The sequence below is a fragment of the Erpetoichthys calabaricus genome, chromosome 11 (assembly GCF_900747795.2).
Source record: "Erpetoichthys calabaricus chromosome 11, fErpCal1.3, whole genome shotgun sequence".
Lineage (NCBI taxonomy): Eukaryota > Metazoa > Chordata > Cladistia > Polypteriformes > Polypteridae > Erpetoichthys > Erpetoichthys calabaricus.
Window position 1 is genome coordinate 117,673,014 of NC_041404.2, and position 72,089 is coordinate 117,745,102.

Here is a 72,089-nt window from a genome sequence, read left to right on the forward strand (position 1 = left end):
AGCACACACAGCAAAAGACTCATTGCCCCCAAATCCAGAACCGAACGCCACAGGAGATCTTTTCTACCTGTGGCAATAAGGCTTTATAACTCCTCTTCGTTCTGTAGGTGATCTTTTTCAGCCTTTATGGCGGTATGTTAGTCCCATCCTGTTATTACAAGTGGCTAGCTCATTTTACTTAGGCACAAGTACTAAGGAGATTGGTTCCAGAGTTCAAGCTGTGCGTTGAGGTGAGCCCAACTATATCTAGCCGGAACCTCTCAACCTCACGCACAAGCTCAGGCTCCTTCCCCTTCAGAGAGGTGACATTCCACGTCCCAAGAGCCAGCTTCTGTAGCCGAGGATCGGACCGCCAAGGTCCCCCGCCTTCGGCCACCACCCAACTCACACTGCACCCGACCTCCTTGGCCCCTCCCATAGGTGGTGAGCCCATGGGAAGGGGGACCCACGTTGCCTCTTCGGGCTGTGCCCGGCTGAGCCCCATGGGTGCAAGCCCGGCCACCAGGCGCTCGCCAACGAGCCCCACCTCCAGGCCTGGCTCCAGAGGGGGGGCCCCGGTGACCCGCGTCCGGGCGAGGGAAAACGCCGTCCAAATTTTTTATTCGTCATAGGAGGTCTGTTGAACCGCACTTTGTCTCATCCCTCACCTAGGACCAGTTTGCCTTGGGTGGCCCTACCAGGGGCATAAAGCCCCGGACAACAGAGCTCCTAGGATCATTGGGACACGCAAACCCCTCTACCACGATAAGGTGGCGGTTCGAGGAGGGGCCTGTACATTGGGGTTTACCCCGGTAGACGAGAGGGTAGCCTCCCTCCGCCTTCGGGTGGGGGGACAGGTCCTAACTGTTGTTTGTGCGTATGCACCGAACAGCAGTTCAGAGTACCCACCCTTTTTGGAGTCCCTAGAGGGTGTGCTAGAGGGCATACCTTCTGGGGACTCCCTCATACTGCTGGGGGACTTCAATTCTCACGTGGGCAATGACAGTGAGACCTGGAAGGGCGTGATTGGGAGGAATGGCCCCCCCGATCAGAACCCGAGTGGTGTTTTGTTATTGGACTTCTGTGCTCGTCACGGATTGTCCATAACAAACACCATGTTCAAGCATAGGGGTGTTCATATGTGCACTTGGCACCAGGACACCCTAGGCCTCAGTTCGATGATCGACTTTGTGGTCGTGTCGTCGGACTTGCGGCCACATGTCTTGGACACTCGGGTGAAGAGAGGGGCGGAGCTATCAACTGATCACCACCTGGTGGTGAGTTGGCTTCGATGGTGGGGGAGGATGCCGGTCAGGCCTGGTAGGCCCAAACCTGTTGTGAGGGTCTGCTGGGAACGTCTGGCAGAGCCCCCTGTCAGAAGTAGCTTCAACTCCCACCTCCGGCAGAACTTTGACCATGTCCCGAGGGAGGTGGGGGACATTGAGTCCGAATGGGCCATGTTCTGTGCCTCTATTGTTGAGGCGGCTGACCGGAGCTGTGGCCGTAAGGTGGTCGGTGCCTGTTGTGGCGGCAATCCCCGAACCCGTTGGTGGACACCGGCGGTGAGGGATGCCGTCAAGCTGAAGAAGGAGTCCTACCGATCCCTTTTGTCCTGTGGAACTCTGGAGGCAGCTAATACAGTGGTGTGAAAAACTATTTGCCCCCTTCCTGATTTCTTATTCTTTTGCATGTTTGTCACACAAAATGTTTCTGATCATCAAACACATTTAACCATTAGTCAAATATAACACAAGTAAATACAAAATGCAGTTTGTAAATGGTGGTTTTTATTATTTAGGGAGAAAAAAAAATCCAAACCTACATGGCCCTGTGTGAAAAAGTAATTGCCCCCTGAACGTAATAACTGGTTGGGCCACCCTTAGCAGCAATAACTGCAATCAAGCGTTTGCGATAACTTGCAATGAGTCTTTTACAGCGCTCTGGAGGAATTTTGGCCCACTCATCTTTGCAAAATTGTTGTAATTCAGCTTTATTTGAGGGTTTTCTAGCATGAACCGCCTTTTTAAGGTCATGCCATAGCATCTCAATTGGATTCAGGTCAGGACTTTGACTAGGCCACTCCAAAGTCTTCATTTTGTTTTTCTTCAGCCATTCAGAGGTGGATTTGCTGGTGTGTTTTGGGTCATTGTCCTGTTGCAGCACCCAAGATCGCTTCAGCTTGAGTTGACGAACAGATGGCCGGACATTCTCCTTCAGGATTTTTTGGTAGACAGTAGAATTCATGGTTCCATCTATCACAGCAAGCCTTCCAGGTCCTGAAGCAGCAAAACAACCCCAGACCATCACACTACCACCACCATATTTTACTGTTGGTATGATGTTCTTTTTCTGAAATGCTGTGTTCCTTTTACGCCAGATGTAACGGGACATTTGCCTTCCAAAAAGTTCAACTTTTGCCTCATCAGTCCACAAGGTATTTTTCCAAAAGTCTTGGCAATCATTGAGATGTTTCTTAGCAAAATTGAGACGAGTCCTAATGTTCTTTTTGCCTAACAGTGGTTTGCGTCTTGGAAATCTGCCATGCAGGCCGTTTTTGCCCAGTCTCTTTCTTATGGTGGAGTCGTGAACACTGACCTTAATTGAGGCAAGTGAGGCCTGCAGTTCTTTAGACATTGTCCTGGGGTCTTTTGTGACCTCTCGGATGAGTCGTCTCTGCGCTCTTGGGGTAATTTTGGTCGGCCGGCCACTCCTGGGAAGGTTCACCACTGTTCCATGTTTTTGCCATTTGTGGATAATGGCTCTCACTGTGGTTCGCTGGAGTCCCAAAGCTTTAGAAATGGCTTTATAACCTTTACCAGACTGATAGATCTCAATTACTTCTGTTCTCATTTGTTCCTGAATTTCTTTGGATCTTGGCATGATGTCTAGCTTTTGAGGTGCTTTTGGTCTACTTCTCTGTGTCAGGCAGCTCCTATTTAAGTGATTTCTTGATTGAAACAGGTGTGGCAGTAATCAGGCCTGGGGGTGGCTACGGAAATTGAACTCAGGTGTGATACACCACAGTTAGGTTATTTTTTAACAAGGGGGCAATTACTTTTTCACACAGGGCCATGTAGGTTTGGATTTTTTTTCTCCCTAAATAATAAACGCCATCATTTAAAAACTGCATTTTGTGTTTACTTGTGTTATATTTGACTAATGGTTAAATGTGTTTGATGATCAGAAACATTTTGTGTGACAAACATGCAAAAGAATAAGAAATCAGGAAGGGGGCAAATAGTTTTTCACACCACTGTAGGTACCGGCAGGCCAAGCGGAATGCAGCTTCGGTGGTTGCTGAGGCAAAAACTCGGGCATGGGAGGAGTTTGGGGAGGCCATGGAGAATGTCTTTCGGACGGCTTCGAGGAGATTCTGGTCCACCGTCCGGAGTCTCAGGAGGGGGAAGCAGTGCAGTGTCAACACTGTATATGGTGGGGATAGTGCGCTGCTGACCTCGACTTGGGACGTTGTGAGTCGGTGGGGGGAGTACTTCGAAGACCTCCTCAATCCCAATAACATGCCTTCCAATGAGGAAGCAGAGCCTGGGGACTCGGAGGTGGGCTTCCCCATCTCTGGGACTGAGGTCACCGAGGTGGTCAAAAAACTCCTTGGTGGCAGGGCCCCGGGGGTGGATGAGATACGCCCGGAGTTCCTCAAGGCTCTGGATGTTGTAGGGCTGTCTTGGTTGACATGTCTCTACAACATCGCATGGACATCAGGGACAGTGCCTCTGGATTGGCAGACCGGGGTGGTGGTCCCCCTCTTTAAGAAGGGGGACCGGAGGGTGTGTTCCAACTACAGAGGGATCACACTCCTCAGCCTCCCTGGAAAAGTCTATTCGGGGGTTCTGGAGAGGAGGGTCCGTCGGATAGTCGAACCTCGGATTCAGGAGGAACAGTGTGGTTTTCGTCCTGGTCGCGGAACAGTGGAACAGCTCTACACCTTTAGCAGAGTCCTGGAGGGTGCATGGGAGTTCGCCCAACCAGTCTACATGTGTTTTGTGGACTTGGAAAAGGCATTCGACCGTGTTCCTCGGGGGATCCTGTGGGGGGTGCTCCGGGAGTATGGAGTACCGGACCCCCTGATAAGGGCGGTTCGGTCCCTGTACAACCGGTGTCAGAGCTTGGTCCGCATTGCCGGCAGTAAGTCGAACCCGTTTCCAGTGAGAGTTGGACTCCGCCAGGGCTGCCCTTTGTCACCGATTCTGTTCATAACTTTTATGGACAGAATTTCTAGGCACAGCCAGGGTGTTGAGGGGGTCCGGTTTGGTGGACTCAGGATTGGGTCACTGCTTTTTGCAGATGATGTTGTCCTGTTTTCTTCATCAGGCCGTGATCTTCAGCTCTCTCTGGATCGGTTCACAGCTGAGTGTGAAGCGGCTGGGATGGGAATCAGCACCTCCAAATCCAAGACCATGGTCCTCAGCCGGAGAAGGGTGGAGTGCCCTCTCAGGGTTGGGAGCGAGATCCTGCCTCAAGTGGAGGAGTTCAAGTATCTCGGGGTCTTGTTCACGAGTGAGGGAAGAATGGAGCGTGAGATCGATAGGCGGATCGGTGCGGCGTCCGCAGTGATGCAGGCTCTGCATCGGTCTGTCGTGGTGAAAAAGGAGCTGAGCCATAAGGCAAAGCTCTCAATTTACCGGTCGATCTATGTTCCTACCCTCACCTATGGTCATGAGCTATGGGTAGTGACCGAAAGAACGAGATCGCGAATACAAGCGGCTGAAATGAGTTTCCTCCGCAGGGTGTCTGGGCTCTCCCTTAAAGATAGGGTGAGAAGCTCAGTCATCCGGGAGGGGCTCAGAGTAGAGCCGCTGCTCCTCCGCATCGAGAGGAGTCAGATGAGGTGGCTCGGGCATCTGATCAGGATGCCTCCTGGACGCCTCCCTGGGGAGGTGTTCCGGGCACGTCCAACTGGGAGGAGGCCCCGGGGAAGACCCAGGACACGCTGGAGGGACTATGTCTCCCGGCTGGCCTGGGAACGCCTCGGGATTCTCCCGGAAGAGCTAGAAGAAGTGGCCGGGGAGAGGGAAGTCTGGGCATCTCTGCTCAAGCTGCTGCCCCCGCGACCCGACCTCGGATAAGCGGAAGAGAATGGATGAATGGATGGACAAGTACTAAGTCACTTTTCATAACCTAGACTAATAATCTGTATTTAATAATAATCTGTTATATTTTTGTACATTTGCACAATGGTCATATTTTTCTATATTTGCACAATTACTATTTTTTTATTTTTAAATCTTCATTGTACTATCTTTATGTCTCTTGTTGCACTGAACATGCCAATGACATAAGAATTTCCCAAGGGATGAATAAAGTTCTTATCTTATCTTACCGTATCTTACTCTGGGGTTGGCGTCCCAGCAACCACAGAGAGACCCTCTGGTTGGGCTTGGTTACCTGAAACATCAGGACAGTAGATGATTGCCGCTTTTGAGCAGAGCAATTCCCCATACACTGAGTGGCAGCAACCCATCTGGCGAGCCACAGCATGGGAGTTGTGGTCCCAGGGGCTTGCCCTGCCAGATTCTGTTGGGGCCTGTTGCATACTGATGGCACAAGGACTATTGGGGATCCTGTCTGGACCAGATGTGCTTCCTTGAAACAATAGATTAAGCTCCGGAAGTACTCCTGGGTCTGGAGTTAAAAGAGAGCCCTCCACTTGGACCAGGCAGCTGGAATTGGCAGGAGGCAGAAGGCTTCCTAAGAAGATTAAAAGGTGGGGAAAAATGCACAGGGAGGAGAAACTGTGGACTGTTCTACTGTATGTCGTACAGAGAAGCCTCGAGAGGTATTTCCATATTAATAAACTATCATTTGCACGCGGGACTTGGTGTTGTGCAATTGTGTCTGGGGTTTGAGATGCTGCTACAACCCCTACAGGCCACAAAATATTTAATGCCTTTCAATTAAGCATAAAACAGTTTACAAAGCATTCAGCAAGATTATATTCACCAAAGCAATTACTGAACCTATGAATTCCAGTTCTTAAGTTGCTGAGAACCAGTCTATCCCAGCAAGTACTGTATGTGCACAAGTCAGGAAACATCTCTGGTAGAGAAGCCAGTTTTAGTCACCAGTTGCATGAACTTCTTCAAGATATAAAAAAAAAACAATGTTCTATGTGAAAACCCCACAACAACACTAAGAGAGCAGGTGCATAACTGTCGTTCCATTTACCTTGGAAGTCAGATGGTAGAGCTGGGAATGACATCACACCTCAGTTGACCATGTTCCTGTAAAACATTCAGAAAACCAATATGGAGTGGAAAACCTTTGCTGTGCTTGTTCCATCAGAATAACTGGCAGTTGATAACAACACATTATTTTTTATATTTTGAGTATCCAAACACCATAGTAGCTTGTCCACAGATTGTCTATACTCAGAACAGTACTGAGTGTACAACTGATTTAATGTGACACTAATAATCAGAAGTGCTAATAAACAATGTAATACTACAGCTTTTACTAAAGATCATGGTGTAAGTCACCATTATGGACTGACATCATAATCTGAAGTTGGACAAATATGGACTTGACAGACCTGCCCTAAGTTGGAAATCTGACTTCAACGGGTGTTGCAGTTGAAAATTCTGACCTCCCAGTTCAAATGGACCACAGCAAAAGCCCAGGCACGATTTCTAATTTTGTGAGGAAAACCTAATACCTGCTCCACTGTACAAACCCCAGCATGAACGAAAGAATCATCAGTGTGGAGGACAACCCTGTTTTAATCCAAGTTTCAGGTAGATCACTACAACAAAGAACAGCAGACAGATTGCAAGATGCCATTGCGGTGTTGCAGGTCCACAGCTCCCATCAGGAAGGCCACTTTTAAATAAATAATCACCGCACTCGCGGCTCAGCGAGGGGTTGTGGTGGTTGTGTGGCTGAAGCGGTTTCCCGGGGTGATTCGTGATGTGGGCGTTTCTCACCTAAGTGCACAGGTGAGAAGTGGTCCGCATCCGTGATTGTTCCGGGGCTTCTGATTTGCCACAGCTGTCACGTCCTCTTCATAAATAGAAGCACAAGGCCGCTAAAGGAGAGAGAAAAAGAAAAAGAGACGGAGGTTGCAGGAAGCAGTATGGAGAGAGAACCGGTGTGAGCAAGAGCGAGCACGAAAGCGAGCGTGTGCTCGCAGGCAGGCAGCTAACTAGCTGGACAGTGAACCCTAGCAGAGGTGTTTGGCCGACACTCGGTGGTTCAGAAAGAAGCGGTCGTTCCAGCTGAGCGTACAAGGAGCTGGGGTGACCGCGTAAGGCCGAAATGGCAGCGGGAGTCGTGGAGTCTTGGGAAGGTGTGCCTCAGCGTGAGAGACCTGGCCATTTAGGAACCCAAGTCTCGGTCCGGTAAGGAAGCCGTACGGAGCCAGGGAGTGGAAGGCAACCGGACAGTAGTAAGGTTAGCTGCTGCAGAAGAGCGACTCTCCTGTTGCGGGGCCCAGATGGGAGAAGCAGGGGAGCCGCCAGGTACAACCCCAATTCCAATGAAGTTGGGACGTTGTGTAAAACGTAAATAAAAACAGAATACAATGATTTGCAAATCCTTTTCAACCTATATTCAATTGAATACACTACAAAGACAAGATATTGAATGTTCAAACTGATAAACTTTATTGTTGTTTTGCAAATCTTCACTCATTTTGAATTTGATGCCTGCAACACATTCAAAAAAAGCTGGGACAGGGGCATGTTTACCACTGTGTTATATCACCTTTCCGTTTAACAACACTCAATAAGCGTTTGGGAACTGAGGACACTAATTGTTGAAGCTGTGTAGGTGGAATCTTTCCCATTCTAGCTTGATGTACAACTTCAGTTGCTCAACAGTCCGGGGTCTCCGTATTTTGTGGTATTTTGTGCTTCATAATGCGCCACACATTTTCAATGGGAGACAGGTGTGGACTGCAGGCAGGCCAGTCTAGTACCCGCACTCTTTTACTACGAAGCCACGCTGTTGTAACACATGCAGAATGTGGCTTCGCATTGTCCTGCTGAAATAAGCAGGGATGTCCCTGAAAAAGACGTCACTTGGATGGTAGCATATGTTGCTCCAAAACCTGTATGTACCTTTCGGCATTAATGGTGCCTTCACAGATGTGCAAGTTACCCATGCCATTGGCACTAACACACCCCCATACCATCACAAATGCTGGCTTTTGAACTTTGCGCTGATAACAATCTGGATGGTCCTTTTCCTCTTTGGCCCGGAGGACACAACATCCATGATTTCCAAAAACAATTTGAAATGTGGACTCATCAGACCACAGCACACTTTTCCACTTTGTGTCAGTCCATCTCAGATGAGCTTGGGCCCAGAGAAGCCGGCGGCGTTTCTGGGTGTTGTTGACATATGGCTTTCGCTTTGCATGGTAGAGTTTTAACTTGCACTTGTAGATGTAGCGACAAACTGTGTTAACTGACAATGGTTTTCTGAAGTATTCCTGAGCCCATGTGGTAATATCCTTTACAGAATGATGTCGGTTTTTAATGCAGTGCCGCCTGAGGGATCAAAGGTCACGGGCATCCAGTGTTGGTATTCGGCCTTGCCCCTTACGTACAGAGATTTCTCCAGATTCTCTGAACCTTTTGATAATATTATGGACAGTAGATGGTGAAATCCCTAGATTCCTTGCAATTGCATGTTGAGAAACGTTCTTAAACTGCTGGACTATTTGCCCACACAGTTGTTCACAAAGTGGTGAACCTCGCCCCATCCTTGCTTGTGAACGACAGCCTTTTGGGGATGCTCCTTTTATACCCAATCATGACAAACACCTGTTTCCAATTAACCTGTTCACCTGTGGAATGTTCAAAACAGATGTTTTTTGAACATTCCTCAATTTTCCCAGTCTTTTGCTGTCCCTGTCCCAGCTTTTTTGGAACGTGTTGCAGGCATTAAATTCAAAATGAGTGAAGATTTGCAAAACAACAATAAAGTTTATCAGTTTGAACATTCGATATCGTGTCTTTGTAGTGTATTCAATTGAATATTGGTTGAAAAGGATTTGCAAATCATTGTATTCTGTTTTTATTTACGTTTTACACAACGTCCCAACTTCATTGGAATTGGGGTTGTAAAAGACACCGGGCTTTGGGTTTTAAAAGGACTGCTTCCAGCATTGTTTTAACCTTGTTGTTTTAAGGATTTATTTATTGGTTTTTACCTCCACGTTTTAATTTTATGGGATTATTTATTGTAGATATTTTGGAAGGCACTGCACTATTTATTGGGATACTGTTATGCTGATTTTAATAAAAGCACTTTTGCACCTTTTACACCATCCCCTTGCTCCATTGTTGTGCCTCACTGCCGAGCTCATCATTAACATTACTGACGGTGAAGGGTTCAAGGGCTCCCAGAAGCTGAAAGGGAGCGTGGAGTGAACCCACATCGTCGCAGCCATGGAGAAAAATGTACTTGCAAAGGCAACCTTATATTGCTGTGGCAGAATAACTGGGCTCTCGTCACTGAGGGATATGGTGGCCTTTATTCAAGAAATATTCCTAGTGTTAGGTATTTCAGGGGTGATAATGCCAAGGATGGAAAATGAGGGGCAGTGTTTAATGGAGGACAGTGTGTGCACAAACTCTAATGTTTTATGTTAACTATGCTACCTTTAAGGTCAACCAGAGTTAAGGAATACAAAGAGAAATGGAGCTGGAGGACAGCTCTAGGAATTCCAGAATGCAATCCTGAATCTGGAGTAATCACGGAATTTAATTAAGAAGTAATTCCTGTTTATAGATTAAAAATGGGAAGAATATTAAAGAGGGAACCAATGCCTGCTTAGGAAAACATAGACGGGCAACTGGGTTTGCTTTCTGTGTCTTTGAGTACTTCGTTTTATGTCTGTGTTAATTCCCCCCATTTAAATAAAACTACTGTGTTTCATATTTTAGATTACAAGGCAGTGCTTATACATTAGGGATTAACTGAGAGTGCCGCCTATCTTCCACAAGATGCTTTCTTAGTGAATATAAACTCAAAGGACTTTGCAAAGCCACTGCTAGTCATAACAAATTATATTTTTATGCTATATTGTTCTACTCCCACTAAGAACAACTGCAAAATACTTTTCTATAATGACCAAAAGAAATATTACAAATCAAGTGTATTTTATATAAAGTCTTTCTTCTTGTGCACTCTGACAAACCACTGCACTAAGGGCTCAAGACCATTACTGTAATGATAAGCAGATAGTCTCCCTCTCACAGAGTCTAACAGAGGCGCTATCACTCTCGCAGAAATAATAAAAGCCTCTTTAGAAGTAATAATAGATGAAACGTGTACTTAGCCATGGAAAACATGTCCCTGGAGGCTGTCTGACAATAAGTATTTGGAAGAAGAGAACCTGGGCTGGAGGCTCCCTGTGAGATATGTGGCGGAGAATTGCTTAAACCTTTCTCTAACCACGGACTCAATGTGCTGGCCGTATTCACATTCTGGCAGGACAGCAAGTCATTTTTTTTTTTTTAACCGGACAAAGGTTGCCAAGGGCAGAACGGAGCCAAAAAGAAAAAGACACTGTGACAATGCGGGTTCAGCTCCATGCTCCCATCTTCTATTAGGGAGCCCTTGAACCCAACACCGTCGATAGTTATAACTGAGATGAGCTAGACAGTGAGGCAATAACATTAGAGCAAGATGTTGGTACAAATGTGCAAAGTGCTTTTATTTAAAATCCAACAACAAAACGAATGAGTGTTCAAATAAAGTGCAGTGTCCAAAATCTTCATTAAAACAAATAAATAATCCATAAAAGAAAGGTGAAAGGTGGAGGCTTAAAATAGAACAAATGCAAAAACAAACAATCTTTTAAAACCGAGGTTAAAACACAATACAGAAAGCAGTCTTCTAAAAAACCCAATGTCAAGCCCAGTGCTTCTTCTAAACTAGCATCTCACCTGCTTCTCCCGTTAGGGCCCTGCAGCAGGCGAGACGTTCTCTCTGCAGCTGACCTTCTTTTACTACTGCTTCTGCTGTCAGTCGCCATACCGATCTTTGGCTCCAGTAGGATCCTCCAGACAGTGACTTGGGACTCCCCAACGACCAAGGCTCCCACGCTGGGGACACCACGTCCCATGTCCCGACTCCCACTGCCTCCCGCGGCCTTAAGTGGAGTGTCACCCGCCTCCGGTCACTCCCGTCCTTCATAAAAACAAACTCTGCGGGAGTGACCACAACTACTACGCCCTGGTTGTCGGTCTAACACCCAGGCTGCCTGCACAGCTGCATGCGAGCCTTCGCTTGCTCGTTCTCCTGCACCGGCTCGCTCTCTCACTTCCTGCTTCCTCCTGCAACCTCCGTTTACTTTTCTTTTTTTTTCTTGTTCATCGTTCATCCCCTTAACCGTCTCGGGCTTCTCTACATAATGGACATGGCAGCTGTGGCAATCAACAGTTCCCGGGTACAATTACACTGCAGACCATCCCTCACCTGTGCACTTAGATGAGAAACGCCCGCAGCACGAATCCACCCAGAAACTGCTTCAGCCACATTACCATGCCCTTCGCAACACCGTGAGCACGGTAATTATTCATTTAAAAACTGGCCTTTGCTGAGAGAGATGTGGACCCACAACACCACAGACATAGATGAAACAAACGAAATCTTATTAAAGTGGATCACATATGGATGGAAGGAAAACATAACTAGTAGGCTGAAAAGGTGAATAACCATTCTTAGTTCCCTTGGTGGAATATGAGGCATTTGTGAGTCCAGGGAGGATTTTGTTGGGGTCCTGATACTGAGCAAATTCACAGTCTCTTTTAGAAAACTGTACCAGCTGCCAGTGTCCACTAATCTCAGTCAGTACTAAACCTGTTGACACCAGAGGGCACCATGCATAGTTGTTCCTATGCATACGGTGGTATGGCTAGGTACTCCTCCCTGGATTTAATTTCTTTTTCATGTATTTGTTTATTTTGTTGTGGGTTAAGTTATAAAAAATGTTTTTATTTTCCTTCTTTTTAATTTGATCATTTCTTAATGTGTATTTGTTATGCTTATGATAAGGTTGCATGGTATGCCAATAATTAAAAAAAGTACCCAACTACCAGATTTTAAAATGGCACCATACCAGCATCATCCTAATTTCAATACTGAGAGTTAATGTGTTTGCAAAGCAGCATCTCACGCTCAGAAAACCCCTTCAAAGCAATACATGTATCTCAGCATGCCTAAAAATCCATGGGGACCCCCCCTCCACATCCTTCTTATAATGTGCATATAGCAGCGGCCTTGAAACTCAGAGGGGGAACCATAATAATATGCATATATCAGCATGCTTGAAATTCCAGTGAGGAAAGCTCAATTAATAGTGAGCTTTGGATGGACTTCAGGGGATGGTGTGGCAGTCGGGTTGCTTCTGACCCTGGAGTAGCGAATTGTTGTAGAACCTGGTGACATGTGTGTGTGCAGGCCAGGGGTACGAAGTAGCTGGGGGCTGTGGGGAGAAGGAATGGAGGAGTTATCCATCATTTGTTCTGGTATTGCTTTGGTACTTGTTCAGAGACCCAACACTAGCCGAAGGTGAAAATGGCATGCCATAAGGGCAGAAAGATAAGGCACTGCAAAAAATTAAATCTAACTAAGGAAAAATTATTCATATCATGAATAAGCTACCAAGTAGTGTGGTAGACAGTAAGACTTTAGGAACTTTCAAAACTCGATTTGATGTTTTCTTTGGAAGAAATAAGTGGATAAGACTGGTGAACTTTGTTGGGCTGAATGGCCTGTTCTCGTCCAAATTTTTCTAATGTTCTTCAGCTAAAAAAAACTTTAAGAATTAAAATGCCAATTCCCAATGCATAAATCAATGCTTGTTGTTGAATTAACAAAACAAGTTCCTAATTACCTGAAGATCAAACTAACTGGAAAGCAACAGATACGTGATGAGAGGTTTATCCATAAATTTGGACATGGAGTGAGATGTGACACCAGCTTCAATATCATCATGCCAATGATGTCATGTGATACAGCTTCTGGGATATGTCTCCTGGCAACGGGTTCCCCTTGTCACAGCAAAGCTCACAAAGGCAGTGCCCGACTGAAAAACAAGATGACGTTGTGGGCTTCACAAAGCATAATGAATATATGAAATGACTAATCCCAAATCAAAATAAAAGAAGAAAACGAAAGTGAAACTGAATTCTACACTTTTCAAAACTTAAACCAAAGAAAATAAAGCCTTCACAAATACACAAAATCATACAAGTGATTGTTATTTGTGCCAGGGATTTTTTTTTAAGATTCTCCTCTCCCTTTTGACATTTATAAGCTTTGACCCTTTTTTTTGTGCAGGCCGAAAAGCCTGCTTCTTAAATTTTAAGTGCCAAGTTTACTTAGTGAGGTCTACCTGGTTCTCTTCACGTTTGGAGCATTTTCTCTGAGTGTCATGTGAACCTTGTAATCACAGCAATGTGACGTATGCAGTTTAAACTCGGCTGACTGCACCCTGACTTTTCTATTTGATTCTAGCGACAGAGGGATAACGGAGGTGAAGGTTCACTAGTGAGTATGTTACACAGCCAAAGACACAAATGCTATTAAACCATTTTGTGATCAGATAATCTAAGTAGAGCAGAAAGATGCAAATAAATGTACTTTGCACTTGCGATTTGCAGGCTTCTTTGGATAAAAGGTTTATCTATATACAGTAAATGCAGTAAAATTATAGATCCCTTTGTTTTGTCTTATCCCCACCTTGTTTGAATTGAAATATACAACTATTCAATCCATTTACCCTTTCATTTGTTTTAAACCCTCTTTGTCCAGTTCACTATGCTAGCTGGGAAAAATTCTAACACAGTAGTTAGCAGTGTTGCCTCACAGATCCATCATTCTGAGCTTGTATGTTGTTACTCTCCCTCTGTGCGACATTTTTCTCCAGTAGTCAGGTTTTCCTTCCTATCCCCAAGACCAGCATGCTATGTTAGTTGGCTTTTCTTAATTGGCCCCATGTTTGCAAGTAAGCTCTGCAATGGACTCCTGCCCCATCCCGAGCTGCTTTTTATCTTGCAGCCAATGCTGCCAGGATTGGTTTTGGCCCCCGTGACCTTGAAATGGATTAAGTGGGTTTGTGAATTTTATGTTAATTTAGCCTATTTGTGATTCTTTATCTATTTTATCTGTAGGTCAGGATAAACTGTATTTAGTGTTCTGTCACAACAAGCTACAAATCAAAATCCAACAGAAACTTCTGAATAGCTGCTAATCTCATGAAGGCTCAGTAGAAAAGGCACAATATAGATTACAGCATTTGAAACTAGAAGAGCCTTATGGATCCGTTAGCTGACAGGGAAACTGGCATTGTGTCAGAACAGAATGGCATGCATATCTACTCCTACATTACATAGTTTCTGTAGAAATACTGTACATTGAAAAAAAAAAAGACTGCTTTGTGGAGACACGTGCCAGAGAGATGAAATCGGCACAGAAAAAATTCAACATGTCAGAAACCTGCAAAAAGCCAAGTGAAATTAACAAAAAAACAAAGCAGCGAGACACGATATGGCCATTGCAGAACTCCTCATTCAGGTCGGCTTTGTAACAAATGGTTCCAGTGACGGTGATGTGGCGTTGGTCCATAAGAATCTCAGCTGGAAGAGCTCAGAAAAAGCTGGCCTGTTCAGAGCTAAAGCTGCAGATTTAGAAAATAAGGAGCCATTGAGCCACAAGGCAATCAAAGAAGCTTTAATGAATAAATGACTGGGCACAAAAGCCAACGTGAATCTTATAATTGACCTTTTCGAGAGTGATATCCAAATGATTTCTTCCCGTTCTCTTAAATTACAGAGGCTTCATTCTCCTAACAGACTAGGCGACAAATTTGCTTGCATTGTTTATGCCTGTAGTGAATCAATCCTGGATTGAGCCCAGTTATTCATTCTGTTTATCCTAAATATCTGCTCCATCATTAGGGATGTCCTAATTAAAGGTCAACAGTCAGATCTCTGTCACATACAAGAGACTCATCGGGGTAGCAGGAATTCTGCTTGTGTAATTAATGACAGTTTTAATCTCTTCCAAAAAGTGTGAATTTTTCCCAAATAGGAAGAGCAGAATCATCATTGGAAATGATTGGACATTCAAACAAAAGGGAAAAAAAAGTAAGTAAGTAAGTAATTTTTTTCGTTGCAAGATCTTACTAAAGGTGAAAACAAGCCTGACATAAATTTTCTTAATTTCAGCCTTTACCTTGAAGAAGTGAAATTTCAATAAGGGTGTTTAGAAATTTACCATATAAACCCCTTAGATATTATTAAACTGAATTCTAATATATACATTCAACAAATATTTTTTTTTAATATGGAACATTCTAATCTCAATTATTCAAATGAATGAAATAAGTAAAAGAAATAATAAATAACAATGAAATGAAAAGTCATATTGTATTTACATAATACACATAATGGATCACAAAGATTAAAAAAACTGCAATATTATATCGTGACCCAAGTATTCTGATAATGTTATATGATATTTCCACAAAAAAATTTCATAAAAAAAGGTTGCATGTAAAGAGCAGTCAATTCAGTTCCCAAACCTAACCCTTTTGTTCTTTTTTGACAGGTGATGGCAATAATGCATCATTCATGTTTTAAAAATTCTAAAAAGTATGAACAACAGCTTTCTTAGGACAGATATTGGAAGTGCGTGAAAATTCCACAAAGACAACGTGACCCTGAACCCTTGAACCCATGATTTTTGGATCCGTGAGGCAGTACCGGTACTCACTGTGCTGTCATACTGCCATTCCGGTAAGTTGAAAATCAACTACTTAAGGAATAAAGGGAAAGTTCAGTCAAGATGAAGTTAGTTAAGCATTTCTTCAAACAAGCAGTTGTGTGAATCTGTAACTAAATACTAAGTATGGTTGTCCATGGGAATGACAGGTGTGGAATAATAAAAAATTTGAATCAATATCTTAAATAGTAATTGAACAAAGAGTCTTGGGCTGAGGGCCTTTTGACCTAGTCAAAGGGAGGGGAAGAAGATTTCGTGATTACGCCTTAGTGCAACGAATATTTTTGTACTTAGATAAACAAGTCTAAATCGCCTTGATGAGTACTATCTGTGTGCGTTTGGGTGGATGGAAAATATGTTATGCAAACCAGCTGATGCTAAGAAACTATATATATATATATATATATATATATATATATATATATATATATATTTGCAAGTATAAGAGTTCTGTGTGTTAACTATATGAATGCATTAAGATTGTTAAGGTATGTGATGTGGGGAAGTTAAAAGGTTATTAAGCATTAGAGCCTAGGTGTTGAAAATAACCGTAAGATAAATAAAAGAAATAAATGAAGGGTGGGTCAGCTCTTAGGAAATTACACCCTGTCTTAGTTAGAGAAGAAGAAGTTACTCCACCAGTAAGGAAGGGCTGCTTGTGAAGCTGCAAATATAAGATAAGCTTTGCGATAATTGTGTACGTGACCGAAAGAATATAAAAACCTGCTGAAAAAGAGGAATGGGGCTGTGACGTGATACTGTCAGTGACAAGCTGACAGGCTCTGCACAGACTCTCTGCTCACCAAGAAAGAAAGAAATAAAAAAGATTTCTGTTTGTTTGAATCGGTGTCTGCCTGCTGTTGTCTCAAACCTTCGTCCACACAGGCTTAAACAAGGATAAAATTTGGGGCACCATTTAACAGTTTAAATAAAAACAACACTTGATAATGTGAAAATGAATGAAAGCTGATGCCCACAGAATAACATGACTAAAATAACGAAGACTGCTGCATCTGCCGGCAAGTTAGTGAGGAGCTCCTTTGCTCTGGTCACTTGGCTAAGAAGTGATGCCTCCTTCTGGTCGGTTGTGTGCTTATGGACCAGGAACTGGAAGGGGTGGAATCAGTTGCCCTCATTGGGTGGTTTCTATGCACTGTGAAGGAAGAAGAAGACAAGACACTTACGGCAGCGCCCCCTCTCAGTCCATGGTGATACCACATACCTGGGAGGAACTTGAAAGGTGACCCTATGACAGGCATGTGTGACACAAGTCATGCAGATGAAGCACAGAACCTGATGGCTTTTAAAAAAGTCAAAAACATTCTGAGGCAAATGAGATATAGTGCTGTATAATAATAAAGTAGAAATACTTCTCTACTGTCCTTGAGTATATTTTGAGAATGTTTCTACTTGAGTATAAAATATTCTGTCTACTTTCATTTTTATGTACTTTATATTTAAATGAAAAAACAGCAATTATATTTACAAGGAATTTTCTGTATAGTTTCTACATGACACTTCTTCTGCAGATACTCACTTCTAAATTACTAGATGCTCAAAACATATCCCCTGCTGGCTGGTCATCCATTTTATATGCTGAGCATTTGTTATTTGGCCAATCGGGTTCAACGTCTGCACAACATCACCAACCATAGAAGACATAATGACATCCACCTTACATCCACTTTCTTGCACTTTCTTGTGTATCTTTGTCTTCTCTATCGCATACGCATACTTTCTAGAATGCTTACGTGTTTGCGTCTCGGACTTTCGGGTGACTTTCATGACCTTTTTTTTTGGTTGTCCACATGCTGGGAGGAGATGTCATTAATCAGTGTACTCCAGTGTTGTTAGTTCTGTTTTTTTACCAGTTATATCCCGTGTGACCATCACAGTCTCTCCGGCTCCCCAACACTCCACATAGACAGAAGCTAGCGCAAGCCCAGCACAACACACGTTTATTTACAGAGGTAACATATCCCAATCATTTACGGCACAATACAAAGCACAGAAAGTAAATAGCACTCTGCCTACTTTCTTCTTCTCTCTCTCTCTCTCTCTTTCCACCTCCATTCCTCCTCTGGCAAGCTTCGTCCTCCACCAACCGACTCTGGCACCCCGAGTGAAGTGAGATGGTCCTTTTTATGTTGCACCTGGGAGCACTTCAGGTTAGCTCATCACCATTGTCTGGAAGTACAGTGGAACCTTGGGTCACGAACGTCTCAGACCACGTACAAATTGGGTTATGACCAAAAAGTTGGCCAAACTTTTGCATCTGTTCACAACCACACACTCGGGTGACGAACAAGCCAGTTTCCCTTCCGGTTCATACGCACCGATGATTTCCGCACATGTTCAGTCTCACCAAGTGCATTCCCTGTGCAGCGCGTGCGAGAGAGAGAGAGAGAGAGAGAGAGGGCTGGCTGCCTAAGGCCGAAAAGGCAGTTAAAGAATGCACCGGGCTTGTTTTTAAAGAGACTGCTTCGAGCATTGTTTTAACCTTGTTGTATTTAATGAAGACTTTTTTCTATTAGATTTTAACCTCCACTTCACTTCAGTTTACAGCGATCGATTCGTAGCGTGCATTATTGCAATGTTACTTTTCTTGGTTGTTTATTAAATTCCGGATTTTTCAAAAGTTCATGTTTTTCCCTGTGCTTAAAACTCATAAAAAAATATTTACAGCGAGCGGTTCGTAAGGCTGTAGCGTGAATTCTTGCAATGTTACTTTTCTCTGTTCAAGGTATTCTCAGTGTTATTCAATGTTTTTACATTTAATTTACTATTACGCTGTGCATTCTATGGTATAATTAACTATTTTTGTGCTTAAAAATCTTTCAAAAAATATATTTACATACAGTTCGTACGGTCTGGAATGGATTAATTGTATTTACATACAATCCTATGGGGGAAATTACTTCGGGTCACGACCAAATCGGGTTATTACCAGAGTTTTGGAATGAATTACGGTCGTGACCTGAGGTTCCACTGTACTTCCATGTGTGGTGGAAACCCAAAGTAAGCTCCAACTGCCCTGGAGCCAGGGCCGGATTTTCCTATAGGCTAACTAGGCTTCAGCCTAGGGCCTCAAGATCAAGAGGGGCCTACATTCAAATTGTTAGCAAAATTAAAATTACACTATTCTAAAAACAGTGAACACTAAAACACTGAACCGAAAATAAGGAGAAATTCTACGCATATGACTAATAAACAAACATAAAAATGTATTGGTTAAGATCAACGCGTATTACGTATTTTATTACCTCTCATGTAATTTACAAACTTAAAAATGGAAGGTGAAAGGGCCTCATAAGTGGAATAGCCTAGGGCCTCTTTTCATATAAATCCGGCCCTGCCTGGAGTCCTGTGGGAATCCGAGGCACCACTGCAACCCGGGAGGCTGCCATCTAGCACACCAGAGTGGAGGTAGTACCCTGTGCACATCTTCTCCCCTGTGGTCCTTCCATCATGACGCCCATCTGTCACACCCAGTAGGTGTGAAGCAGCAGCACGAATATAATACTGTATTAAGGCTGTAGCTAAAAAAAAAAAAAAAAAAACAGTAATTAAAATGTAATTACCTTTAAAAGTTTAAATGCTTGTAATTATACAAAATATAATTAAATTTTTATTGAAATTTCCACTTAAAATATAAAATCATATTAATGACTTTACAGTGGAAATGTCACAGCATGCCACAACTAATAGGTCGCTGTTATTCCACAAATTAACTACTAGATTCAGGTAACCATTTGCAAAAATGTCACATTCATTAAGTTCATTGAATGCTATCTTTACCGTACACGGGGACTCGATATTCCACCCATGTGACATTCTGAGGTGTGTTTTCACAACACCCCATGAACTACTTATCGTTTTCTTCAGTGTTTCACAACAGAGGAGGACTGAAACCAAGAAGACATCTCATTAAAGATAAACTAGAATACAAAGTGGGAGGTGAGTACATTTCGGAGGGAAGATGAATCTCACCGATGTCACTCTGTACTACGGAGCCACTTGCATTGCTAACTCCCCAAATATAAGAACCTTGTGGTTGTGGTGCGCTGATTATGTGAAGGCTAAAAAGAGCTACTGGAATTTGAACACATATATGATAATGCTAACCCACAGTAACCAAAAAACTCCTCTTAAGCCAAGAAGAGCAACATGGAGCAATGAGAGAGATGCTTTATAAAGGTATGTACAAAGATGTCTATAAAACACCTTAAATAACTATCAATAACAAAAATATGTAATTCATTGGAAAATACAGTTTACTTTGCCCCAATACATTAAATACTTTGCAGATCTCATGTTTCTGTCGTGTTCCTTCTGTAAGGTGCTAATCAAATGAATCAATTTATTCTTTTTCCAGATTTCACATAATCGTATATAAGGTTGTGGGTGATCAGAGTCTGTTCTGGGCAGTATCAGGGTCAAGGGAGGAACCAAAACTGGATTAAAGGCATACTCAAAGGGCATCTGAGCATCTTTGGGAAATGGAAAGAAAACAGAGCACAAACCCCATAACCAGACATAGGTTGGGGCAAGGAATCAGACCCTGGTCAATACAATTGTAAAGCAGAATTGTTCATTTGTTTAATAATTTTCCAATTTCAGGGTTGCAGGTACATAGACAATCATCAACACTGGATAAAAGGCAAAACCTAACCCAGGACAGGCTGCCAGTCCACTGCTGAACTCACTCATGAAAAGACCTACACTCACAAAAATTGAGGGACACCTGTAAATTGAATCTGCAAGCTTTTGACGTGTCGGGGGAAAAAACTGGAATATCTAAAGAAAAATCCTCTCAGACCCAGAAAACATGCAAACATCACCCAGGCAGTGACCATTCCAGGATTTTAACTTAAGACCCTGGGACAGTGAAGCAGAATCATCAAACTGAGAAAGTTTTTTTTTTTTTTTTTAATAGACTTGAGGTGAAGGACACTTTCGAAAGAAAGTTCTGTTTTTTTCTTTAGAAACAGTTTTAGCCCTTGTTGCAACATCAGAATTCCGAAGGGACTGTGTAGGCAACGGTATTGTTAGAAAGTAAAAGTAACTCATTCTGTGTCCTGCTTTTCCCTGGTCGGAGTACTCAAGTCTGACTCAACTGCCTTTCTAATGGACCATGCTGGTTGCAAATCAATTTGTTCAGACTGATTCAGAGATACGTAGTCCCTCTGAAATTCTGAGATCTGCATAATAATCAAGTTAATTTATCTCTCCACGTAGGTCTGTCCAGCTGATTGTCAGATTGTCTAACCAGCTGTTAGTTTTCAGCTCAGTGTTGATCAAACTGCCTACATCAGTGGTCTCAGACTCCAGTACTGGAGGGCTGTAATTGCTGCAGGTTTTCATTCTAACCCTGTTCTTAATTGGTGACTAGTTCTTCCTGCTAACTAACTCCATTTCATTCCTCTAAATTGCTTCATTTCTTTCCTTAAATGGCACCCAAACAAAAATGAAATGTGACGTGAGTAAGCCAAGAAAAGATCAACTAAGTCGGCCCTAAACTTCAACCAGTTTAATTAGGCGACGAGACTTGTTGTTACTTAAACCCGTTCTTTAATTCCATGGCTTGTTGCTGCTCTCATTGTGCAATAGCATACATTTCCAAAATTGTTGATTTTCTCTTTTCTAAGAGCACTGGTAAAATGTTTTGTGGATCTGAGCAGATCAACATTCCTGAGACCTTCATCTTCCTTTATTTTCAGATATTGTATGATGGACACAGTTTGCTGGTCATGTTTTGGCTAATTTTATATCTCATTACTGTTTGACTGCTAATTAAGGAAAAAGAAACAATTAAGGGGTCTGAGCCTTCAAGAGCAAGTCAATTACAATTAATTTAAAAGAAGTTCATTAGCAGCAAAAAGAGGTCACTAATTAAGAAAAGGGTTAGAATGAAAACCTGCAGCCACTGCAGCCTTCCAGAACTGGAGTTTGAGACCACTGGTCTACATTATCAGGTCTCAGAATAAATGTCACAACAACAAAGTCTTTCACTTATGGATAATGTTACATTTGAGTGTGATGCTTGTTATTGATAATCCATGATTAGCAAGAAAACTGAAAAAGAATTCGCCAGTCCCTCAGATGAGATTGGGTGTTATTCTCAGCTGCAGGTGTCGACATTATTTTCCTTATGAACTTTAAACTCTCCTACTTTGACTATACAATGAGAATGATGGTACCATTTCAAGCACCTCAAGTTTAATGTTACAGTTAGTGTTTATTCCATGGCTTATGTATATTTTCCTTTTTTTGTGCATTCTTTGTTTATTTTAAAGCATTGTTTTTCAAGTGCAATTATGTTTTTTCTTTGATATTATACTGTTCATTTATTATTTAGTATCTATGTATTGTGCTTTTATTTTGTCCCATGTTCCTTGGGCTTGTGGGTGGAATCCCAAGAGATGGGACCACCCCGATGTCACGGCTGAGCCTTATATCCTGAAGCTGGTAGCAGATCCTTCAGTGGTTCATTGAAGTTCCGAGAGTTCTGTTCTATCATGAGTATTGGACTCTGGAGTTTTACTTCTGTTTGGTAGTTTTGGTTTAGAATTTCATATTGAGGATTGTTTGCCTTAGATTGCCTTTTTAATTAAGTTCATTTTCCTTAATATGGCCTTTTTTGCCATTTTTTGTTCTTCCTGTGTTTATAAGGATATATTAACAAAAATGCATACAATAGATATGTGAAAAACAGTACCTTAAAATAAACAAATAAAGCACAAAAAAGGAAAATAAACAGGCTGGGGAACAAACACTGGCTGTAACAAAAAATCAAGATTTTATTTGTGCATCTCAAAATCATATTGTAACCCTCTAAAGTAGAAGATAACAACAACAACAACACTTATTTATTTATATAGCACATTTTCATACAAAGATGTAGCTCAAAGTGCTTTACAAGATGAAGAAAGAAAAAAGAAAAATATAAAAACAAGGTTAGGCAATACTAAGTAACAAAGAATAAAGTAAGGTCCGATGGCCAGGAGGACAGAAAAAACAAAAAAAAAAAAACAAAATTTGCAGGGGCTCCAAGGCCACGGGACCGCTCAGCCCGCACTGGGCATTCTACCTAATATCAATGATCTAAATCAGTCCTCATGGTTTTCAGGCTTCACAACACACATAACTCACAGTAATTAAGCAGTCTAGCAGCAACATTTCAATTGTCTTGATAAACTCTGTCTCCTTCCACACCTCTCCAGGTCTCAAAAGGAAGGTCTTTATTGCAGTCCATCTAAATGTGTCTTCCGAACGGCACTGAAAAAGCCCATCTTGCATTTATTGAGCACATTACATATTTTTTTCAGGCTGAGAATAACAGGATAACGTTGGTCACATACCACCCAAACTCCGTCTGCTATTCCTCTTTCGAATGAGATATATTTGCTCTGATATGCGCCATCACTGGAGTCAGTTTTTCATTGATCTTTATTTGGGCACCTCCTATTAGACAGATGTACCATTGGTGACCGTGCCAAGAACATAAAACTCCTGACAACATACCACTAAGGGTCCCAAGGACATGCAAGTCTCTTCACTATGCTAGGGACTGGTCATAGTGTCCCCAAACAAGGACAGATTAAGACACCCACAAGCCCCTGGGTGACTTAGCTCCTTAACAGAGAGTTGATCATACATTTAACAATGCAGCATGCAGACCCTGGGTTGTTGAATGCAAGTGGCATTTCTCACTTTTGATTTCAGCATGGGGGCGGCACAGTGGCGCATTGGTAGCACTGCTGCCTTGGAGATAGGTTCACTTCCCAGGTCCTCCCTGCATGAAGTTTGCATGTTCTCCCTGTGTCTGCGTGGGTTTCCTCTGTGTGCTCCGGTTTCCTCCCACAGTCCAAAGGCATGCAGGTTAGGTGCATTGGCGATCCCAAATTGTCCCTAGTGTGTGCTTAGTGTGTGTGTGTGTGTGTGTGTGTGTGCCCTGTCGTGGGCACCCCTGCCTGGGGTTTGTTTCCTGCCTTGCGCTCTGTGTTGGCTGGGATTGGCTCCAGCAGACCCCCGTGACCCTGTAGTTAGGATATAGCGGGTTGGATAATGGATGGATGGATTTTTAGCATGAGACCCAATCATTTTATTGGGTGAGGAGGTATTGGTTAAAAGGCCTCTTGCCACAGGCCCCAGGGCATGCACCCAGGATGTCCCTCTCTCCAAGTGTCAATTAATTCATAAACTACTTTATGGTATTGTGGATTATGAAAGGCTTTATATCGAATTATGCTTCACTGGTTAGGAATTTGCACTATCACATCAGAATATGTGACTCAAATGCCTGAGAATACTCAACAGGTCTTCAGAGTGACATCAAAACAAATGGGACTGACACTTTCTGAAAAACATGTTTTCTGTTTATATTTGAATTGGCTTTCAGTGGATGGTCGATTTTATCCGAAATTTCAAAGAAATATGTTGCATCATATTAAAAATGAATCGACTGGCAGACCCTGACCTTTGCCAGCTGGGTTCAAAAGCAGATTAAGGGTAGTCCTTGGAGGTTTTGCGATTGAATTAAGCAATTAAACTATTCTGGTAACCCAGGCTGTAACCTTTGTTCTTTATATGCTTTGCTGCTCACAGACCCATTATATTATTTCCCTAGGACTTATCCAAATCTGGATCTGATTAAAAAAGTCTTTAATGTGCCCTTTCCATGTTGTTGTTGTTTTTTTTTTAAATCACTTTTATATATATATATATATATAATTTTTAAAAAATAAATCATATATATATATATATATACAGTATATATAGATATAGATATATATGTTTGCATTTTTATACATATATATGTATACACTACTGGTCAGTTTTTTACAGACATATGAAAAAGTTTGGGAACCCCTCTCAGCCTGCATAATAATGTACTCTACTTTCAACAAAAAAGATAACAGTGGTATGTCTTTCATGTCCTAGGAACATTTGAGTACTGGGGTGTTTTCCAAACAAAGATTTTTAGTGAAGCAGTATTTAGTTGTATGAAATTAAATCAAATGTGAAGAACTGGCTGTGCAAAAAATTGGGTACTCTTGTAATTTTGCTGATTTGAATGCATGTAACTGCTCAATACTGATTACTTGCAATACCAAATTGGTTGAATTAGCTTGTTAAGCCTTGACCTTCATAGACAGGTTTGTCCAATCATGAGAAGTGGTATTTAAGGTGGTCAGTTGCAAGTTGTGCTTCGCTTTGACTTTCCTCTGAAGAGTGACAGCATGGGATCCTCAAAGCAATTCTCACAAGATCTGAAAACAAAGATTGTTCAGTCTCATGGTTTAGGGGAAGGCTACAAAAAGCTATCTCAGAGGTTTAAATTGTCAGTTTCAACTGTAAGGAATGTAATCAGGAAATGGAAGGCCACAGGCACAGTTGCTGTTAAACCCAGGTCTAGCAGGCCAAGAAAAATACAGGAGCGGCATATGCACAGGATTGTGAGAATGGTTACAGACAACCCACAGATCACCTCCAAAGACCTGAAAGAACATCTTGCTGCAGATGGTGTATCTGTACATTGGTGATGGTGTATCTCTACAATTCAGTGCAATTTGTATGGCACGGTGATGAGAAAGAAGCCCTTTCTGCACTCACACCACAAACAGAGTTGCTTGTTGTATGCAAATTCTCATTTAGACAAGTCAGATTCATTTTGGAACAACGTACTTTGGACTGATGATACAAAAATTGAGTTATTTGGTCATAACAAAAGCTATGCATGGCGGAAGAAGAACACCACATTCCAAGAACAACACCTGCTACGTACTGTCAAATTTGGTGGAGGTTCCATCATGCTGTGGGGCTGTGTGGATAGTTCAGGGACTGGGGCCCTTGTTAAAGTCGAGGGTCAGATGAATTCAACCCAATATCAACAAATTCTTCAGGATAATGTTCAAGCATCAGTCACAAAGTTGAAGTTACGCAGGGGTTGGATATTCCAATTAGACAGTGGCCCAAAACACAGTTCGAAATCTACAAAAACATTTATGCAGAAGGAGAAGTACAATGTTCTGGAATGGCCGTCACAGTCCCCTGACTTGAATATCATCAAAAATATATGGGATGATTTGAAGCAGACTGTCCATGATCGGCAGCCATCAAATTTAATTGAACTGGAGAGATTTTGTATGGAAGAATAGTCAAAAATACCTCCATCCAGAATCCAGACACTCATCAAAGGCTATAGGAGGTGTCTAGAGGCTGTTATATTTGCAAAAGGAGGGTCAACTAAGTATTGATGTAATATCTCTGTTGGGATGCCCAAATTTATGCACCTGTCTAATTTTGTTATGTTTTGTTTATGTCCAAATGTCTTGTCCAGTACTAAAAGTGCCAGAGAACTGGCTGAATCTTGGCTATCAGACAAAAATGCCATTAACAGACATTTGGACATAAACCCAGCATATGCAAACTTAAGTAGAACATGTTCATAATAAATAAAACGCTACTACCTGTACCTCCCCCATGCCGCCCCCAACAAATTGTGCTATATATTGCCTTTGATTCTTGTAAGTCTAAGCATTATCCTCTGATAAAGGCTCCTGGTAGAGGCTGAAAGCTCAGGAATAAAAACTACTTTATGATACATGATTCATTTTTCTCCCTTTGTGGATCTCCAGCTGCTCCCCTGCTCGCTTCACTCGCCAGCCCCCCAGCCTGAGCTATGCGCCAGCCACTTCGCGTCTCTGATGCTCATGTTGTGAAGAGAGGGGCTGAACGCACCCCAAGGAGACACGGTTGCTCCTCCGAAACCCCCTATTAAATGGTGATACAATGGGAAACAAATACAGTTTATTTTTACCTTTTCTTTCTGCAATCAGCTGCTGGCTTGCTCCTGTTGCCGTGCCACGTAATCTGCATCTCGCGCAGCACTTTAAACATGTAAAAGCCTGTACAGCAGCTCTCTACTCTGTCTTTTATTTCCGGTCCCAAGCATGGTTAAATCTCTTGGCACAAAGTCTTGTCTTGCGGGATGTGGGTTCTTGATATTTTTTAGTTTATAATTTTAAAAAGGAATAAGAATCTAACAACATCACATTATACTTCGATAAATTCTGAAAAGAATGATACCAAACATATATATATAAGACTTAAAATAAACCCAATGTAAAGCGTGACAAAAAACATGACATAAAAACGTCACATAAATTCGTTGCACTTTTAGGCTTAGGATTTTATATATATCTATATATATATCTATCTATGTACATATATATATATTGTGATAAACCCAGGGTGTCAGTGATCCCAAACCCTAACACAAAGACACTCATCCAGTCCCAGGTTCAAATAATCAAAGATTTTTTATTTTAACTCCCTCCAAATGTGACACAAGCAAATACAGATCTTTCTCACAATATCTCTCTTTTTCCCTCTACCGCACTACCCTCCTCCACTCAAGTGTTGCTCCACTACCTCCCAGCTCCGACTAACTTGAATAAGGGAGTGCAGTCTCTTTTATCACAGACCCAGGAGTACTTCTGGTGCCAGGGCGACTGCCCGATGACAGTACTTCCAGGTCGCACGGAAGTCCATAATAGGGAGCTTGTCTCCCTACAGCACCCTCTTGTGGCAACCAATGACCCCAGCAGGGCTGCTCCGCCAGACTACATATCCCGGCATGCCATGCTGGCTTCTTACTGTGCACCGACCTCCTGGGCTGCTGCCATCTAGTGTATTCGTGAAATTATAAACCTCCAGCAACTTCTCTTTTTAATTGGCTGTCTGTCCACCCTTTTCCGGTCCTTCCTTCCATGTCTGTTCCCTCTCCTGATTGGTATATATATGTAGTGATAGAAACTGGGCCGTCAGCGAGCCCTAAACCCCAAACATGAACACACAAAGAGTCCCGGGTTCAAATAATGGAAGGTTTATTAACCAAAATAATTCCAAAGTTGCAAAACACAAGCACAAATGATAGATTCTCTCTTCACACAATGCTCTCTCTTTTCTCGCCACTGCACTGCTCTCCTCCAGTCAAGTGTTGCTCCACATCCTCCCAGCTCTGACTTGCCTGAATAAGGGAGTGCGGCCCCTTTAATAAAGAATCCGGGAGTACTTCCGTTGCCACTGCCAGATGCAAGCACTTCCAGGTCATATGGAAGTCCCATATTTTAGGGAGCACTTCTTCCTGCAGAGCCCCCCTTGTGGCACTCATGGACCCCACCAGGGTTGTGCTGCAGAACTACAACTACCAGCATTCCCTGCTGGTTCCTAAATGGGCGCCGTTATGGAGAGCTGCTGTCATCTAGCACCTGGGGGGAATACACATCCCCCAGGGACAGTCCTTCCCTGTCTCCTTCTGTCATGGCCAGAGAAGGTATAAAGTCCAAGTCTGATTGGGACGCTTGTTTAAGGAATGTTGTGGAATCCTGGCCGGGCCACTCCTCCATCTTGTGTGCCTCCTACAATATATATATTGTAATAGATTTCACACCACACAGAAAGAGGTTCGGGGGCAGCCGCCTGTATACTTGAATTTGGCTTCCAAAATAGCGAAGGTTGCGGGTTCAGTGTTACAAGTTTCAGTCCAGAACAAGAACAAAGCAAGCAGGCAAACATGGAGTTTATAAAGAGGTACATGGGAAATGATGTCATCAGACATGAACCGGAAGTGATGTCCTCGGGACCGGAACTGGAAGTGACATGGCCGGAACCATTCCCACCCCCTCACAGGAAGAATTTTACATATACTAATTATTGACTAAATTAATGTCTACTCAGTACATGCAGCAATGATATGAATGGAGGTGTGAAGTTGTCCAACAAAGACACTCCATGAGTCAATGGCGATGTGTAGTAAAGATGTGCATTCTGGATATCCAATGAAGGTGTGCAATGAAGAAGAACAGCAGAGATGTGAAATGAGGACATGCTGAGATGATGGCCTCATGATATAAACATCAATTTCATTTATTTTGTTTCAATTATAGATGTTTTCTGTGTAGCTAGTTTTACTTGGCTGCCTATTCACAGCTACATTTTTGTGGCATATTTGTTTATACAGCTCGTAAGGAACTCCTGGAACATTAACATTTTGAAAGGTATGAATTAATTTATGTTATTAAATGTATTATTTAATTTAAAAGGGAAATATTCCATGAGATTCACCAATGCAGGTGAAATCAATTCACCTGAATAAATTTAGAAGTCCTGTTTTAATGAGACTGAGCAAATAAATGAACATAGCCATAATTTTCAAATGTGATTTCCAATCTAAAGCAATGATGCAAGCAGGTACAGCTAATTCATTTTAACTTAATAAAATTTTTCTTGTTTACAGACTGTAAACCCTAACATAATGAAAATGCTGCCAATTTCCTATTTTTAAAAACAAAAAAAATGACAACATAATTTGAAAAGCCTTATTTAGATATCCAAATCAACACATTTAATTGAAGTGTATTTTTCTTTGGTTTAAATATTGATAGATCTCCAAAAAATAGAATTACTCTGCATTCTATAAAAATGTAATTCAGGGGAAAAAGCTACAGTTATTGCAAGAATTTGTTACATATGTTTGAAATATTAGATATTTATGTAAAATATGAGCTACACATTAAGAGTCTATTTTATAATAATTCTTTACTGTCAACCAATATAAATACAAGAAAGAATAATTTTGGCTAGAAATGTTTCAAATTAATTTATTTTTGTATAGTGCACTTCACTGAATACATCCTCAGAGCGACTCCACATAATTTGTAATTATAATGCGTTATGAGCAAGTTATTAAACCATACAACATTTGTATACATAAATATGCAACTTTCAATAAAGACACAGTAAAACAGAGCAATTTCAATCATAAACAAATCATGACAATATAAAGTGTAATAAAATTAAATTTTAGTCATCAAACGTTCTACTGGATACAGAGCTGCAGTGGATCCTCACTTACTTATAAAATCACAGATCTGGTGACGTGAGCCAACTGACCACCCAGCCACACCTTGGCATCCTACGTATGTGGTGGACAGTGTAGTAATAAGCAGATTCAGTATTTTCATCATTAAATCTCAAAGCTCCCAATACCACTGGGAAGACTGTAGGTGTAATTTTCATCCTGTTCTTTCACTGTCAGATTGCTTTGAAAGGTCGGCAGAAAGATATGTCCACTGTACTAAAATATTAATTACATCTTTATCCATAAACAGAAATATTTTAGGTTGGAAGTTTAAACCAATGCCTTCCCTAAATGGGCATTTGAAGAATTTTTGCATATCTCTTCAAATAGTAATTGCAAAGCTTAATAAAATCAATTAATGCCTATTTTGGTCATTTATTAAATTAACATTATTGATTATGAAGTTTCTAAGTGTTAAAGTATATTCTGTTATGTTCCCTGTGTTTCATGATGGTCCCTCAAGAGATGGTGCCATCTGTCTATCACCATGAGGCTGCTCTTAGCCCTATAGAAGCTGTGGAACCCCTCAGTCCCTTGCAGTTCATTGTGAATGTGTCTGTGGAGTAGTGAGTTCTCTAGATTATTCTGTTCATTATTATTAATATTATTGTGCTTTTTTCTGATTTCCCGGATATTTTGAAACTGTACTCTATTTTTCTTCTACTCTGTAGCTTTCTGTTTGGGTCTTGCTTACTTTTGATTGCGTTTGCATTTTCAGGCATCCCCTGCTGTACGTTTTGTGCTCTTCGGAGTTTCACTGTTTAACAAGATCTTTTCAAAAATAAATCTTTTCTTTATCATTTTTTTTGTCCTTTGTGTTACTAGCTGGGTTTTGATGGTTGTACTTCCTTCAGTGGGAATGACAAGCTTATTCTGCTTTGGGACTCTAGTTAAGAAAACCATCCCATATCAAGGTAAAGAGTTCAATTAAAACTCCAGGAGAATGTTCATCTAATTACAAACACATTAAGCATATTATGGAAAGTATAATTTTGATTAAAAACATGCCTAATTATTATATACAACATACAGGTAATTTATAGAGGCAAATATATAATGGACCATACACCATTTTATACATCACAATATAACCGAGGAAACTCCCAAGTTGCTGTTTTTTTGTTTTGTTTCCGTTATTTAAACAGGTGTATTGCTCTAGGTAGTCGGATCCAATGTTGCTCATATTTATCCTTTATCTCTTCTTTATTTCCAAAGACATTCACATTAGGTTAAATGATGTCTCTATATTTCTTAGTATTTAGTGTGAAAAAAAACCAAATAAATAATTTAGTTAGATTTTCAAAAAGCCTTTGGTACAGTCCTATACTGAAAATTATTTCTGAAACTAAAATAAAACTGTGAATATCAGAGGTAACGTACAAAACTGGATCTTTAGTTGGTTAACCATCAAGAGAAAAAGGTTACAGGTAGGAGGAGAATGCTCCACGTGATCAAGGTCATCAGTAGAGACCCTCAGGGGTTTTCCTTGGACCGTTACTTTTTCTGATTCATATTAATGACGTCAATTCCAGTGCAGTTAGTAAACTTGCTAAATTCACAGATGACCCCAAAATTGGAAGAATGGAAGACACTGATGAGGCAGCATCTTTCAGAATTGGGCAAACACTTGGAAAATGCAGTTAAATGAAGAAAAGTGCAAGTGCTAAACGTGGGCAAAAGGAAAATCAATTATAAATGCAAGATGGGAGACACTGTCATACAGGAAGCAACCTCTGGAAAGAAGTTAGGGGTTTATGTCAACACAACGTTTTCATTGTTATGAAAAGCTTATATTGTAAAAATCTGTTGAGTATAAATCAAGGGACATTATGCTCAGTCTATATAATGCACTAGTGAAACCACATCTGGAGTACAGTGTGCAGTTCTTGTCACCATACTACAGAAAAGATATAGCAGCCCTCGAAGCTGTGCACAGAAGAGCAACCAGGTGATCTCATGTTGTACTCAGACAGACTCAGAGAATTAAACCTGTTTAGTCTTAAGAGGAGGAGATTGTTTGGGGACCTAATCCAGGGGCCTCATGCATAACGCCATGCATTGAATTCACACTAAAACATGGGGTACGGACAAAGTGGAAATGTGTGTACGCTCAAAAAAATTCAGATGTCCAAAACCATGCGTAAGCCAACATCCTCGCATTTCCCCTACATAAATCCCAGTCAGCGTGAAAAGTAACGCATATTTAAATATACAAATCAATATAAATAGCCACTTAAGTTCAGCTTAAGACAATGGCAAAAGTACATGGAAATAAGAAAAACACACTATTTGTTGGTTTGAGCAGTGGTATAAACAACAAAAGAAAACTGATCGAGTGACAGAGAAACTTGAAAGTTCAAGTTCATAAAGTCATACAGTGCCCAAAATAAAAAAGAAGTGGTCAGATGTCAAACTGCGCTGCCAAAAGGCGAGTCATAGCCCACCATCTATGGAAGCGTATTAGGGTAGAGAGAGAAAAGAAAAGCAATAGGGACACAGTGGAAAAAAAGGTTGAAATGTCAGCTTTAATCCCGAAATTTCCATTTTGATCACATAGTTTATTTTGTCATTAAAGTAGAATGTCATAAACTTCATCTTAAAATCAATGTTTAATTTACTTGAGTTTTTTAGATCCCATCGCAACTAATAGCACATTAAATGCTTCGTATTCAATGTGTTCTTCTATGTGCTCTATGTGTGTGAACTACAACGTGCTTTCTAAACAGGCTTTTGCTTACACCGTCAGGACACCAAATACATTACATTCATGATATTACAGCTCTCTGAACAATTTAAATATTAAGATGTATACTTTATATCATTTTCATGATGGTAGGAATTAAAGCATGTATTAAACATGCGGGCATGGTGGCGCCGTGTTAGCGATGAGCTGGTGCCCCGTCCAGAGATTGTTCTTGCCTCCTGCAAGATGCTTGCTGTGCCGTGCGCAACCCTCAATGAAATAATTTATTGCAGCAGTATTGTCTCTTTCAAATGTACTAACCCCCAATTCCTGTCCTTCCTTTTCTTTCTCCAAGTTACCAATTATTTAAATGTAAGAATGTAAAATGTAATATACATACTTTACTGCATTTCATCTTAAAACTGTTATCAAGAGCTCCAAGAAAATAGCGCTTGGAAATCTAAATCAACTTAGAAGCCAGTCATCATCATATGTAAATATGCACTTTTTTCTATTGAATTGAATTCCTTTATTGTTATTGCATGGTACAATGAGATTTAATATGCAAATCCCCCATAAACTTATTTTCCTATAAAATGGTACAATAACAACAACAACAACAATAATAGTAATAATTATAATAATACGATAAAAAACAATGAAAAATATACAATATGTAAGTATAAGTGTCTCAGGTTGTGCAGTAATACAACTGTAGTGCAAGTTTAAAGTGAGATAATTGTACTTATAAGAACAAACAGTTCTACTGGGAGCACTTGATGGACTGATTGAGTGCGTTTATAGCTCTTGGGATGAAACTACTTCTGAACGGCCAGGTCCCGACAGGAAAAGCTCTGAAGCGTTTGCTGTATGGAGGCAGTTTAAATAGACTGTGCGCATGGCTGAGGTAGCATGTACTAGATGCTGTATACCAATAATCCTCTTTTCGATCAGCTGCTGTAGAGCTGTGATTCCACACTCAGATACAGTGGGTTAAAATACTCTGAGTGGTGCACTGAGAATAACAACGCTAAAGCAGCTATGGTGTTTGGTATAGTTTGGCCATTCAGTGGACCATTATATTGTTACAGGTTAATTACAATCAGATGCCTCAAAGTAATAAACGATATGCGGTTAATTTCAGTGTATTTGATAAAGCCGAGTCAGGGATGTAAATCTAAAAAATAGGATGAAACCACACAGGACCAGTAGCACTGCTTTGATGCTGGGTGCCGCCACTTTGCAAAACTGAGCCGGAAACTTGCATTCACGATGCATTGAGCTGGCGTGAGAATGTGCGTGGCTTTATGCCAAGTTTAGTTTTTATACATTGTGAAGTGAGCGTGGAAACGGGCATACGCAGCATTTTTGTGCGTAGGCACCATGTATACATGAAGTCCCAGGTCTTCAAAGTCCTCAAAGACATTAATAAAGCAGGCCCACCAGAATTCTTTCAGCTTAACAGTGTATCACGTATTCAAGGGTGCAATTGGAAATTAAGTGCAAGTGTATTTAAGACTAAAACTTTGAAACACTTCTTTACACAAGAGTTGTGGGAATGAGGAACAAACTACAAGTCATGTGGTTGAAGCAGAAACCTTGACGATATTTAAGAAGTATCTGATATATTGGGACAGCTTAGCTATTAGCTAAATAAACAAGCTTGATGGACTTTTTTGTCAAATTTCTTATGTCCTAATGTGAGTTCATTCCTGAGTGTTTCTTGTAAATTGACACCTATATGCAGTATTTAACTACACCCAATTTGGTGGCCAAGCTCCCTAAGTCTTTTAATATAAAAAGCAGATTCAGAAATTACAGAGATGAACATATGTAAATATATGAAAGTTGTCATTGAAATTGAAGATTAATTGCACGTGCATAGTTGACTTAGTACAATACAATTTACAGCATGCATGACTTGAAAATTACTAAAGATAATTTACCTTTACACTGTACAGTTCTAAAACTGTTGATATACAGTATCTTTACTTTGTATATACCAATAACTGCTTCCTGTAAGTAAAAGTTTTACTTCTTTTCTGTACACATGACAGTAAGCGAACTTGAACTTGAATGTCATGCCCAGTGTTGAGCTGTGGTGCAATGACTACTAACTCCTTCACAAAGAATAAGCATATTGTTGACTTACAATAGATGCACCTTTCTAAAGAAAACAGTACACAAATCTTTACACTGGGATTCTGGTAATGTTACTGGTGTAAAAACCCAGACCCAGATTATTTGCCTTTTACATGCTCAAGTTTTAGGAAATAGTTTAAAGCCTGCTCACATTGGGTCAGGTAAATCTTAACTGCAATTTAACCCTAAGTTAATTTCTTTTGCAAAAATATAAGAATTTGAAAAATCTCACACGGCCATTACGCATTGTCTTTCATCCCATGTTTACTGAGTATGTCAAATTCGGATAGTGTACTCATATTGGACCAGACAAACAAACACCACCTATAATTTAAAATGGACATTTTTTCATTTTCTTGCAAATATATTGAAAATAAAATTGGCCTACAGTAATTTAACAATTGCTCGTTAAACTTAATTGAAAAGACATTTTAAAAGGCAAACATAATACATTTTAAAATTTTAGATTTAATAATTTTTGACAAGACTGTAATGTGTGCTACAATAGCCAATAAATATTGCATTTTGGTAGAAAAAGGAAGAACAAATCACAATATGAAATATTTATAATTTGAAGGTTTATATAACACAACACTATCTATCTATCTATCTATCTATCTATCTATCTATCTATCTATCTATCTATCTATCTATCTATCTATCTATCCGTAAAACCCACAGACAACACGCCCAAACACCAGGTAAAAGTCCCAGTAATCATTTTAATCATTATAATAATGTGCACAAAGAACCTCCACCTCCACAGTACACAATAATAATCAATAATAGCAATAATAATTAACAACAAACCTTCCACTCCACCCAGCAGCTCTGTCACACTACCTCCCAACTCTGGCTCTCCTTGCTGGGTCTCAACCAGTCCTTTAAATAGTCTGTGACCCGGAAGTGCTTCTGTCCTTCAGTCCATGTGATTCCATAGCACTTCCGGGTCAGATAAAGAGTTATATTTTTCTTCAGCCCGGAAGTACTTTGGTTCTTCCATCCCCATGACTTGGGAGTACTTCCGGGCTATATGGGAAATAAAAATCCACTTGTCTTTCTGCAGCATCCCACGGTGGTCCCCAGGGTGCCCAACAGGGCTGTGAAACTGAACTCCGTCCCCCATGATGCCCTGCGGGAATCCTGGGTACTTCTATGCTGAATGGGAGATGCCATCTAGTGGCCTGGATGTGTCAGCTGGGATGAGTTGCTGGCCATCCATCACAATATATACTGCTCAAAAAAATTAAAGGAACACTAGGTATCAGGATGAAATCCTTGAACCCATTGTCAGACCCTATGCTGGTGCAATGGGTCCTGGGTTCCTCCTGGTGCACAACAATGTAGCAAGCGTATTCAGGTAGTTCCAGGAGGATGAAGGAATTGATACCACTGACAGGCCCCCACGCTCACCTGATCTAAATCCAATAGAACAACTCCTGGACATTATGTTTCAGTCCATCTGAAACTGCCAGGTTGCAGCTCAGACTCTCCAGGAGGTCAGTGATGCCCCGACATTGACAGGCATGCATACAAGCATGTGGGGGCCATACAAACCACTGGAGTTGCTGCAATGAAATTTCGGCAAAATGGACTAGCCTGCTGCATCATTTTTTCACTTTCATTTTCGGGGTGTCTTTGAACTCAGTCCTCTGTAGGTTGATAATTTTCATTTCCATCAAACACGTTGCAAACTTTCGTTCCTAACACATTACCCAGTCCATATCAGTAGAGATATCAGATATCAGTAGAGATATCCAGCATGTTGTTTTTTTTCCCCATTGAGATGTGATGTATTTTCAAAGTGTTCCTTTAATATTTTTTATTAGTTTATATATAGATTGTCACACACGATTAGGAGGAAGTTGACTAGATCAAAGTGAAGGAAATTATCTGCCAGGCCAGGGGGTGGCAGGGTGCGCTAAACCTTTTTCCTTAATCTCTGGTAGCCAAATATGGGAAAACCTGCCTGATTTAACAACAACATTACTTCTGGTTCTGGCACCAAGAAAGACGCCACTTCCGGTTCTGGTGACAAGAAAGAGGTCACTTCCAGTTCCAGCACCAAGAAAGATGTCACTTCAGTTTCCAGCTTCAGATGATATCACTTCTGGCCTCACCATTTAAAACCGCCATCATCTTCACCACCATATCAGTTCAATCTGGAACTCAACCCATGCACATCAGTGCTTATTTCAAAAGTGTTTTTACAGCCAAGGACAATATACAGGTGGCCACCCCAAGCCTTTCCAGGGTGTTGAGATTCATTCTTTTACTATATATATATATATATATATATATATATATATATATATATATATATATATATATATATATATATATATATATACACAATTTATATATGTGGTCTAATGCTTTCTCTCTTCATCCCTCTGCAGAACAGAAGACTTACTGCCACTCCAACACTGATGTCTATTCCATTCTCTGTCCTGCTGGACATGCCACTTCCTGCCAAATGACTATATAATCCTGGAACCAGCAATCTTGTTCTTAATTCTGCTCTGAACTTGTATCTGGAAACACGTCTCTGCAAACTATTGCATGTTACATTTTTGTGCATTCTTTCAAATTATATGGGATCTCCAAGGGTGTGCCCCAACTGTTTCTCTTTGCTCTGTCTCCTTTTTACAATATATATATATATATATATATATATATATATATATATATATATATATATATATATATATATATATATATATATATATTTATATATGGTAAATAGTTCTATTAATCAATAAACATTTCAGAAAATGTAGTAAACAGAAAACAAAAAACAAAATTTGATGTGACTATCCTTTGCCAAATCTCTTAGGTCCACTGTTATGAATTTTCAGAAGGTACTTGCATGATAGGTTGTTCCACACCAATTGGAGAACTTGTCACAGTTTCACTATTTTGGTTTGGTTGCATTATTTGCTTCTGTCTCTGCATGTAATCTCATTTTTGCACAATGATAATGAGTTCAGGGCTCTATGAGGACCATACCAGCTGATACAGGTTTCCTCTTTCCCTGTATTTTTTTTTTATATTATTATTATTATTTTGACCATGTATTTGGGATTATTACCCTGCTTCAAAGTAAAGCTGGGACTGATCAGATGAATCCCTGAAGTTACTATATGTTGGAGGAGCTACATCCTATGCATAAATAGGTGCTATAGAAAGAAATTCTGTTGTTCTCAGCAGTGAGGGGGGTATCAATTTTGATCAAATCACCAACTTTGCAGAAATGCTGCCCCAAACCTGTAAGGAACCTCCACCGTGCTTCACAGTTGCCTGCAGACATTCATCCATGTGCTGTTCTTCAGCCTTGGGCAAATAAACTGCTTTCTGTTACAACTGAAAATTAAAAATGTTGGCTCATCAATCCAGAGCACTTGGTGCCATTTTTCTGCACCCCAGTTCTTATGTTTTGATGGGTAGGTTAGTCGTTTGGCTTCATTTCCACCTTGGAGGAATGGCTTCTTGGCCATAACTCTTCCATAAAGACCACTGCTGATAAGACTTCTCTACCAAACTGTACCAATCCTAATAGTAGTTTCAACTAGTTCCAAGCTGGTAGCAGTGCTGTATACAATGATATATTCTAATTTCAAAGGGAAGTAAGCTTGATGTATTTCTTGTTTGCTGTTCTCAGTTTCTCTGGCCGGTCACGGCATTTCCAGTCTTCATCCTTGCTCATTTATTTGTGCTTCTGCAGAAGAGCTTGCACAGCACTTCTGGAAACACTTGACTACCTTATGATTTCTGCTTAGGAGAGACCTTGATAATTCAGAATGACCACCTAGTGTCTTGCGCCTGTACTCACTTTTGCCATGGTGTGAGATTTGCAGGTAAAACTGCCACATCTACCACAACTTCACCTTTTTATCATGGTTGTCCCTTGCCCAGATTATTTACCCTCTACACAGTTTATTACTTTGGTTAAACCTATTAATGATGTCATTGATTATTAGGGCCTGTTATATTTGCTTAATCGAGCACTGGACTGCAGGCCTACAAAGATTCCACATGTTTTAACTGGAAAGAGGTCTTCTGCTGTGTTATTTTCATTCTTTAAGAACATTTAGAAATCTTATTGTATTACTTCACTTTTTGCAAAAGGAATGTTAAGTAATTTAAAACAAGCTCTTTTTCTATTGACACACTAACTCAGAAGACATAAAATAACCACCCAAGACAAATTCTGTATTTTTGTGAACTATCTAAAGTGCCAAAGACTTTTGCATAGTACAATATATACAGAGAGAAGGTAAAAGGCACAGGTGGAAATGTAATCAAATAACAGACACAAATCTGAATGCAATAGAAGAAAACAAAACATAATAATCAAGGGCAGAACAGTAAACTAGAATCCAAGTGAAAAATAACATAGCAAAAGTCTCATACTGCCTTGGGATTCTTCACCCTAACCCCTTAGAAAAGTTGATGCAATTTTCTTAAAAACATTTTGAGGTCAAAACTAGGACAAAGCTTTCATCATGACAACATCTTTTATAATCCATCAGTGAGACGTACATGTAGCGACGTGCATTCTGTGAACAGCAATGGGAGCTGTTACTAAGAAACAACAGAACATTCATTACCCGTGATTCGAGACCTGTGACCAAAACAGATGCTCAAAATGGCAACATGAAAACATCATTGATATAACAATAAATAATATTACCCCCCCCCCCCAAAAAAAAGTATATGATTCCAAACAGTTAAAAAGATTTGTGAAATGATAATGTTCAGAATCATGCCAAGTAGCACTTATTGATTCTGTAATGGAAAGAATGGGCTTGGAAAATGAAAAGATGCAAAAATGCATGGGATTGATTATAAAAGGCATACTGTGACATGATGATGAGTTAAAAGTAGGCATTATTGATTATTATATTATAGTTATAATAATTTTTAATATTTCAGTGTTGACTGGCTGTGGATCAAGTGAAGCTGATGATGATTATAATAAAGTATTGGTGAAATGGTGGGGCAGCTGCTCCAGGAGACTTGTTTCAGATCTTGTATAAAGTTGGCACATTTTCCATGTGCAAGTCCTGATTTTCTCCAGACACTGCAGTTTTACTCATTTGTCCCACAAATATGTGTGTTAAATTATCTTTGGACTATAAACTGTCCAGGTAACAATGACTGTGAATGGGAATGTGACCTGCTGATGCTTTGTCCATTGTCATGTTTGCCGGAAGAGTTCCTTGAGTCCAGTAGCCCTAAATTTGACTAAACAGGTTAGAATGGAAAACAAAGAAACAGAAGAAAAATTGAGCCACACTAATATGGAATCCAAACACTTGAAATCTTTGACCGGTTCCACTCTGCTGGCAAGGAAGCCTAATTAATAACAGATAAAAGTTGCCGTAGAACAGCTTGTGAATGGGCCCACTGTGAGTATAAGGGGAATTCTTTCAAAAACTTGCCAAGATCAAGTTCAGTTTATATTTGCAAACGTGTAAGATCTCATTGCTATGAAAAGGCCCCAAACAGCTGCTGAATTAATGGCTGATACAAGAAGTGGTCACATTTTGTGCCTAAATGACAATAAAGTCAATTCAGCCTCTTCAGTCTTGAACAGATTAGATGTGCCAGCGAACTATTCCAAGAGTTCAGATTATTCAAATGAGACGGTATGAAAAAAAAAAAAACAGGAAGAGCTTCTTTACATGAGGAAATGAAAGCTGGTGTGGGATGTTAAGTCCAGAATAAACTGGCCACTCATGATTCTGAAGTGAAGAACTTTTTATATTTCTAAAAATGACTTGATGGGATAATTAGGTCAATTAACTACTAGGCAACCAAGCAAGCGAGATACTCAGAGTAGCCTCTTCTTGTTTCAAAACGTTCTTACACTCTTATTTCGAAAAATCTGAGCAGGAGTGCTAATCATAGAGATGAGTCGTGTAAGGCCAAGGGGCTCTTAAATGACCTGATTTAGGTGGTCTCACACAAACGAGTGATTTTTCTCAAGAGTCTAATTGCTCCCTGCTATGTACTTGGATGTGCATAAAAACCTAATTATTTTAATATATGCAAAGAGGAGTTACTTGACATCACAATGTATGTCTGGGACGCATCTGCACTAAAGAGTTTGCTTGTTCATAACATGGTGACTTGTCAAAGTTCAGCCTGGTTCAGATAGATTACTCACAACATCAACTAGTTCTCGTCTAATCTTTCATCTTTGAACAAACGGCCCCACTTTCTAAGCAATTCATAATTATCTCATAATTATCTCTGTATGCATCTTTTACCAACACAAAATGGTGTATAGAGGTCAGGAACAAAAAACTAGCTGATAAAGTATGACTGAAGAAAAGTCAGATTTGACAATTAGGATGAACTTGGAAAAAATTTGCATCAGTAGGTAAATGAAGGTGACAAATGCATGAAAGTTACGGACAACAAAGAAAAGCTGGGGGTGGCATGCTGCAGGACTGTGGTTGAATTACCTATTGCAGGGTGGGCCACATCTACAAGAACGACAAAAGCAAAAGCCACAGATGACTTTTCATCATCATACCCTCCCCTTATATTAATGAATAACAATATAGCATGACAATCACTGTAAATTGGCTGTTGAAACACTCCAGCCATCCTGAGATGGAAAAGCAGTACAGCAGTAACATGGTTATGGAAAGACCTTCCCTTTTACTGAGTAATAGGGTTCCTTAGTACTATAAGAGATTTGGGACATGATGTCAGTTCAAAGATGACTGATTGGGAACCAGAACTGAACAATCATTTTACACTACAGGTATGGACTTCAGCATGTGGTGTTTGAAATTATTGATTATCCACAAAGGGCAGGGTGGTCAACCAAACTCAAACTATCCTTTACAACCAGGCATGCTAATGCAGGAGTTTTTGTTTCTCTCTCCTCTCTAGTCACTTAACTACTGTATATACTCACGTATAAGTCGGGTCTTGAAACCCAAAAAATCGATCATAAAATCAGACCTCGACTTATACACCCGTTCAAAAATGGGACACTTAATTTTTTTTTTTACATCTTCTTGCCTCCTCCAATCTCACACCAGTTTCTCAGACACATCAAATTTTGTTGCAGCAGTGCAGTTACCAATTTATTTCGCTGCTTAAATGACGTTTAATTTAAAACCAGCTTCATATTTTCTTCTGATCTAACACTCCATCGTAGATAAGGGATGCTCTTACAATAAAGGTGTATGAGGGTATCAGATACAAAAAACACAAATCAGTGCAAACATTGCTTCAGAATAGATAGATAGATAGATAGATAGATAGATAGATAGATAGATAGATAGATAGATAGATAGATAGATAGATAGATAGATAGATAGATAGATAGATAGATAGATACTTTATTAATCCCAATGGGAAATTCACATTCTTCAGCAGCAGCATACTGAAACAATAAATAATATTAAATTAAAGAATGATAATAACGCACGTGAAAAACAGACAATAACTGTATAATGTTAAATGTTAACGTTTACCCCCCCGGGTGGAATTAAAGAGTCTCATGGTTTGGGAGAGGAACGATCTCCTCAATCTGTCAGTGGAGCAGGACAGTGACAGCAGTCTGTTGCTGAAGCTGCTCTTCTGTCTGGAGATGATACTATTAAGTGGATGCAGTGGATTCTCCACAATTGATAGGAGCCTGCTGAGCGCCCTTTGCTCTGCCACAGATGTTAAACTGTCCAGCTCCATGGCAACAATAGAGCTTGCCTTCCTCACCAGTTTGTCCAGGCGTGAGGCGTCTTTCCTCTTAATGCTGCCTCCCCAGCACACCACTGCGTAGAAGAGGGCGCTCACCACAACTGTCTGATAGAACATCTGCAGCATCTTATTACAGATGTTGAAGGACGCCAGCCTTCTAAGGTAGTATAACCGGCTCTGTCCTTTCTTGCACAGCGCATCAGTATTGGCAGTCCAGTCTAATTTATCATCCAGCTGCACTCCCAGATATTTATAGGTCTGCACCATCTGCACACAGTCACCTTTGATGATCACTGGGTCTATGAGGGGTCTGGGCCTCCTAAAATCCACCACCAGCTCCTTGGTTTTGCTAGTGTTCAGGTGTAGGTGGTTTGAGTCGCACCATTTAACAAAGTCATTGATTAGGTCCCTATACTCCTCCTCCAGCCCATTCCTGATGCAGCCCACGATAGCAGTGTCATCAGCGAACTTTTGCACATGGCAGGACTCCGAGTTGTATTGGAAGTGTGATGTATATAGGCTGAACGGACCGGAGAAAGTACAGTCCCCTGTGGCGCTCCTGTGTTGCTGACCACAATGTCAGACGTGCAGTTCCCAAGACGCACATACTGAGGTCTGTCTTTAAGATAGTCCACGATCCATGCCACTAGGTATGAATCTAATCCCATCTCTGTCAGCTTGTCCCTAAGAAGCAGAGGTTGGATTGTGTTGAAGGCACTAGAGAAGTCTAGAAACATAATTCTTACAGCACCACTGCCTCTGTCCAAGTGAGAGAGGGATCGGTGTAGCATATAAATGATGGCATCCTCCGCTCCCACCTTCTCTTGATATGCAAACTGCAGAGGGTTAAGGGCGTGTATGAGGGCAGGAATAGTTCGGGTATTACCATCTGGTCACATAGGCACAATACATAGAAAAAAAAGGCAGTGTGCTCCATGGTTACTCTCTCAGGTGGGTTTTAGCATATCATAATCTCTTGGACCAATAGCTTGAGTTTTCCGGATTCAACTTACAACTGACATTATAAAATACCAGAAATTATATGATAAAATCAAGTCCTGAGTTATCTGTGAGTATATATGGTATGTCTTCTGTTAACATGACTTCAATTACATTTTAAGCATAAATGATTGTATCTCGCTATTTATTAAAATAGATACATAGACACATGCAATGCATTACCGAGTAGTGTGGCTAAGTATAGGACTTTAGGGATCTTGAAATTTTGGCTTGATGTTATTTCATAGAATTTAGGTGAATAGGATCAGTAAGCATGTTGGGCTGAATGGCCTGCTCCCAGAACAATTGTTCTACTGCTGTAACATTCAAAAAAATGTTAAATACAGATGTGTGTTTAGCATGACTGTTCTGGTGGGGCCACAAAGACCTGGGAGCGAGAGAGGGAGACACTGTCAGAAGGAGCAAAGCCTGTGTGTGTACGTGTGTGTGTTTCTGTGAGAAAGTTAGTGAGTGAGAAATACATAGAGAGAGATGATCAAGCACCTAAACAGCAGAAGGTGAATACAGATGGTGTTGCTTCTGACCACAAGTAAGCAGTGTAAGACAGCACCAGCAGCATGAATGTGCATCATTGGAGCTACAAGGAAGCAGTCATTGAAGGTCAGAGCAGTGGTGGCAGCATTGCAGGGCCTCCAAGGAAGAAGATGACATCCATTTAATCTTATGTGATGGAGCAATGAAGAAAATCTTTTCACAATGTAATAGGCTACCAGCATCAGTGATGATAAAATGTCAGCTGATGAAAAATCATACAAATGAAGATATATAACATATTTTCATACAATGCCACCACCAATGGACAATATTAAAAGATATCTCAACATCAAATACTCAACACCGAAAAGCAGAAATGCCAATGGATATTGATAAATTCACAATTTTTGTTCATTGGGCAAAGTGGTAAATCAAATTTCACATACGTAACTGACATGATTCATGACAATGATGATGACAACACAATAATTGTGAGATGTACAAGTTCATGCATGTCTAAATTGCATCACAAAAATTCAACCAATGAGTCCCTTTAAAGTGTTAAAGCCTTCAAACCCAATTGTTGAACAGATACTGTATGCTCAGGCTGAACACATGCAGACCTCAGCAGAGTTATGCTGAAAAGTGAAAAGCTAAAGGGCTTGACCAGACAACCTGGAAATAGATTAGTGCTACGAGGCACAAAGAAAAATCTCACACACTCCAAAAAGAAATATTATTCTACATAAGAAAAATTGGAAAAAAATTAAATATGATGGTTAAGCTGTGTTAAAGCTAAAATCTTATATTAAGCTAAAATTTGCAAACATTTTAACAACACATTATATTATTGTATACTAATTATCTAAATTATCCACAGTAATTTTATATTATGCAAATTAATATATATCTTATGTATTTTATTGTTGCACTATTAAATCTTTTTAATCATTCTTAGTTTGCCCTCATCAAAAGGCCTCATAAAGGAATGAGCAGAACTGATTTGAACTGAAAGTGATGTACGAAAACTGGATTAAATTCCCACTAGTGTTCATACTCATTGGGTCTATGCACTTCCATTAAAACCATTCACTCAGATTTTCATCATAAAGAACTCTCAAAAGACACACAGAGACATCAAAGCTGGGATCCTGATTCAGTGGATTTCCCTAGCTTCTGTCGTTGTGTATGTGAAAGTCATTAAGCATTTCTAAAACTACTTTGCCTAATGGGCACAATGTAAAAACATAGGATAAGTTCATGCACAAACCCACAGGGTGGAGACATTAGTCAATTCAAATTGCAGTGTAACTTAGTATTAGGGTCACTTTGCAATAGGAAACTGGCCATCGGGAAAATAAAAGAGCAACTGTTCATGTGATGTTTAAAGCAACTTTGTGCAGGCAAAGCATACAGAGGTCAGAAAATCTTGAGAGGTAGATAGAACCAGAAACACAAAACCAAAGTTGAACTCAGAATAACATTGAGTTATTTGCCCTAAGGCAATTTTTTTTTTAGTAGAACCAAACGTTTGGATGCTAGAAGCTGCACACCACCATCTTAAATAGGTTGAACACAATGAACTGATGCACTATGTTCCTTTTGTGTTATGTTTCATTAAGGGTCCTCCCAACCCAATCCCAGCTGGTGTTCAAGAGTTTCATTAATGTCTGTTTTAGTAATTTTTTGACCAGCTACCCATCACCGGAAGAGATTGCCTTCATCCTTAAACCCCCAGTCCCTTGCGGCTCATTGTGAATAAGTGTGATATCCCATGTAGTGGGAAAGTGGTCCCAACCTATACTCTGGACATCAGATAGTTCAAACGCCAAACATGACCAGAGGAGAGCAGAGACACAGACCAGAATTGAAGGGTGAAAGGTGCAGATTTAGTTACAAAATGTGCTGTACAACAAACTCAGCGGTGTCAGGCCGGCTTTGTTTCACAGTCCTTGAGAGCTGACACTCCAGCAAAAGCAAAAAATTAAAACAAAAAAGTAAAGAAAAGAAAAAAAATTGTATTTACAATAAGTCCAGTGCACTTTTACATTTCTCTAAACTAAAACTACATACACCCACTCCAAAAATCAAGGCAGTCTTCCTTCTTTATCCCAGGCTCAGGAAGCTGCTCAAAAGGGGAAAAATACGAGAAGAAAATATGCACAAGAAAAAAAATCAAGTGTGTGCATATATACAAAAAGAAAAACAATTGCACCAATCTCAAAAGAAAAACTATACCAAATCCAAATATATATATCTACACCAAAACCATCACTCAGAAATAAATATGTACAAAAAGAAAAAGAAAATATTTACAAAGCCATCAAATGAAACAACTGCTCTCTCTACAACTCAGCAGTAATTAACTCTACCTTTCCATTAGGTCCACTGATGACCCCTGTTGGCCAGCAACTCCATAAATATAACTAGACAGATTATCCAGCCAATCTGCCACCTCCGCCTATCTCACACACCTATCCAGGTAGACAATGGCACACCACGCACCACGACACACCCCAAGGAACTTTCTATTTAAAATTAAACCCCTACTGTCACGCGCACATAAGCCCCAAGGACGGTCAATGGCTATGTTGACCTCAAGCACACTGGTTGCCGATGCTCTAGTAAGGAAACTTTATTTACTTAGAATACGGGATCCCCATCTCTGACTAAACCTCAAGTACAATTAAAGATGCCGGCTTTCTCTTCCAGGCATGCCGCATCTTAAACTGCCAGTGATGGGCAGGCTGTGGGGATACTGGCATGGGAAGCTGAACTATGGAGTAAGGTCACTGTCACAATCTTACACCATACTGAACACCTGCTCAGGAGCTCGTACTGGCCATTATTTGGTTCCACGTGTGCTCAGACCCGCCGCGCCTCACAGTGCGCACCTGCTGAGATGACCCCATGCTCCCACGGCAACAAACAGTGAGCCCCCATCCTTTAAGCTGCCATACTTTTACCCTTATAAACAATGATGTTCGGTTTAGTGTTACTTTTAACTTAAACTGATAATGCACAGAGTCACGCATTACCACAGTGAGCTTGTGGGGTGGTGAGTTCTCTAGTGATTATTGTTATTGTTCATTTTTTGTGATTTGCTATATTTTGAACTGTGCTCTGTTTTTTGACTGTGCCTTCTAGATTGCGTATTGGGAATGGTTTCCCTTGGATTGACTTTGCCTTTTCAAGCAACCCTTGTATGCCTTTTGTGGTCTTTGGAGCTTCACTGTTTAACAGAGCTTTTTGTAAATCCTTCAATTTATAAAGATTCTTTGCAATCCTCTTGACTAGTAGATGGGCTAGGATGGTGTTTCTGTCTGTTTTCAGGACTCTTTGTACTTAGGATCTCTCAAGTTCATATCACTGTATCAGCATGCAACATAACCACCACCATTAGAAATAAACACAATATGACAGAGCCCACAACTAGCAACAGCACATAGTGCCACTGTGGTGAGGGCAGTCAAAATAATGAATAAAGCAAATGTGAAAAATAGATCAAAAGATGACAACTAAATTGCAGAAAGCAAAACCACATCTTGAAGGTGGTAGACTCAGACAGAATACAAGCAAACTCCACAGACACAATGTAGAACAGTGGAGTTTGGAGGCACTTCCAAATGTTTGTATGTCCTGCCCACGTTTCTAAATGTTTAGCTAAATAATGAGATCAAGGCTATGACTGTAGACATTTAATGTGTTTAGTAATTAGGTGGAAAGACATTAGTGGCCATCAAGAAACAGGCTGACCTATGATGTGGTATAAATGATCATTTTCATCAGGAGAGGGAAAACTGTCAGTAGAAGGTAGGTACTGCCATGATTGAAAATAATACTTTATTACTTTTAAATGAATTTGTTTGCTTTAGTTTATTTATTTAAATATTTTTTGATTTTTGAGACATTATATTATGGTGAATTCATTGCAGCTTTTTGGAATCGGATCACTATGACACATGAGTTGCTGGGAGAGTGTCTTATTTAATAGTGGAGCCCACATGTTCTGTCATTACCAACACTTTGTTCACAAATATATTTTCAAGAATTTTACCTTTAGGTTTTCACCAGAGTTTGTTTTCAACATTGAGCTCTTTCATTTATTCTCTTTTGGTTGCTGATTTTTTCAGATGTTAATGAATTAATCCCCACTGTGTCCAGAAAGCTCTTCTAAGCTTGCCCCTAAAACAACATCTCTGCTTCAAATTGTGCAAATAACATGACCTGTTTGGTCCACTTCATGAACAGGTCGAATCGGTCGTAACAGATAAGCTTCCTGGTGAGATGAAAAGAAAATTATGTCAACAATAGGAATTTAGTAGTGGGAGCAATAACTGTGTAATACACTGGGGACACCAACATCTCAATCCCCTGACTTCCAGCTAATGTTAAACTCTGAGTAATAATGTCCAAGCTGAGCATTCACACATTTAATAGTTTGCGTTTCTTACAGTTTTCATGATTCTGTTTAGAAATTAAACAGCTCCATAAGAGACACTAGGGCAAGACTAAGTTGGTTATGTAGCTGTTGATTCTGCTCCACAACAAAATTCTACAGAAGCATCAGGAAAATGAGATGCTTGTGTGGAATTAGAAGAGTACTAGTGGTATTCCTCCCAAATCAGTACAGAAAAAAATGAGTGTGATAGTGGGGGGCAATTCAGCTCAATTCCTTAAATGCCTGTGGAGAGGCCAGTACTTTTTATTGTAATGAGACCCTTTAGCATGGTTGTCTGTGCTTTCACAAATGAAACAACAGTGCTTGGTATATTTGATCTGCATTCCTAGTAGCAGTGCCACTACTTTTAGATCATCTCAGATGTTCTGGTTATTGTTGTTGTACTGTATATGTATATTTATGATATGAGGGAAAAATTCACAAATATAGGTTATTACAATAAATTGGAACGGGATAGGAAAATTTAAAGGTAATTTTTTGTGCTCAGCAAACCTAAAAGTGTTTATAAAGCAAAATCTTCATTGTACAGTGATATCTAAAACTCTGAAATGCTGCTATCTAAAGCCAGATGGCAAACTGAGTGAAATTTAAATGAGAATTATTAAAAGTCAAAGTGTGAGCTGTCACCAGAACCAAAATGCTAAAGTCGTAAAATCAAGCACAGACACGAAATGCTATGAATCATTAGTCTAGAAAGGTTTAAACACCATGAACACAGGACTCAGAATGTTCAAAGTTTTAATCCGTAATCTCGGACAGCACAATGAGCGCTGCAAGGAGTTAGAAAGCAGATCAAAGTGACGTGGTGCTTAGTGCCTCCCTGGAAGAAGCCCCTAGCAACAGTATTGCATATCCTAGAAACTCCATAACAAAATGTCAGAGGACTTAAAATTAAATGGCATAAATGTATTTATCCAAAACTTTACTATTAATACATAATGCCTCCATAAAAACATTCCTTGGGGTTAGATCTTGCAAATAATCTATGACAGTTCAATATAAAAAAAAAAATCATTTGAGAAAAAAATTCTAACAAGGTGTCTCCATTTGCAGCACTCACCCATCTAAGAGGGTGGTTTAACCAGGTCTGTACAGTTTTATTTATCTTTTACATTTTACCTTTCTAATTTGTGTACAGTATTTACTTCAGCTGCTTGTATCTGTTTCTTGGTGGTTTTGATTTAATAATGCCACTATCTCATCTGAGGGAGTACCTCAGCTTTATCCCTGGCTTGACTGAACCCTCAGGATGCTGTCTAAAGCAATTTCCATATGTATGTTTTTAACAGTTAGAACAGATGGTGCTATACTCATCAGTATATCCGATGATGCAATCCAGAAATTGTTTCTGATATTATTTGCTTCTTACTAAAATGAAAAGATTCAAATGAACTGAGAAGTGAAAAAAAAATACAGGCAAATAACAGCGGCTTCTGTCACATTCTACTCCCCAGTGTCACCCCAGTAGGCTGGCTGTCACAGTGGATAGTCTCTTGCAGGTAATCCATCAAAACATGGATCCCTACAGGCTTGTCACAGACAAAAACTCACAAAAGGTAGAATGACTCTGTGGCTTTAGACAGCTTTGTTTGTTTGATGTTTCTCCCTAAACTCCATTTACCCAAAATTTTATTTAAAATTATTTTTAAATATACTACATACCCTTATTTTCTGCTCTGTCAATTTTTCTTTTAACTTTCTTCATAGAAAATTTCACAGTCTGCCACTGATGGTGACCTCTGAATGTAAGAGTTTTTGTATGTGGAAATGGGAAGTTTACTGTTGTGTGTTACATTTAGTTATGCACTTAACCAAAATGACAAACCAATTCTCCATACTCAAGATTTTAATCATTGGAGAAATGGCTAATTAAATAATTCATTAGGGATCTGTTTACAAGAGACTGGGCAATTTGTGGGCACAGAGGACTTGGCGGTACTTGACAGGGGAGGAGTGGCTGGCAATATTCAGTAAATCAATCTTTATTTTTTACAGTTCACCTAACAGCATACTCCATGATTGTCGTGATTCCTGTTATAGTGATCATTTCCTTCTCATCACTGTTTTGTTTTCCAACAATTTCTTTCCTTTTATCATTTTTCTGGTAACATCTTTTTGTTGTCTGGCTTTGTTTTGGTCGTCGCCATTTTGTGTTATTCCTGGCATGGCTGTGGATATGTTTTACATAGATTCTGGTTGCCATCGCTGTCTGCCTATTCAAGATGGCTCTGCACATCTTCAGGAGTTGAAGTGTTTAGATAAATTTACAACCCAAGTTTTAAGAAGTTTTTCCTTCAGATCTTTTGATTAGGGACTGGTCTCTTGTTAGTTTTTCAAGCTTTTGCTTGATTTTTGACCTCTGAATTTTGAAATTCATTAGTGTCAAGATTTGATATAATTTTGGGTCCTCAAAGGCTGCCAGTGTTTATTGCAACTGCTTCCAGTATTGTTAGGGGTGTGGCCTCTGAGGTTGAGAACCAATCGACACGTCGGGGTTAAAGGCTGGCTACAAGTGCAAATCCTTACCTGATCTGCTGATACCAAACCTCTGTCTTCCCTGGCCATTGCACCTTACTTTTACTCAATGTTAATTAGTGTTCCTTAATTCTATTTTCTAATTTATTTTGTCTTTTTTCTTTCTTCATTATATAAAGCACTTTGAGCTACATCATTTGTATGAAAATGTGCTATATAAATAAACGTTATTGTTGAAATAATACTCAGTTTATTTTTGTGCTACTTTCTCGTGTGTACTTTAGGTTAAGTTACCTTCTTGTTCTCTCAGCAATGATTATTACCTCTCATACTGAACTACTGTTTCATTTTTTTATATCTTTTGTTTTCTCTTTGTTTTTACTTAAAAGTTTATTTGCCAGTTCACTGATAGGACAATTAAGGTTTTCTGGTGTCTTTCTGTTTTTTTTTTTTATTTAACCTGCCTACTGACTATGACATTAGTCCATTCTCTAAATGTTTTTTTCATCTTCTGGTTATTTCTCTAATTCTGTTTACACCAAGTTTGCACTTTTTAATCTCAATATGGTTTCTATAATGAAAAGTGCTTTATAGCAATTTCCTCAACCACCGGGTTATTAGCTGCCACTGGTTGGTTGTGAGTTGGTATTGTTTATAATGACAGTTAGCCGCGGAGGGTCATGATTAAGGAATCCATTCCCGGGAATTCGAGAATCCCGCATGTCATTTCAGGGAATCCCGGGCTCCCGGGGATGACACAGTGCATGGGCATCTCACATGTGAACGGTTTTAGAACGACCAACACTTATTTTTAATAAAACTACTGCAATATGTTGACACCAATAAAAGACTAACCTTATCTACAAGCAGTTCATGCTGTCATATAAGTACATATATCTAGTTAGTTGCGGTAATAAAAGCATAGAAAGCACAATGTGTTGAGCGTGCGGTCGTCCAGGCGAGAGCACACCTTCGTGCAGAGTACGCCAGCCACTGAGAAAGCACGCTTTGCCTCCACTGAAGTAGGAGGCACAGTCATCAGATACTGAAACACTTGTTCTAAACAACGCCCGCATTTGCCATTGCTCTAAAAAACCGCGAACACCACCATTTTAGCTTTTATTGATGCATCCAATTTCTTGTCATCATTCTGTGATGGCAAGTTTCTTGGCACAGATAAGATGCAACAGACTGACGCATTGCAATTTCAAGTTGCTGTTCAAAGCTGTTGTCTGATGAAGTACAAGCTGCAGCAATGGCGCCACCTTAATTATTTTCAACTATAACTCTGTTATTTCTTGATCGATTTTTACACTTTTACACGCTATATATGCGAGCTAGGCTTTTCCTATGTACCCGGGAATTCCAGCAGTTTCATTCCCGGGAATGAAAAATGTCCAGGAATCACGGGCTCCCGATTACCTAGATTCCCTAGTCAGGAGTGGGTTACACTAAATCTTAAAGCCTTAAAGACAATTATATGGGAAAGGAGGGTCTCAACGCCAGAAAGGTTGAGAAACACTATTTTACAGGTTCAGTTTAAGTTCAGGTTTTTAGTTACATGTACAGAGTACAGTGACGTTCTCACTCACATATCTGACCAGTCTCTGATATCAAGCAAGTATTAGTAGTGAAATGTGGACCTTACCTTGAAACCACTGGGTTCTTCCTTTACCAAAAGTGAGTTGTTTAAAAAGTAAACTACACATTTTAGCCATACCAGTACAAAGATGTTTAATAAAAATGGAGTAATTTCTTAGGCAGAATGCATTATTGATTGTACAATTGCAATCCTTGTCTGTACCATCTGCAGTTCCATAAATCCAAAGATCAGTCAGTAAGTTATGTTTTCATGGGATGTCCATCTAGATACAGCAACTTGCTAAAGATGAACAGCAAAGCCATTACATTTAAGAATTTTCTGTACAACAAGAAGATTTATATTTCTGAAAACTCTATTCATTCATATAATCCTAAACTGGGTCACTCTAATAAAAGGTGCACAGTATGAGCAGAGTGTATACAGTACAAGGTTAGAAGTCCAAGCTAGCATAATAGTGAAGCTTCACCTCTTCCAGCAGTGTTGTGCATGAACTAGTTCAAAAGAGCGTGTTCATTGAACAAGCTCATTTTTATAAGAATGGTGAACTTAACGTAACATATTTGCAAGTGAAGAACTTCAACGTGAGCTAGTTCAGTTTTATGTAACATTCTGGATCTGGATTAGGTCCAGATTAAACTTTTGCTTTACCCTGTCATGTATGGGTGGAGCAGAATCCGAAAGCGGTATTCAGATAAGCACAAATAATGGATTTTTATGAATATTTATTTTGTACGAATTTTTTGCCATTTATTTGTTTGCAGAAAAAATAACTTTAAATCAGATAGGCACTGTCTGTGTCTGCCTGCTTGTGCTTAAGTTGCACCTCCGCTGACACAAGCACGCAGTGAAGCTTCGCTTTCGCTTTTAGGAAACTTCATGAGGCCAATATGTAACACGAATTTTGACAGGCAACGTAATAGCTTAGTTCACCTTCACACTGGTTCCACAGTCACCATTTGTGTCACATGGTTGGAAATAGATAGATAGATAGATAGATAGATAGATAGATAGATAGATAGATAGATAGATAGATAGATAGATAGATAGATAGATAGATAGATAGATAGATAGATACTTTATTAATCCCAAGGGGAAATTCACAAAGAGTGGTAATTTGTATGTATACTTGCATCTATTTATTTTCTTTTTCGACTGGGAGGATATTAGCATATATGGTTATACGTGTTTGTTGCTGGGTATAACTCAATAAAGTGTATTTAAGTAAAAAAGTCTTCATAATTATTGTATTTTATTCAAGAACACTGTAATAGCCTAATATAAGGCATGCAAAATTGAAAAAAGTAAACTCATGGGTAATTTATTCTCACTCCTTAAAAAATACAAAATGAACTGAACATGGATTAGATCAAAATTGAAATGGTGAACTATGAACGTGAATGTATTCATTTTCATCTGTGTGAAGTGAACTTTGAGCTAGTTCTTGTGAGGTGTGAACTTGCATAACACTGTCTTCAAGTTCATTCTCTATATAAGAAACAAGGTGACCAGAAGTTGACATTCATTATCGAACCCACATCTGCTGGAGCCACACAATCTCACAGGAGCCCTCATTTTGAAGACCGCAGGGAACAAACTATTGTGGTTTTCTTGTTCACTTTTACTGAGCATCATCTATACTAATAAAAGGCAAAGCCCTCACTCACTCACTCACTCATCACTAATTCTCCAACTTCCCGTGTAGGTGGAAGGCTGAAATTTGGCAGGCTAATTCCTTACAGCTTACTTACAAAAGTTAGGCAGGTTTCATTTTGAAATTCAAAGCGTAACGGTCATAACTGGAACCTCTTTTTTGTCCATATATAGTAATGGACTGCAGCTCGCTGGCTGTGGGAGGCGGGGGTTGCGTATCGCATCATCACGCCTCCCACGTAATCACGTGAACTGGCTGTGAAGGAGAAAGGATGGCCTTATATGGCGTTCATTTATAAAACAGCGGACAGGCTGTGTAAAGGCAGCTTCACAAAAAAACAGATCCTTAACAAATTGTTATTGGTATATTTTCCCTCAATTTAAAAAGGTTTTCTTTTCTTCTTAATTAAAATTTAAAAGCAATACTTCACCGCTGCGAAGCCCCTCTAGCGCTGACGTCCGAGGTTCGATTCCCGTAAGGGAGTGCAGTGAGTGTGTACACCTGATGAGCCAAGAATTAGGGCGAAACACGTGTCGCGTACTCTTTGCATTATTTGACAGTAAACTATTTTCAACCATTCTATGATCTGCTTCGCACAACTGAAGGCACCGTGGCTGATGTTAGCTGACTTGCTGGCCAACCATAAGCGTTACCTGGTAGGTAACCACCCATACAATCAGATTGTGATTCAGACTACGAATGCCGTGAATGTAATTACCCCGATCTACATGCTAGAGAAAACCTCAATGAAGAAGAAACAGTGTGTAAGCATACATATTAACACATGTGCAATTAAACGTGTGCATTTACGGGGTGATTTCTCAGGCTTAAAAGCTCGCTTTTTATTAAAAAGGTAAATGCAAACTGTTTTCATTCTGAAGGGCACAAACCACGTTGGATTTCAGCCGCTAAACGCGCAAAAATGTCGGTACACCAAATAAATAAGCGCAACATATTGTCAGTTGTATTGTATGCTTACAATACATATAGAAATGTGTTAATCGTTAACTAATAGTATGGGATGGTGTTTTTCGACTCTCGCCTTGATTTAAACGATTCCATGTCTTGGTGGGCTTGCGTGGCTTATTGTCAATATCTTTACACCTGTTTTTAAGACTTATTGACTGAAACGGGCTTTCACGAAAAAAGTTAGGGCTTTGCTACAGGATACACCCTCCACAAGTTAAGAAAGTAAAAATAAAGGTATATATTTCTGTTTTATTTAAACCTTTTAAGTTCGTATGCATAGCCCCATTTGGCTGTTTTAGTTTTTTTCTTTTCTTTCTTCAGTAATATTTAATCTCCTTAAAGAAAAACAACATATGCATTTTACTTTTTTTGTATCTCTTTAGTAATATTTTAGTGTAAAAGGATAACCAGTATTTAAACCTTTTATGTTACTTTATAAAGTTATTTTACACAATGTTGAAAAATTAATAAGAAAGCTACATATTTTGGCAGCTGCTGCTTTAATTTTCAATGAAATGAAAAAAGCTCTCCAAGAGAAAACCTCAATGATGAAGAAACAGTTTGCACTATCTAAAAAGGAGAAGCCCTCATTTATAAAGGTTTGCTGCAGATGACTTAACTGAAAATAAATGAATAGTTCCTATGTGTATAATACATATTTATCTATTTGACTTATGCCTTTATTCCAGCAACTTGCAACATCTGAGGTACAGTTTGTTACATTACTTTTGTTTTTTGCAGCACAGGCAGGTGAAGTGACTTCCTCAGGGTCACACAGTGGTGTCAGTACCAGGATTTGAACTGACAAGCTCCGGGTTTGCTGAAATATTACTGAAGAAAGAAAAGAAATGAAAACGGGCAAATGGGGCTATGCATACAAATGTCCATCCATCCATTATCCAACCCGCTATATCCTAAATACAGGAGCCAATCCCTGCCAACACAGGGCACAAGGCAGGAAACAAACCCCGGGCAAGGTGCCAGCCCACCGCAGGGCGCACACACCCACACACACCCACACACCAGGGACAATTTAGAATCGCCAATGCACCTAACCTGCATGTCTTTGGACTGTGGGAGGAAACCGGAGTACCTGGAGGAAACACAGACAGACACGGGGAGAACATTCAAACTCCACGCAGGGAAGCAAACCTGGGTCTCCTAACTGGCACCTTTCACTGCGCTACCATACCGCCCGCATACAAACTTAAAAGGTTTAAATAAAACAGAAATATATACCTTTATTTTTACTTCCTTAACTTGTGGAGGGTGTATCCTGTAGCAAAGTCCTAACTTTTTTCATGAAAGCCCCTTTCAGTCAATAAGCCTTAAAAACAGGTGTAAAGCTAAACTTGCAGCACCGCTATTCAATTACACTTGCCTAACGCCTGTCCTAAGGGGACATACTGTGGGATCTGGGCATCCGTCAAAGCACCAATCACAGGCCCGATTAGAAAGCGGGAAGCTGTGATTTGTCGTCTCCCTCCCATGTAACAATCACAGCCCGTGTTACAACGCACTATGTATGTATGTGTATATGTATATATGTATATGTGTGTGTGTATGTATGTGTGTATATGTATGTGTGTATATATATATATGTTGATATGTGTATATATATATGTGGATGTGTATATGTATATATATATATATATATATATATATATATATATATATATATATATATATATATATGTATATGTAGATATGTGTATATGTAGATATGTATATATATGTATATATGTATATGTATATATATGTTTACATAACCTCTTTAACACACTACTTCTCCGCTGCGAAGCGCGGGTATTTTGCTAGTTGTTATTAAATGGGGATATCCTTCTTCATCTTATTTTGTCTCAGTATTCCCCACATAGGTTAGAAAATGCACACATGGCTTTCAAATATGTTTGTTGATTTAGTTGATTGTTTTGAAAGTTTTTGTTTATGTAAAACTGACAGGTATCACATTTTTGTTTATTAAATATTTTGTAATAATGAGTCATATTGAAAATTAACAGTGATTATGCAATCTAATTGCAGTGCTAGAGTACATAAAATTCATGTTTTAATAGAATTTTACAGCAACGTGCTTAAAAATGGAGCCAAAATAGTGGTGGCTGAAATACCTTTCATAGACTTCAAATTCAAACTCAAGTCATGTGAAAATTGCATGTTGTGTACTAATGCTAGTTTTTTATGTTGAAGGGTCTATGGCTAATTGTAGCTCATTCTACTTAAACTTGAAATTTTTGAAAGAAGCACTTAATGGAGAGTTAAAATCAACAGTGAAGTCTCTGCTAAAATTGTTGTGTGCATAGTTTTGCTGATAAATTATAGTATCGGTGAAATACTAAATCATTATAATTTACAGATAATGCAGCCGTGAGGTTGTTCTGAATGTAACAAAAATACCTGAGTACATGTTCATTCACTGTATGTTTAATGACTTACTGAACCAAGCTCAGACGACCCAATTCCTCTGCTATTCATTTCTACTAGAAATAAGTTAAGTGATTTTTTGTTTTTCTTGCTTGCATTTTTTACTTTGATCAGTATAAAGGCTTTTTAACTTATCTGGTATAACATGGTGTGTCCCTGCCACACATGTGACTCTGCTGGCTTTTCAATTTCTTGTATTGTTTAAACCAATGGTTCTCAGTGTTCACTTTCTCAGTTTCTCAGTCAGTCAGGCATTTCTACCTTTACCTCATTATTTAATTAGTTGATCCTTTTTTCTTTTATTTTCCAATTAGAAAAGTGCAGTAGTGACAGTTTTACACTCGCAGGATGTAGTAAGACATATGTGCATTTTTTCAGTATCTTTAAACGCTATCTTTGCTTTGTTATTTTTAAATGCATGTTTTCTGTGGAGTTTCCTTTCTCAATTGTATCTGAATGTAGACAGTTAATGATGAGCAGAGCAGACACCAACACAAAGGACTCTGAAGGGAGCAGTTACTTTAGTGTTACCCACTTGTGTGCTTATTAAGTAACCAGAACATTAACACAAATTAAAAAGAAATAGAATTAATTTTCACCCATCTTAACACATATAAATTCCTGCTTCTTTCAGTGAAAATATAGTGAAGCCAGTTTGTAATTTCTGGATCAATTCAAAAAACATAAAAAAATGGGAAATAATAGCTTTCTTGATTAAGGTAGAAGTCAAATTAAGACAGGAAATGGCCTGGGACAAATCCCTGCCGCCACAGTGATACCCCCCAGGACCCCTCTCTACTGATTTAGCACACACATTGCACTGCAACTTTGCCACATCATGAGGTCATTGAGTGTTTTGGGTCTTTCCACATTAGATACCCTCGCCCAGGTGACCCAGCAGGGGGTGATCAGTAGCTTCTGTTGTCCAAGGATCCTGCTGCTTGATTCACAGCCATCTCAAAGTCTTCTCTGCAACATCTGTGATTTTCGTGATGGCTCTCCTGCTGTGCAGTTCCATGATTCAAAAGAGATTGGTTGCCCTGATGAATGTTTGGCCTGCAAAGCCTCTAAACTCGCCCTCATTTGCCTCACACTGGACCCTCCATCCCCTGCTGTAGCATTTGCCTACAAGCTCCTCATACTTGGCCCTTATCCTCTTGAAGGCTTCCTCCATGCAGTCTTCCCATGGAACAATCTTTTGCAGCAGCACCACTTCTCTTGTTTTCTCTGACACCAGGACCATGTCTGCCCTGAGTGCGGTCTCTGCAATAGTGTATGGGAGTCTGAGCTGTTTCCCAAGGTCAAACAAGGTCAAACATCGGATGCCAATCTCCTGCTTTTGGCAAGCAGCCCTCCTAATGACAAAGCTGATGTACTCCCTTAGTGAAGAAGCCAATAAAAAGTGAACAAGACAGAGCACAGGTATCTGTTCTGCTTTAAACATTGGGGGGATAATAATAATAATAATAATAATAATAATAATAATAATAATAAAGTATCCCTGGTGTTTTGTCTTGGTAGAGCAATATTTTACTCTTCTTTCCCCTTTTGTATTATTAATATATAGCCTTTGTCAGAATGCCTCAAATCAAACAGACTTACCACTGTTTATAAGGTACTGTGCCAGTATAACTTCTCCTCACATTCCCTTCTACATCTATAACCTCAGGCAATTAGGTGTAGTAAAAGACAAGCAGGAGTTAAGATATACATAAAATAATGTATTAGAGATAATATAATAACAATTAAATAATAACAATATACAACGTACATTTGAATATTGGCAACCATACAACCTGATAAATGGTGATGTGTAGTTTCAGGTGGCACACAGACTTGTTATTTACTTAAAATGTCTCTAGTTAAGGCGTCATTTTGTGGTCAGCTTTCTTCAGAACAGGCCGCATTGCCTGTCTCAGTATGGCTGCCGAGCTGTGTTCTTCATTGTGTTGTCCTTTTCAGTTCATGGTGTGAGATGGTCATTCAGCAGTTTGGTAAAAGAGAGAGAGTGAGGGAGTGAGCAAATTTATAGGTTTTCTGTCCAACCCCTAGAGCCAATAGGACGTCATGGTACTTAAAGGCTTCTGATTCAAGCCAGTCCCAAACAGCCACACTTCAGACCAATGGGGGGATAGAACATCTTCACACCTGCCCCCCAAACCATAAGTTAAGGTAAAGCTTGGCAGTTAGGCAGCCTGGCTTTCCTGCGGGGGTTGACTGAGAAACACCAGAGAAACATTTACCAAACTTGTTTGAGGCACTTCCCCCAAATCCTGTCATAAAATTCACTTTCCTGACTGAGTCCTAGTTGGAGGGGGTTGTAAACATGAATGCTTCTCACTAATGTAACACTAATATTACGTTACTTTGCCTAAGTTACAAATAAAGACATACAAAATATTTATCAACTTGTATGCAAAATTTCACATCACAACACCTGGGTTGAACAATAAGTAAAATATGCAACTGTTTAGGCCACCCAGGGTAATGAAGCAATATAGAATCTAAAAAAAAAATTGAGGAAAACTAAGTATAAAAAAGGCAACAATAAGCCTTATTATTACAACTTTGATCTGTGTATGCTGATATGCTGTATACAGTGATCCCTCGCTATATCGCGCTTCATCTTTCGCGGCTTCACTCCATCGTGGATTTTAAATGTAAGCATATGTGAATATATATCGCGGATTTTTCACTGCTTCGCGGATGTCTGCGGTCTACAGTACGTGTGCTTCCTCAGTTGATTTGCCCATTTGAATTCAAACAAGGGATGCTATTGGCGGATGGCTGAGAAGCTACCCAATCAGAGCACGCGGTTAAGTTCCTGTGTGCTGCTGATTGGCTCATTGACGGAGTGCTGCATTAACCAGGAAGTGTAATCTCACTCATACAGCATTAACGTGCCCAAGCGCCAACAGAAGATACAAATGATTGCAGAAAAGGAAAAAGTTTTGGATATGTTGAAGGAAGGAAACAGCTACACCGCTGCAGGACACCATTACAGCATAAATGAGTCCACGATTCTTTTTATTTAAAAAGGAGGAAAAGCATATAAGATCAACGGCTGCAGTTTCCTTTAACCAGGGCGCAAAACGAGTTGCAAGTGGACGTGATAAGGCAGTAGTCTGGATGGAATCTGCTTTAGGGATTTGGATTGAAGAGTGCTGGAAGAAGAACAATGGCGGTGCTAAACAGTCGCCTGAAGAGGCTACTTTAGAAGAGCTGTAATGCTATCCTTTGTTATGCAGTAAAATTAAACTCATCGTTATCGGACAAGTCGTCGTGTCATTGTTGGTGAGTAACCATAATTAATTATTTACGTACAGTACTTATTACATGTACATAGTTTAGTGTCACTGTACACACATTTTACTGTATACAATTTTTCTTGCATTGTACGTATTTATTGCTGGTGGCCTGTCTGTTGTAATGGCTGTAACATATGTGATATCGGAGACGCTCGATATCTTTAAAATAATATTTAGGTTTTACTGTATGTAAACTGTGTTTACATACATAATTTCAACGAATCTTACCTAATATCTAAGAGAATACAAAGGGTTTATGCTGTATAATTGTGCGTGAAATGTTTATAATAGTGTGGGAGAGTTTATAAGGGCTTAAAATATATAAAAATAACCATATAAACATATGGTTTCTACTTCGCGGATTTTCTTATTTCGCGGGTGGCTCTGGAACGCAACACCCGCAATGGAGGAAGGATTACTGTACTGCATCTTCAAAATCAGAAAGGGATAGAATGGGAGACATTTTGTTTCATACAATTAATGATGTTTTTCATTAGTGTCTGTTTTTAAATATTACCCACCAACATCAGTTTTTGTAGAAAGATGATTTTAAAAATCAGTTGTGTGACAAGTGTGGAAGCTTTCTTTAGTAGGCTCTGTTGTAGCCCTTGACTCGATAGTCTCTGCTATGCACCATATACAGGTATGCTCATTTCTAGTTGTTTTATTTAAAAAAAATGTCATAAAAAAGAGGTGTTGAATATAAATTAATTTTGATCAGCTGACTCAAATCATTCTTTTAAAAAACAAATTATAACTCATTTGTTCAGGATGGAATTTAATTTACCCTGACTCAGTTTACGCTTTCTGTCCAGTTGTTCAGGATGATTCACATTTGTTATTCGTTCTGAGTTTTCTTGTAGTATTTGTATTTTTGCTTTTTCGTATGGTTTATTTTCTGTTAATGAATAGTCTCAATCAAAACTTTGTGTTTCCTATATTTATCATTTTATTTAGTGTTTTATACTGATATTATTTTGTATCCAATTTTATGTATTGATCTTTTTTTCAGCTTTTTCCGTATTGTTCATTCTGAAATTCTCTGAAACACTTTGAGCATGGGAAAGGTGCTATATAAATAAAATCTCTAATGATTTTTGTTGTTGCTGTTATTGTTATTACTTTAGTTGAGTAGTTAAAACGGTCGTTATGAAAAGAAACATTATATTCGAACTACCCACTGTTAACCTATAAAATTGGGCCAACAGAATCAACTAAACTGGATTCTATTTGAAAAATACATGCACATAAATTCTACAGTGATATCTGCTGTAACTGATCATTTTTAGTTATATTGTGAAATACATTTTTGTCAATATCGTCCACTCCAGGACTTGTGATGCATGAAAATCGGTAAAGGTCACACTAGTGCAGAAGAAATCTCAGGAATTGGTCCTTCCTTAATAGACTCTTCCCTGGTGTCTAATTTCCCATCTCCTTTTATGCATTTGCTAACTTTATATTTAATTTTACCTTGGATCTCCCACCATTCTTCCTCTGATTTTCTAGAGTTTAGAATACCCTGAATTTAACTCTGTATTTTTTTACTTTGAGTTAAGAGTAGTTTAAATAATTGAATGCTATAATTTATTTTCATGTCATTTTTGTGTTATAGGCCACACTTTTTTTGAGTAACTTAGCCGTCTTCTTTATTGTTATTTTCTAAACCATGTGACAACTGTAAGTTAACACTGTATGAAACAAAGAGCACAGATAAAAATTTGGAGTACCACCTTGTTAACCACATATAATTTAACAGTTTGGGAAGAATAAACTCAAAATTAGTTGCGGAGATGTCTTTACAGGCATGACTCCAAATAGAACCAGTAAGTAACTGGTTTGCTGGTTTATGAAGGAAGATGGTAAGAAGAGGGCAGTTCAGAGATAATTGATCATTGATGATAGAGTCGTCAATCACCCGGTCTTCGAGGGAGAAAGTGAGAAAGGATCAGAGGGCAATGCTAACCCCTGGCTCAGTGGTTGATTATGTTTACTAGAGCTTGTAAGGCCGGGTTTATACTTCACATGACGCATGCACCTGTGCAAGCTGTGTACTGTTTATACTTGTTTGCGCACTTTATGTAAATTTGGAGGATTTCACCAGGTGGCAGAGATATCATCATGGTGAGAAAGCAACATATGGCTTTGCTGTGTTGTGAATTGCTGGAAAATTCCCAGGACACCTTGCCACAATATCTCTGAAAAGGATGGATGTTTAATGATTACATCCATCAATCCAGAGACGTACTCATTCCAGATAGCATCAGGCGTGAGGCAGAAACCATCCCTAGATGGGGCATCAGCTCATCAAAAAGGTGAATACAAGCACACCAATACAGTAGCGTCATTTTAGTATCAACAAATCCCCAAACCTGTATGTCCTTGGAAGGGAACAGGAGCACATTGTGAAAACCCACCAGGATACCATGCAAACTCCAAGCAGGGACACCAGGGACGTGACTCCATATTGCAAGGCAGCAGCATTACTGCTCCGCCTCTGTGCCCCCCCACATGTGTAATAATTAACAATATTAATTATTTAAATGAAGTTAATGATTTATCTGTAAAATGTAACATACATGCTTTAACATATTTTCTTATGAAAGTGATATCAAGTATAAATCTAAGGATTCTAGATGTGCAGAGAGCTGGATTATCATAAATTTAATGTGTTCTGTGTGTCAATCACTGTCTGCCGCTGGAAGAAGGAAGCCCCAGAAGCATGTAGCGATTAACAAGTGGGTCACTTTTAAGATGATGTTTACGACTACTACTGTCTACTTGAATGACAAACTTAGAGTTTAAAGTTGAATTATTCACTGTATATCATGTCATTATATTGCCTATGCAAGAAATAGATGAAAAAAACCACCACAAATACATTTGAATGTTAGCATTTAAGTTTGATGACTTGCTTCACCGCAGGAAACCATTCATTAAACATCGAAGCACACACATTGATCCTGTAGGATCTGCAAAGCGACTTCCTGTCATATGTTGATAGTAAATAGAGACTCTGATGTCATGTTCCAACTTGAATGCACTGCACTCCCCGATCTTTTGCTGGTACTACAACTTGCGCACGCGTTGTATTAATTTCTGAGGATGTGCACAGAGGACATGTGAAATGAACGCTTGGAATGCGTGGCAGCCATGATGCGTTCGTAGACATGTTCTGAGCATGAAGTATAAACTGGCCCTTAGCTGTCGCCCATGCACACATGTGTGACAACATGTACAGTATGTGTATAGGTGTCTGCTGAATGTGGATATTATAAACAAAACTTGGTTAGTCCTGTTTTAAAAAGCGCTTTGGGTTTGCAACTTAGAGTTCAGTTTTCTGGTTAGTGTTTTTGGTAAGATATTTCATTTTATAGATCACGTTCTCTGTTCCTTCAGCCTTGAGTCTCTTACATCAATCCTTCTCCTGACTCACAACTCAAAGTTGATCTGGCCTGAGGCTAATTTTAAATTCATTTCAATGCCACTTGCTGGCCAATTTCTTATCCACACTCTTAAAAATAATTGTTCTTTTAATGGCATTTTATAGTTCTTTACTGGTTTGTGTGGTTTTTTGTAGAAACGTTTCTTGACAAAGCACCAGTTAATTCTGAAAAGGGTTCTTTGCATATGAAGATGTTTCTTTGTTCTTTGAAAGATTTCCTAAAATGTAGAAAAAAAAATCTTTAATGTATCGTAGGAGATATTAAGAAAGCCTAAACTCAGCCTGTGTTACTATACATACTGTATGCAGCAAGAGTCCTTTTAAAATCAGGAACCCATTGGTATTTCACAAATCTGTTACCACCTATTCGTGGCTATTTACTGTATGGAACCTGTTTAGTATCTAAACACATAAAAGTTCTTTCTGGAACCTTCATGTGGATGGGTATTTTTGGGACCAAAAATGGTTTCCTTATGGCATTCTTCTGAAGGACCACTCTGATAGCTCTATTTCAAGAGTGCTGAAGTGACCTAAATTGGCAATATCTGAACCCAGTAGTCCTCAGTTTTTCTGCACCACAGGGCCCTGCAAAGCTTCCAAAAGCCAGGTCTCCTCTGAACGTGTCAATAGTGTCTACATTCATAAATACCAGCAACTTTCTACTCCTTTCTTTCAGAGGTCATTGGCTGTCCCTTGACTAAGAGATGTGTAGCAAAGTAATCACCTTATCTGTTTTCTATGACCCAACTCTTAAATGGGTCATGCAGATCCAGTAGTCTGACTCTGGGTGATTGCACCCATCACATACCATGCTGGAGAACTTCTGGCTTCCTACCAGCTCTTTATGGCCCCTGTCTTTCTCTTCCTCTATCTCTCTATCACTAATTATGAATCAGGCGCCTTTGCAATATTTTTTATTGCCTGTTCCCTACAATTCTCTGAGACTATAATACATTTTCTAAGAGACTGATCATTTTCTCTTGGTCTGGGATCCAAAGAGGATGTGCTTCTGGGACCTGCTTTGTAGCAGCCCGGCAGCCCCCTTGTGTCCACACTGATGTGAACATGACAATTAAGCTTTATGGTTTGGTGGTTTCCTGAATGACTGTCCTCCATCACTGGCCACTTGTGTTGTGCTTGGTACATCACAAACAATGGATAGTTGCGTGTCTCATCCCAATATGTAAGTGTCATAAATTTGAAATGTAAATATGTACTGTATTAATATTTGCATATATTCATGTAAATATGATGCATTTTCATAATTTATTTAATGCTAAATCCTTAATGCTCATTCATTTACAATAAGTGGTTCTTTCCCTATATCATTTTTTCTTCACTCTGTTTAATAAAGACAGCTTTAGCAGGCCCGTTGGTTGAAAAAAGGTGCCAGCTTACTTAAGAAAAGTTGTTTATATAATTGTATTTGCATTGTGAATGTGTAAATGGTGTTTTTGTTTATTGTGTGCAATTAAGAATAAACAATGCTCAAAATGTGGTTTCATAGGGATACCTAGCCTTTTACAAGTGGTGTTTTATGTGCATATAAAATTAACCAGTCATTTTCGAGGTAATTTGCCTTCACCTGCCATTGACTGAAAACGGCCAAGTAAAATCGATAATTTCCGTGGGATTTTCTTAAACCTTCCTTGTATGGAGATAACCTTCTTCCATAAGATGCTAACAAAAGATCTGCAGATGATTGCTGAAAATAATTTCAAAGGGTATTACATATAACATTGTGGAGGATATTGTTAAAAAGTAGGGGAAATACAGTACATATACATCAAGACAGTCCTCCCAAAACAGAAGGTTGGGTAAGGAAAGAGCTATTAGTAAATATCCTGTCACACTACGTGAATTTTCCAGTGATTCTCAGTCGCACACTACATTTACGTAATTTTAGCAAGTTGGCGCTGTCAAGGCACAGTCTTGTGAATAATAGTCATCTAATTTGACATCCCCAGCAACTCAGCCAACCCAGTCTGCAACAGCATATTTTTTGTGTTACGTCAAAACGGAGAGCTGACAATTAGTGATGAGCAAACCCCACAGAATTAACTTCACATCAAGTAAATGTTTTGAATTTTTGTTGAACTTAGAAAAATGCTTTGAAGTCGATGGGAAGGAGAAACTGATCTAGTTGTGAGTGAATTTTGATGGTGAAGTAGTATTTTAATTGTCCCTGATGGCTAGGGACGTGTTTGCCAACTATGCTGGACTGATTGTTGCAGCTAAAAATGTGACCTGATATGTGAGGCAGCAGTGCCAACCACTCTTTCACCATGCCTCTTTCAGATAAAATTATACTCTGAGTTCACAATACTCCGAGTCTTGTCTCCCTCTGTACCTACTGCGGTCATGTCACTACAACTAACACTCACAGAGCAACCCAATTTGTGCTACGTAGCAACGAGCATAAACTACATGCTTAAACCAGCAGTGAAGACATAATGTACAATGAATCTATACATATTCTCATTATGGACAGCTAATATACCCCTCAAATGCAAATGCTAAAAGTTTTTTTTTTTTTTTTTTATTTAAATGGTTGGAGTACCGAACTGGTAGTGACATCATGCATGTGTGTATGCTCCATAAAACAGTCATGCTTTTGTGAAACAGATAAAGCAGCAATCTAAATTGTGAGGTAGACTATACTTACAGTATACATGCATGACAGTTCTGCACATGTGCAACAAAAGTCAGGCAGGTAGCACAGATTGGGTAGTGACATCTCATTCCAACATAGCAGTTATAGCCCTCTGCTGTCATGCTGGCCTTGCAAAGCACCTTGGGACATAGGGAAAAAAACATTTGTCTAAACCAGCTGCCAGGTGAATTTCAAAGAAAAATTTGGTGAACAAGGACACCGGCGAAGTCAGTAAGTTTGCTGCCAAAAATGCTTTGGAGAAATTTGCCAATCAACACTGCAGACAACCCAGAAATACAATGCATATATTGCAGTGATGAAGAAAAAGAAATGCGGGTGTTTTGGACCTCACAAACAGAAGAGAGGCTTGTATGTCCGATATCTCATGTCTTTCATGTTATGACAGAACCGAAAAAGGAAAATAAAAAGACAGAAATTGCAGCTAACTTACCATACTCGTAAAAACTTTCTACAGGCAGCATGTTATTGGCTGTCAGAAGCTTAAAATGATTTGTAAATGTGAAAATGTACTGAAAAGTCCTCTGTGATTCCTAGTAATTAGACATCCTCGAGGTGATGCAATGCAGCAACTGTGGTGATTGAGTCTAATATGTCCTCTGACAAGAAGACTACAAAACAGAGAAATGGCAACCTGAAAGAAACAGCAGAAGTTTTTGATATAAGCTGAACATGTTACAGCCACTTTCATTCAAAGTCTGAGTTGTGGAATAGACTGCATACATTTTTCACTAAAAAAGACCATCCAAACTTATGTAAATGAAAAGCACAATCAAACTTCCAAAACAAGGTAAAAGAATTTCAAAGTGACTGAGCTTTCTGATCCTAATTTGTGAATTTCCCCTTGGGATTAATAAAGTATCTATCTATCTATCTATCTATCTATCTATCTATCTATCTATCTATCTATCTATCTATCTATCTATCTATCTATCTATCTATCTATCTATCTATCTATCTATCTATCTATCTATCTATCTATCTATATAATTTCAAAAACTAAGTTTAGTGTTATCACGCAGAGCTCACAACATCTACTGTGAAGGACTACATCACACTGTGCAGCTGGCTCTGGTCATTCTAGAGGGCAAAAGAAATTGTTCCAAATATCACAAAATTATGTCATCAGGGTTTCTGTGAGGTGCAGCTCTTAAGGCTTCTGCTTCACTGGATATAGTAAGGAACTGCGGCCAACATATGTATGGTGTGTGCTATGGTGTATGTTATGTTCTTCAAGAAGAACATGGGGACACAGATTCTGTTCCAAATGTTAGAACTTTTTTTTTCACAGAACAAACCATAGACACGTGGATATATTACTAACTAGGAGAGTTGAACTTTATGAACTTTCAAAACTCAATTTGGTATTATTTTGGAAAAATTAGGCAAATAGGATTGGTGTGCTTTGTTGAGCTGAATAGACTGTGCTCATCAAAACTGATCTAATGTTCTAATACTTGAATTTATTGGTAGGCACCGGTAGAGTGGGAATCTGTCAAGTTTTGTAAAAAAAAAAAAAATGCAATTTTAATAAGTGTGCTTTTTATGCCTTTAATTTGGAAATAAAAATTATAATAAAAACCAACTCAATCAAACAAATGAAAATAACATGGCAAGTACATTGGTATTTTCAGAAATCAGTCCATGAAATTTAGCATTTAATGCCTAACCGAACAATAGAGCCACATCTAATATGGTTTGTAAGGAATAAAAGAGCAAGTAAAGTAAAAAGGTTTCACATAGTTCTAACATGTTTACTTTAGGATTGCATGACTGAGTGATTGTGAAGTTCTGAGAAGTTCCAAACAGACCCACATTTGAAATAATATTGAACATCACTTTCACACTGAGTTAATGACAGTGGATTGGAATTGGTTAGGTCAGTAAAATAAGTCCTCATGCAAGTAGTTTGGTGCAGGATATTACCACACACTTTCCATATTGCACATTTTTCCCATTTGGTTTGATTCCAAACATTGCTGTTAAGATATTAGGACTGATTTTAAATCCAAGGTTATCTGAGAGCTATAAAAAAAAATTTCACAAAATGTACAAAGTCTACAACTTGATGACATAATTCACAGGTGATTTTGGAGGAGATACGTGTTCAATCAGAGACTGTCTTTGTTTTATCAGCATTGATCGTTCATTAACGGAGATTGCACTGCTGTACTCCTGAGCAATCTGAACAAGGATAGGACGAGGTGAATGTTACTCTTTGATTATAGCCTAGAGCTTATGAGAGGTGGGGATAATGTGGTGAGCCGTGGGCTTTCAGATAAGATGAAGATGCTTTTCTTTTACGAAGTTCTATGTTCCCTTCAACAGGCTGGAAAAAGGGAGAAGGAGAAAGGAAAGGGATTATTGTTTTGTTTTTTCCCCCAATTTAAATAGTCATTGGATCTCTTTGAGCAGCCTGAAGAGGGGAGAAGTGGAAATTGCTTGAGTTGTTGTGTTTTATTCTTTTTTGAAAATTTTCTTTTTTTATCATCTTTATTTTTACGCAAATGAACTGTGATGTTCATTGACTTCTTAGTGTGATTTTATTCACTCAATCCATTTTCTCTGCGGTGGATTGGCACCCTGCCCGGGATTGGTTCCTGCCTTGTGCCCTGTGTTGGCTGGGATTGGCTCCAGCAGACCCCCGTGACCCTGTGTTCAGATTCAGCGGGTTGGAAAATGGATGGATGGAATCCATTTTCTTTAACTTTTGATAAAATTGATATATTTTGATATCTCCCATTTATTTTAACAAAGAACTGTCTATTTTTTTACCATGTTGTCTGTGTCTCTCTCAATCATCCTGGTTTATCGTCGCTATGAATAATAGATGTCCTATGGTTAAAATGCTCTGTGTTAGATGGTGGGTATGGGGCATCACAACATGGAAGTAATGTATGACCATTCCATTCTGATTTTTATATAATGCGACAATATGTGTCCAAAGATAACGTTCAACTTTATTGTCATGCATATAGTACAATAAACTTCTTACTTGCAAATCTCCTAACAATAATTCTTTGCATTTATATAGCGCTTTTCTCACTACTCAAAGCGCTCAGCAATTGCAGGTTAAGGACCTTGCTGAAGGGCCCAACAGAGCAGAGTCCCTATTGGCCTTTACGGGATTCGAACCGGCAACCTTCCGATTGCCAGTGCAGATCCCTAGCCTCAGAGCCACCACTCCACCTATAACAATAGTGATACAATATCAGCAATAAGACACCAACACTCACATAACAAATAAACAACTGAATACATAAATTGCAGCAGATGTATACAAATATATACTACAGAAAAGAAAGATTTCAGTGTGTGATTTTTAATAAATTTGCAAACCTTTCTGAAAACATGTTTTCACTTTGGCATTATGGGCATTGGGTGTAGATTGGTGAGCAAAAATGACAAGTTTATCCATTTAAAATTAAATGTACAATACAACAAAGTGAAAGGGGCTGAATTCTTTCTGAATCCACTATTATATATATGTATATATATATGTTATGGACCGATGGATCAAAATCTGAAATGTTCTGTTCATCATGCAGGGTGTTTGTATGCTGTCAAGTTGGTGAAATTATGGTTCTTCAGTGTGTGACACCACCTATCAAAAATAGAAGAGGATGTATGATAGTCTGGGGTACTTTTGCTGGAGGTGACTTGCATAGAGTGACTGGCATTCTGAATCAAAAGGGTTACCACAGTTTGGCTGTTATAGCAGTAAAAGGTGGCTCCTTTGAAAATAATTGAATAAAACTTTGCACATTTAATGATTCCTTGACTTATTTTTTTTAATTTGCCATTATTTATTTATTCTATGTCTTGATTTCATGAACCATTAAGACATTAAACTGCATGTGTTTCCAATAAAAACTGTAAAAAAATTCAGGTGTTCTAAAACTTTTGACCGGTAGTGTATGTAAATATCAAAAATATAAATTGTATCCCATGGTGGCGCAGTGGTAGCGCTGCTGCCTTGCAGTAAGGAGACCCGGGTTCGCTTCCCGGGTCCTCCCTGCGTGGAGTTTGCATGTTCTCCCTATGTCTGCGTGGGTTTCCTCAGGGTTCTCCAGTTTCCTCCCACAGTCCAAAGACATGCAGGTTAGATGCATTGGCCATCCTAAATTGTCCCTACTGTATGCTTGGTGTGTGTGTGTGCCCTGCGGTGGGCTGGCACCCTGCCTGGGGTTTGTTCCTGCCTTGCATCCTGTGCTGGCTGGGATTGGCTCCAGCAGACCCCTGTGTTAGGATATAGCAGGTTGGATAATGACTGACTGAATAAACTGTATCCAGTAGGCAGTGCTACCGAATCCCAGACCCAATAATATTAAACACAGTGTGGAACCTGGCCCGGACACAGACAGACGGACATTGTTTTAAAGTCACCCAACACACGTTTATTTACAATATTTACAAGTAACAATTAAGCACAACCCAGTGCCGCAGCACCAATCAACCCACAAGTCCAGGCCCTTTCACAATGCCTTCTCTCTCAGGACCACCTCCACTCCTCTCCTTTGACTTCTGTCCTCTTTCACCCAACTCTAGCCTTTTATGTTCCCCCGGATGTGCTCCAGGTGTGCTCCAGCAATCTTCCACCGACATGCCCCAGTGTGGCAGAAGTGCCGGCTGCATCCCCGGAAGCACTTCGGGCATCCCTGCTCCTCTTCCCCCCAGCACTTCCTGGTGTGGCGGAAGTGCTGAGGTCCAGGGCTCCCAAGGCATCCAGGCGCCCCCTGGCGATGACCATGGGCCCCTACAGGGTTCAGCTTCACAGCTCTGTACCCGTGGCCCCCAAAGGAACCAGGGCAGTCACCCCCTCGTGGTCTGAGGAGGGTGTAAGCCCTCTTCCGGTCCTCCGGGGCGTCCCGGCCGGGTTGCCCCCCCAGCCACCTGCGACAACAGTCACAGGTTCAAATAATGGATTTTTTTAATCCACCAAACACCAAACACTATAAAGTACAACCTTCTGAGTGTTGTTCACTGCCTTACCTCACGTAGTTAAAAGTCAAGCTCCTTTTATAGTGGAACTGTAACAGCTTCCAATGTGGGGAGCAATTCTGGGTTGTTTGAGAATGAGGGTGGTGCACCTCCTGACATTGCCCTCTTGTTTCACCCAGGACCTCGATAGGGTTGCTTTTCCTGTCTCCAGTTCCCATGAACCCCTGTGGGTGTCCTAGTCAGGATGCCTTCAGCGGATCACTGCCACGTAATGTATGGGGGATGGAACTGCTCCTGGTGTCCGGCTTTCGTTTGTTCATTCCCTGGTACCTTCCATTATGTCCAGAGGTCATGCCATTGTCCAGCCAGGATGCCTTTCTGTCCTCCGTGGCATTCACACTGTATTTGTTATTATGAATGGC